Consider the following 71,728-nt stretch of genomic DNA (forward strand, 5'->3'; position numbering starts at 1 on the left):
AGCAAACACAGTGCAAATCAGTGCAGCTCTAAGAGGTTTATTTTGCTGGAAGCGAAATAACACTACATCACCCTCTAACTGTCCAGATTGGTTAAAACTGCAGTACATTGGAAGGCATAAGACTGAGGAAGTTTACTCTGCATGAGTGCCATCCCTCAGAGCTGGTGTAGGCTCCTGCTGAAGTCTGCACATCCTGCTTGCCGCCTTGTTAACCTAGAATACCCTAATGCTTTCCCCTCTCTTGCTGCTGAGCCACACCGTAAAGTCATCCATGTTTCCATATAGTGAGGAAAGGAAAGGAAGTAATGAGTGATCTCATGCCATAAATGATCCTCTGAGGATAAGCTATCTGATTGGCTTTGTCTGCTAATGAACCTTCCACAAATAACTGTTTGGGACATTATCCTGCCCCCGTTCAGCTCTAACTTTTCTTAGTTTTTTGCTCTTGGCTGTAGCATTCCTCAAGAGTCCACTTCAACTGTGGACAAACAGTAACTGTAGTAATAGTAATAATAACTCATTACACTCATTTATTGTCGTTCCTTTGAGGGAAATAGAAGGAAGAGGCAGAGAATGTGGGAAAGTAGGACCGCTGCTTTTGCAGGCCACAGAAATGTTTTCTGGGTTTAATGGCTGTTTTACATCACTGTCAGCTTGTAAAATGTTTTCTTGCCAAAGCCTCATTTATGGAAGATTCAAGTTTTGGAACAAACAAGAATTGTCAGATATCAAAGTACAAGAATTATTATTACACATTAAACAGTATTAACTGTCTAATAGTAACACTGAAAAATAGCCTGTCTGTCAATCTGTTAATTAATAATATGTATATTTAAAAATAAAACATTTCTTTTACCTCTTATTTGCCGTGTGATCCATACGCACGATGTGGATGTTTGAAGGCCTATATGTTAACTCAGTGTCACCATCTTGTGGTTGCATAAAACTGCTCAACATCATAAATGTGAGCAACTTTGCAGTGTCACAATGAATATCATGGATTTGCACATGCACTATAGAATCCTTATTTGCACACAAAATGCACAAACATAATCCTGTGCAAGCAGCTGAGGGTGGAGGGGAAGGGCATCATTTTACAGTTAACTGTCAGGTTCTGGTAGGCATGAAAAGTAGCAGAGAAATCATAAAATATGAAATCGTAAAATAAAATGTACACCTACTCTTGAAAAAAATGGTTATTTAAGTTATTTTGACAGATGAATTAGTGTCCCCTCTTTGTAAATCCAGCCAGTTTAAAAGGACCTTTCTTTTTTTGTAGGATGCAACATTTTTACTGAGACTTCTACAATTTTCAGTTCAGTTTTTTCAAAGACTTTGATGGATGCATTCGCCCAACTACAAATTTCTTTCCTTTGATTTTCAACTGGATTAAGATCAGGGCTCATGGCGGGCCATTTCATTCTTGGATGCTTGTAGATGTATGATTAGGGTCTTTATCCACTTGGAGGAGTCATGACCTGTAACTAAGACTTTCATTCATCTGTCCAAGGAAAAAGCATTTTGCCTCGAGTTTATGAAAACTCCATCTGTCTTTCTGTCCAATCCGTGGTCAGGTTTTGTGTTGCTTCTATGCCCAGTTAGTTTGGTCATGGTCTGAACTTCCTAAACTTCCTAATGATATAAGCCATGATGGCAAATGGTACAAGACCCTTTCCAAGCATCATCGGCTTGGAAATGGTCTTGTACCATTTGCTTAAGATAATTCTTTTCTTTCTTCTTCTCTCCTCAGACATCTCTCTTCATTTCCTTCTCTGTTTGATGTGATGCACTCATCGATATTAAAGAGCACAAAGAGTTCCCTTCCATTTAAATCTGGTGAATGCCTGAGAGTGAAGCTACCACCGATACTGAAAACTGAAAACAAAGGTTAGCTTGAAATATTGTTATCTACCATTTATCAGCGGTTCTAATGGGCATCAGTAATGTTGTTCAAGCCATTTTAGGATACTTTTTTTTTTTTTTAGAATCTTTCACAGAATGTTTTATTCTGCTGCAAAACAAATGTATTTGCTACAAGCATTGATGGCATTCTTAAAATAACACCCTATGCTGGTGTCACATGCAGGTATCATATGTCTACAGCTATTGACATAGGGAAGAGTGGTTATAATAAGAAGAAGTAAAAAAAAGCATGTAATCTATACTGTAGGAATCATATAGTGAACTGCTTTAAATGCATTCTGTGTAGGTGGTTATACATTTATTTAAATAACAAGCTTATAGAGCACTGCACACACCATGTTTAGCCTCCTGAAACAGAAATGTACCAGCAATAAAGATGACTGATTGTTTTTTAATATTTCACATGTGCATTAGTGCACATTTTCAGATATAAAACAAGTCCAAATGATGCATAAAAATGTACATGAAAAAATAAAAGGCTGCTGTACGCTACACACCTTTTCATAAAGTTAATAAAATTCTCTAGCACCTATGATTATTCTGTAATATTTATACATGGCAACCTTAAAAATAAATGCAAAAACTGGAACAGCGCAGTCTGATGGGCATGCTTTAAATAATTTAGATGGATTAGGTCTAACATAGTTACCATGCAGAAACACATGAAAATAGCTGGTCTTTGTATTGATAGTGCTAAAAATGCAGTGTTGATAATGAACTGAATGAACAGTGCACAAACATTTTGGAACAAACATGTTAATATGGAGACATTGAACAATATGTCTAATAGACAATTATACATACTGCTCAACCGCTCCACTAATTAACAACTAAACCTTTAAGATGCACTGGGTAATAACCTAGGCTTATCTTATCCAGCTTTAATTACCCTGTTGGAAATAACAACTAAATAAAGAAGACAGGAGTCTGTTTTCATTTCTGTGTTTTCTGCTTAGCGTCTGACTGTTTTCTGTATTTGCAGCTTTCATTCTGAATGTTTTGTTTCACAAAACAAAAAACATTCAGAGTAAATTCTTTCTGTTCTGTCATATAAGTAAAAATGTAAAGACGTTTTCTTGTTTTCTACAGTCATTGGTTTACAGCTATTATTTCTTGCGACTTCCTGTTTACAATGAACACTTTTTTTATTCTTAATAGCCAAACACTTCTCTAGTCTATAAGGAATTATTGACCCACCTGAATTTTCCAGCAGTCGGACTGTTCGTGTTTTCATCTGGCGCCACCTTGTGGTAGTGCCTCGTCTCACCGCCTTTTCTGCACCCTTTGTTATCATTGGTTCAAAATGTCACCGTCACCTTCTTGACCAATAACACCAGCTCGCCTCTGTTCCATGCATGCTCCGCCCCCTTTGTTACAAACACAGACACTCACACACACCAGCCTCCCCCCTCCCCACCCCTGATGCCAGCCACTCCGCGCCTGGACTGGTCTGCATGTTTTTGAGGCGGTATAATCTGAAAGCGGCCGACATATTATGGAGCAGACGGCTTGTTGATGGAGATGTGGCGGTGCATGAAAAAAAGGTAATCATGTTTTGCATATTTATATATGCACTAATATCCTTCGGGCTTGTTCTTAGCTGACGGCGGTGACTCTCCCCTGTGTGTGTGTGTGTGTGTGTGTGTGTGTGTGTGTGTGTGTGTGTGTGTGTGTGTGTGTGTGTAATCAGTGTATCGCTACATTGTTATACATTCCCATTTGTTTTTCATTCCTCTCGCAAATACTGCGATCACAGCTGGTCTCGGCGGCGGTGATGAATTATGATCGGCGTTAAACAAGCAGAGGAACACGGAGAGGGAATTCTGACTCTACGTAATCCATCTGGACATCAGGGGGGGAGATGAGGACCATGATGGCTTCGATGAAAGCGGCGTTTTTCTTGTTTCTGCACTGGGGTGAGTTCATCCGTACCTCTCTGACCATCTGTCACATGGTGGTACATTTGCATGATTGCATGGTGACCGAATACACTGTTTATTTGCATATTCTTTACAGCAGGTGGCTTAATTTTCATGATTTGGTTCACCATGTTCTTGTTAGTTTGCCTTATCTTTGAAACATTCCTAAGCGCTGGAAATCCTTTTTTTCCTCATACCTGAAGTTCAAATGCAGAAAAAAACATACGAGGAAAGTCTACTATCAGACAAAACTCTTAGGGTGTGCGGGTGTGGCTTCCAGGAAGTCCTTAGGAGAGGTTGAGTTGAGTAGGAGACGGAAATAATGGCTATATAATAATATTTTACGGTATATACTCCATAGTAATGCTCAGTAGTTGCTGGAGATTTGTGTAACTGCGAGTTTCTATGGTTTCTGTCCTTCTTGTGGACATACTACTGTTCCTTGTGACGTTTAAGATGCACTATTTGAACACAGAAGCGTTGTAGTTGAGGTGTTTCTTGCAGAGATATTGTTTTATAAAAGTATCAGACAAATTTGTGATACTTAAAGTAATGACTCATTGGATGCGCATTGGGGAAATAAACTGCAAATGCTTTTAGATATATACGTCAGTTGTACAGTTTGACCACAGAGGGAGAACAGCATATGGATGACACAGTTTTTATCTCCATCACATTAGTCATAAGTCCAATTATCACATTTAAAAACTGGACGGGCAGGCTTCCTCTGGGAGAGATCCGTATTAGTCACAGGTTTGTGTTTTAACATGCGTTTCTATGTGGGAGTCTTGGTTAGAAACTCAGGGGCCCCGTTGTTGCGCAGACAGTAATCCAGACAGTACTGAGCATCATGACAAGCTGCAGTGTCCCCCCAGTCCTATCAGCCCGGGCCCATTGTTAATTAGGACTTGATCCGCTTAAGCCTCTAGTCTCTCTAGTCTCCCATGTCATTATCTGTGGGCGTGTTGTACTGGGGTGTAGCTCTGTGAGAACGCACGGGTTGTTTTTGGACACTCGCGAGCGCACACAGAGCAAAAGTGCCCGAACGCACTTGTCTCGTATTTCTAGTTGTTCAGGTATTCATCATTCAGTTTCAGTGAGTCAAGAGGCTGTGTTAGCTGTCGGGGAGCTTTTGTTCAATGTCACGGTGTGGGTGTGTTTTTGGTTGCATCACATTTGCATTTTCTGATGATGCTGATTCTCTTTGGCTTTTAGGCACCAAATGAAAAATGAACTTGTTTACCGAATATTAAAGGTGCTTATCACCTTTGTTTTTGTATTTATTTTCTTGGTTTAAAATGTTCTGAACCTGAATTATTGTTCCTCAAAAAAAATTTTTTCTGTTATCTTTCCGGTGGCTGTCTGCAACAATCAATGTCTCAGCAAGCTACTAATGAAATTTGTTGCCAATTCATGTTCTGTAATTGATTATCTGTCTAACAAGTTGTCAACAACTGGCAAATGTCACTCCAAAACCAGTGTGTTATGTTTCATATAGGGGCTAAAATGTTCTGCAATGTGGAGCTCTGAGGTATCAGGATGTGGGTGCTGACAAACCTGTTGCACTCTCACACATCTCAACTGTTGCTAGTACGCCTGCAACAGAAAGGAATCTGTATGTATGTATGTGTGTGTGTATATATATATATATATAATTTGAGAAGTACCCAGTGGAAGTTGTCAGTGGACTCATGAATGAACACCGTGCTGTTTTGGAGGCCCGTGCATGGATCCTGCTGCTGTTTGAAACCTGCATTTGTGTAATTAACTCACATAACATTTGTGTAGATAGTGTGAGACTTACCAGCTGGTATCTCATGCTAAAAGCAAGCAAAACATTTATTTGCAACCTACATTTGTCATCAACTAACTGTATTTTGTGTGAAAGTTCATGTTAAAATCAGCAGCGTTATCTCATCTGAGATACATTTTCTTTTCCTTTTTTAAAGAAGAGAAACTACTTATTTGTAATGTAGGTTCTCTGAGAATGCAGACCCTGTTAAAATTAGACTCTGTGTCAGTAATTAATATTTTGGAAAGTACCAAAAATAAGAGATAAAGGTCATCGTGTGACAAGTTTCAGGGCATGTGGCTTAAAAAAAAGAGTTTGTGTTTAAGTAGTTCATTGCGTTTCTGGGAATTTAGGGGAAGCCAGACCATGAGACTCAGAAATACAGTGATACTGCAACCCTGAAGCTGGCTGCTGTCACTCCTCGGCCACTCAGTAAGGATGACGTGGAAGGAGCTTTACTCATTTTTAGGTTTACTTTAGCCTTGAGTAAGGTGTCCTCCCTCAATTTCACTGTGACTTCTAGTTTACAGTTCCAGCTTTAGCTTATTCCATCGCCATTTGCTAAATGCCTTTGACTTATGCTCGAAAAATGTGCTTGCACACCTTGACAACAGCACTGTTTTGTAAATACAGCACTTACAGTTGATCCCTATAGTAGGCAGAAGTTAGTCCCAATTGCAGAACTACTAAGCATGAAAGCTAATTACCCAGTTTTTATTTGAAGAAGATAAAGGTCAGTTCTGCAGATCAGAGTCTGGTGTTGCGGCGTTAACACACACAGTAAGAAGGTCTTGGGTTTGACTCCAGCATCTGGCCTTTCTGTGTGGAATTGGCATGTTCTCTCCAACTTCCTCTTAAAGTCCAAAGACATGGAATGCAGTGGGGTTAGTGGGGTTGGGTAAATCGGCGATTGGCCATAGGTGTGACAGACTAGCAACCTGTCCAGGGAGTTATATTCATCACATATAATCATATTTCTGTCACTGTATTTGGAAATGAAATGCTCAAATATGTGTTTGTTGTTAGTTGATTGATAGAAAGTAGAGCTGCAGCTGTTTTATGCATCATGACCTGTTTCTTTGACCTTGCATGTTTCATTTCAGATTTTTCTAATATCCATTCCATTTTTTTGATTTTTCTAGTTAGTTTTATTCTTTATATTTACAAACCATAAAGATAATACAGCCACTATCAAATTTACTGTGAATGTAGAAATCTCTGTGTATAATACTATGGCCTAACATTATTAAGGAGCTCACTGAGATTATTTTATTTTATTTGTTGAGCATGTTTTTCTGTTTTGAGGAACCTCACCTAGAGCGCCAGCACGAGTGTTTCTTCTCTGCAGCTGTTTAAAGTATTGATTCCCTGTTAGCCAGCCATCAGCTCAGGATATCGATCACCGAGCCCATATACCAAACACGCCACGACGAGTTGACACTGTTTCTGGTCTTTCACACTCACCAGATGTGCCATTTTTCCCCATCCTGCTGTGTTTTTCTTTTCCAGTGCTCCAGCATGCTCTGTGCCGTCATGTTGCTGTCCCTGCTGGACCCCTCTACCGTGTCGCTGGCTTCCCTCTCTCCCTGCCCTGTGCTGTGTCAGGATATGAAGGCTCACGTACGCAAGACTTTGAGTGGTTTCTGTTTAGGGACGATGCCGCCGGAAGGCAGATGGGAGTGGTGTCCACCAGGGACAAGGGTTTCCCTTACGCCCCGTTCCAGGCACGTGTGACGAGTGGGGAGGTAAGAGTGGAGAGGGATTCAGGGGACAAGGTCCGGCTGATCATCCAAAGGCTCCGGCCTGATGACCAAGGGAAATATGAGTGCTATACTCCCAGCACAGACAGCTCCTATCAAGGAAACTACAGTGCCACAGTAGCTGTCAAAGGTAAGACATGAGCTGACTCAAAGTTCTTACAGGTATATAAATAGCTGGCATTATTATACCCGATATACTCCTGTCACTGTCAACAAATGTCTGTCCCAAAGCTCATTGTTTCCTATCAGAGATGTCACACACACTGCATTTGTTAGGCTTATACTTGCCCATGTTGTTGGTGTAGCCACAAAAGTTTACAGTGGCAATAATTTTGGGCAACACTGGAGGTTTATGGCCCACAGGAATAGGATGAGTCATGCGTTATAGATCAGTTCATTCTTTCCTTTCTGCCTTTCCATGCAATTTTATTATGTTTGTATAAAGAATATGAACATATCCAGGCCTGGTCTGGTTCCCGAAAGCAGGAAGTCATGAAGTCTATAGAAAGTGAAACCTCTGTGATGCAGCACATGAAAAGAATCCAAGCAGGGAATCATTAACAACTGAACTTTCCAATATTTCCAGTGTTTGTCGCAACTTCACAGTCTGCAAATATCTCTCGAAACTACACTTGAAAAATGTCTTTTACTGAGGGAAAACCCCCACTCAGCACATCCACACATGTTTTGACCAGAACTTTAGTCATTTGTAAATGTATTACAGCTGAATATTTATCCATTTATAGTTCCTAAACCACAATCGTTCAAAGAACAGACACAGTCTGATGTCTTTGAGTTAAAACGTCATGGAAAACAAAACAAAAATAGATAAATGAAACATGAAAAAGTTGCGCATGAATAAAATGGCTTAACCCTTAACAGGACAGCGCCTCATCATTTTAGGGAAGAACTGTTTTAAAAAGTCGGGGCTTGATACCGAACTGGATATGACTGGAAATGTCAGCAATGGCAGATTTAAACCTTATTTAATAAAGTTTCATTAGATAGATTAAAAATGTGGGTATATATTGTTCAGACAAAGTGTTCTTAGTTTGTAGAAAACACGTTTCTGTCTGCTGTTCTCTAAAGAAAGACTAGTTTTGGTGTTGAACTCATATCAGCGAGTAGAACCGTTGAATTTATGCCAGTCATAGTTTAGCTGTGATGTATTCAGAAGTGGAGAACAAACTGTATGAGAAGCTTGCATCAGCTGCTCGGTGCTACTCCAGCAGAGAGGATGTCGTGTTTAGTGATTAAGTGCAACTTTAGGAATCCCAAATAATTATTTCTTCTCACCATCTGGAGTTTGTCTTTTTCTTTTCTGTTTCCATTTCTCCCTGAATTCTTTGCACTTATACCATGATTTATCTACCAAAGTTATTTGGGTTATTTTACCCCATTCAGTTCTTTTTTTATGAGTCATCTTCCTCGTGTTCTACTGAGTTTGCCTCGTGTTAGTTTTGCAGCAGAGTATCTTAGCTCACTAATCCTCTCTTCCTTTGGCAAACCAAGTGCCCAAAGCCAAGAGGGAGGTAAAAGGCCTGGAGTCACTCTTAGCAGATCCATTTCATGATTCACTTTATTGCTCTAAACATAGATGCATCTAAACACTACACAGGCATTAGAAATTGAATTTGACATATTTTCTCCTCCCATATGTCTCCTGGAGTGCTCTATGTAATATGATTGTCTGTCTTTGTACACCCACAGTGATCCCTGACACGCTCCAGATCAGCTATTCCCGCTCACTCACTGGCCAACCTGTGTCAGAGGGGGCTTCGTTAACCTTGACGTGCTCGGCCAGCATCCAATCAGAGCAGCTCACCCATCTGTCCATCACATTTGGGAAGCGTGGTGGTGCAGAGGGATCGCCGAGTGGGGCCGGAGAAGAGGTCAGCACCGTCAGAGAGATTATCTCCATTGACAAGCTTCTCGGGGTCGTTCCCGGACGTTTCTACAAGAAACGCTACGATGATGGGGAGATCACGCTGGAGAAAAGAAACGGCGAGGGCGGGCAGGGTGTGTACGTGATGAAGATGACAGCGGTGCAGCCAGATGACAGCGGCTCGTATTTCTGCGAGGCCTCACAGTGGATTCTGGACCCCAATCGATCGTGGCAGAAGATCGCACAGAGGACGCTGGATATTGGCAACTTGACCGTTCAGCAACTAGGTCAGTGTAACTCAGAAACTGCCCCAGTAGCTGTGCTGCCGTTTGGCAAAGCTGTGATAGCCTGTGGCAAGTTCCAAGGTCGCAACAAACATATTGAACTGCAGCTCGTTGTTGAAACAACATGAACTGTAAAGCTGGTAATAAAACCGCACAGCAGGTTTTTTATTTAATCATAAATTACACTGCAGAACAAATGGGAGAATAAAAGCAAAGCAGGAGGAATAAGACAAAGTCGTGTTTCTGCTGGTAAGTTTGAGCCTCTTGATTGTGTTTTTGTTGTTGCCATGGAAGTGGTGTCAGTCAGCCTGGGCTTGCAGGGCCTTTGGGTAAACTGGACTCTGTCCAGCTCCCAGGCTCTGGGTGTTTGTCTTAGTTATTCACTGGATATCTAGTTTGCTGGGTGATTAGTTCGCTGACTAGCTGGATAAGCAGCTGATTAAATAGCAGGATGCACATTTGTATGCAGTTTGTTGCACTGTTTGCAACAATCTCACAGTTTAGCTTTTTCCTGGGACAATGGATTCCAATAATTACGGCTGTAACTGAAGACTTTTGAGCAATCCATTATCCCATTACTTTCTGGCCAGTAAAGAATATCTTCGAATCAGTATTACAATAGCTTTTATTGTCATATTGCAAGATCGAGAAGCTAAGCAATTCTTACATTTGGCCATTTCTTTTTCAGTTTTTGCATTTTTCCTTGAAAAAGGGCCCTCATCACCTTTTTTTTCAGCCTAACTCTCATTCATCTTTTGGATTTTTCAGGTGGATTTAAAAGGTTAATAGAAGGCTGTCTGGGCAGATGAATAACTGCCTGTCGCTTTGCTGTTTGGCTCATTTTAAATTCTGAGGCGCTTTTGTAGATTAAAAGGATTAAGTAATCTATTTTTCTCACATTGGCTTTTCTGGGCTGGATTCCTTGAAAAAGAGCACAGGTGTGTCTGTCAGTCCTCCCTCGAGCACATCTCTAATGCGCTGCAATGATGCATGTTTTGTAAGTTTTCTAATAGAAAAATACAGAGAATATTTTTGCTTAAAAAAAATGGGTCACATTGTGTTTCTTCAGGAAAAATAATTGGTTGAGTTAAAGCTCATCAGAGCTCATCAGTGCATGCATTGTTTATTTTTTACACTGGCACTCACTGACGAGCGCCATTTGGTTTCGTGTATTCTGGCCTCTATTGTCTAACACAATTGTCTAATACAATAGGCTGACGCAGCTCCTTTTGTTGATATGAATGTCTGTTATTGAGAAGCATCGTTTGTGTAGAGACGTTTTGTGGTTAGAAGAGGCTTTGCACACACAAGCGGCTTAATCTCACATGTTTTGTACTGCGCTATTTCAGTTATAGGCTCTTAACTGTTTCAGTTGTTGAGTGCAGTAGATTATTTAAAATGTTACAATAAATACTGTGTGACAGTGGCTTATGTACGTGTACATAAATACCCACTTTTCTTTCATGTATATGTACACGATGCAGTGTTGGACAGTATTTAAAAACAGACCAAAAAGTGCGGCAGCAGGCGATTTATGGGTGTGTGAGCTGGCCCCACCCACACCAACCCAGCACACACTCATTCGCTCATAAAATAAAACAAACCCCAAAACAAAATCTCACAATTTTGATTGCAAGATATAAAATGATGCTAGATCCTCATCTTATAACCAGTAATAGGATTGGAGAAAAGCTAGCACAATGGGTCTCTGGGATCACTAGTTAACCAAGAAATACTTCAAACATGAGAAAGGGAACTTTCATAGTGGTGTTTTGTTCTCCAGTACTTAAAATCAACCAGTGTTTCCACAATGCTACATTTGCCACCGTTGATACAGTATCTATATACAGCCCCAGGTTCCCCAAAGGTTGTGACGCTGTGCAAAATGTAAATAAAAATAATATAGACCAATTTGAAAACCTCACAAACATATTTTATTCACAGTTGAACATAGAAAACAAATTGAATGTTTGAACTGAGCAGACCAGCTGCTGGACTTTTGGAAGTGTCCAAAGGTTTTCAGTCGATGAGAGGTGTGGACTGCAGCCAGGCCATTTCCCACCCATACTGTTGTAATAGCTGGAGGAGGTCAGTATTGAAGGCCCTCCCTAATAAGAGACAACATCTGGATGGGAGAACATGTTGCTGTAAAAGCTGTGTATACCTTTCAGCATTGATGGGTCCATAATGCACTTCCATACCAGCAGAGATGGAGGGTTTTAAGCTGCATGTGTGGATGGCACAGTGAGCTGTGTTCACAGACAGCGATTCCTGAAAGTGTTTCTGGGGACAGAATCGTGCCTGTTTTTAATCTGGCGCTGCCCGAGGGCCCAAAGACCACAGACATCCAATATTTGATGATTTTCATCCTCTTGCTTTGCACACAAAGATTTCTCTGGATTCTTTCAATCTTATGATGACATTATGTAGTGCATCTTCTGCAGATCTGACCATCTTCACTTCTGAGAAACTCTGCCTCTCTAACATGCTCTTTTTACACCCAGTCATGTTACTGACTTGTTGCCAATCAGCTTAATTAGTTAACAAAATGTTTCTCCAGCTGCTTCTTCTTAGTTGCACTTACTTTTCCGGCCTATCAAAACTTTCTTGAGATGTGTTGCTGCCATTAAATTCAAAATGAAAAACTATTTTTTCATGGCAACATTTGATATGTTTTCATGTTTCAAATAAACAAAATAAATCACACAAACAAATCTCCTAAAAAACAGCAGCAGATGAACTCTGACAGCCTGCGCCTACACTCATCCAACCCTTACACTCTATTACCTGCACAGGTGGAAATATTGTTAAAGTGGTTACTATTAGTATTGTAATACTTTATTTTTTAAGTACTGTTGTAGTCATGTTAGGTTTAAGTCTTTTTTTGCTTGTTTTATTTCGACACACTTGATAGGTGATATCGATTTTATTCTGGCCATTAAATATGTGTGGTACAAAAGAAGCTACACTAGTCTTTCAGCAGAAGTGATACCTGCAGTACATTTTTCCTGTTGTAGTCCAGATTAAATGCTGTTTGCAGCCATCCACCAAGAAGATTTACTGGTACTTAAACTCTGTCTCGTCCTCTCTCCAGCCGAGTCGATGCGTGTAACATCCTCGCCCACAGGGGAGGTTACTCTGCAGATCGGTTCCCCTCTCATCCTGACCTGTGAGATTTTGGGGCTGCCGCCTGAAGTCAACTCAGGCCTGCTGGTTCAGTGGATGAAAAGGGGATCCGTAAGCAGCGATTCAGTCGGGGCCGGAGGAGTCGAGGTAATCTTCTTGTTATTCTGTTAACGTTTTCAGACCATTAAAAGTTAAAGTTTGAGTCAAAATGTAAATGAAGTACGTATGTGTTTCCTCTCAACCATCGACAGGTAAATGTGAAATATTTTCAGGTGTGTCACACCACATTTCAGTTTCTAGTCTAACCCCTCCTGGCGCATTTTGATATCTGTTAAGGTGGAGGTGGCCCAGATGACCCCGAATGGCATTGTGAGCTGGGGGGATGACCTCAGCAGAGCTAGTGGTGGGTCTATGGAGAAAGCAGCAGAGGGAAAGTACTCTCTGAAGCTCTTCTCAGCTCAGCCTGCCGACTCAGGGGTGTATCGGTGTGTGGTGAGTGTGTACGCCGGAAGAAGAAACCCCGGACAGTCTGTGCCAGCAACACTCACCCAGCGGTCGGAGGGAGTCACCGTCAACCTGAAGACCAAAGGTGAGACTCTGCAGTCACACATGGGCTGAGATTACTGGAATGCTCCAGTTTAAGCCATAGTCACACATGAACTGTGGACAGTGCTGGGAAGGCTATGAGGTAATCTGCTTCAGATGTTTGCTCAGGACTGGAAACACTTGCTGTGGTTCATGCGTGGGAGCTGCCTCGGTGTAGCGCGCAGGAGGCCAGACATATGCCGTACCTCTCGCTGGCTATGAACTCACTGCACAATTACTCGCTCAAAAGGCTGTTTAATGTCCGGTCGATCACATCCAATATTTGCAACCACACTAGCAGCAGGGTTTCCACGTTGCTCCAGATTGAAGACATTCAGGATGAATGCTGAATGTCATTTCCTGTAGTCTCACTGACTTTTCAAATTTGGTCACTTTTGAAATTTCTAATCCTTGTTTGCCACCATGGACTGACATGAAGTTTGGTACAAGCATTCATGTCCCTGGGTGAAGGCTTTTAGTCTCGTTCGTTCCGTTGTTTATCATATTGACTTTTCAGGAACTGCTGTATTGTTTTAAATTTCCAGATTTATTGAGTGTCTTGGTGGCCTGGAGCTCTGGGATGTGGGCCATTTGGCTGCACTCTGCTGTTGAAATCTGCAACCGTATACTGAAATCTCTTTCCCAGCTTCATATCTCTCTAAGTTTCTAATGTATTTTTAAAATTTCTAAAATATTCGTAGTTCTCCCCTGTGTTATAGATTTCATTCTATATGCAGCACTTTTACTGAAATTCTTTTAATAAGCCAGTTTGGTTTTCTTCAGCTGTGTGTGATTTTCTTTTTATTTAACAGAACTGCATGTTGGCTAAACTTCTGTCTGCTCCTACAGTCATTCTTTAACTTTGCTTAGTTTATCTTCCATAAAATATTTTTCCTCATTCTTCCACAGATGTCCTGGTTACAGCCGTGGCTCAGCTCCCTCGCGGCCCTTTGCTGAAAAGAGGCAGCACGGTCACGCTAATCTGCAACACCACCGTGACCACCACAGGTCCCGCCCAGGTTCAGGTGCACTGGCTGCGCTGGCCAATCCCTGAACCAGTTATCAAGAAGGCACCAGACGCTGCGATGCTAAAACCTCCTGCTCCACCAGAACCCAAGCTGATAGCTTCCCTAATGTACAACGGTGTTTCAAATATCTACATCAACCATAGCGAGATTAGCATCGACCGCCTGTCAGTTAATAGCTACAGACTCAGGGTTCACATGGCAACGACGGATGATCAGGGCATGTATGCCTGTCATGCCGAGGCGTGGGGACAGGACCCGCATGGAGGCTGGTACAGAACAGGGGCCAAAGCAGAGTCAAATGCAGTCAATGTTTACTTATATGCCAGAGGTAAGTGTTAATCTAATAATCTAAGTTAATAGTAATAATGTAATAATAGTAATCTGTATTATGGGTTTTATTACTACATACTTTGTAAAAGTGTAGTTTTACCTTTCTTTGTAAAATCAGGTGCTCTGCTGCCTGTAGACCTGTCCTGTTTCTGATTGGTCAGATGCTGTAAGCTCTACCTCTTACAGGTAAACGTGCATGTAGCCTGATTGCCAGTGTAAGGGTAATTGAAGCCCCATAAGGAATAGCTAACCTGTGTATGTTGAACTTGCTTCATTGTGCAGGCCAAAGTGAGCACGGTGGGAGCTGAGCAGCTCCTGATTGAGCTAAAATCAAGGAAAGGGTCAAATAGGAAACCTTTGGTCCCAAGCTGGAGGTTGGCCAGAGGATGGCTTTTTGTCTGGATTGATTTCACCCTTGATACTTTCCCTGACCTCCGTAGCAAACTGCAGAGCTTGCTTCTCTGTATTTACATCTTAAACTGTACACACACCTAAGATCTGAATCCTTGACAGCAGCAATTAATTTCAACTAATGGTTGAACCACCTACCCTTGTTTTCCAGGTCATTGTTTAATGGAAAAATATGTGGTGTATGTAGAATAAAGCAAGCGTGGGCTTGAATAGAGGTCTTGTTGTGCTGGTAGAGGAATCCCAGTTGGAGGAGATTACACATTAATCTTTCTGCATGTTTATCCTCTGCTACTGTACATATGCAGGTGGCTGGATGGGGGAAAAAAATCTTCACTGTATCTTTGGTGCATGTATTGTTTGACAAATCAGGTGTCTTACCATGTATAATGATATAGAATATTAGTCAAAAGCACAAGCACGATATTTTTGGGTTAGTTGATGACTTTTTTCTGTTTGCTAGAGCATATTTAGGCCCAGATCATTGCGACTTAATGCAGCTGTTAACTGAATCACCAGAGCGGCGTGGTTTCAGTGGCACAGTCCATTAACTTGGCATTTTAGAAACGATTTTTCCTTTCTCTTTTATTCAAATGTCAATTATCTGATTAATCAAAGCAGGAGATTAATGTTCTTATATTATCCACGTCTGCTAAAACATTGACCCACCTTTTTGTTTTGATTTAAATAAAGCTCATTTTTTTTCATAGCTCTCCAATATTCATCCACATCAGATTATATCACCGCACTGCTCTCTCTCATTTCCTGTTCTCCTCAGCTGCTGACCTCCTCCTCATCCCTTTGGTGGTTGGCATCTCTTCAGCCTTGTTTGTCGGCATCGTCATCATCGCAACGGTAACTTGCTGCTTCATGAAGCGCCTGGCGAGGCAGCGCGCTCGAAAGTAGGCGTCCGGCGCCGTCTGTAATCTGATTGTTCACAAAGTGGCGACGCAGAAGTAGTCTTGGAAGAAATGGCCCATAAAATAACTTCAAGAAAAAAAAAATGAAGTAGAAAATGACTTTCGTCACCTCGTTGGTTGTTTTTCTGTGTTCTGACCTACATGTTTAACGATCAATGCCAAAAAAATTCAGTTTTATACTTTCTTGTATTTTTATATCTGAAACATATTTTCTTGATAGGCATAGTGTGCTAGGCTTCTGCCGCCACAGTTGCACTGCAGTCTCAAGCGTCAGGAGAAAGTGTTATTTCTTTTGAGCCAACTTGCCCCCAACATATTGTTACAGCAGGATTGTACCACATGCTACTTAACTCATCAGATGCTTTCTGTGATGCTGCGTATTAAGGTCACTGTCTATCGACTCGAAGACCAACAAAGACCGTTCTGTGTTTCCGGGATTTGTTTTTGATACTGTTCCAGTTGTTCCTTCCTCAGAGTGCATGTTCTTCTTTTTACACAAAAGCTAACAATGTCTAAATGTACATGCATGGTTAAGGCGCTGCCGCAGACAGTCATCGGATTGCTGATGGGAGCAGTTTAGCCTCTGGAAAGTTAATACGAGTAGGGATGTTCCAGCAGCGCTCTGCATGTAAACAAAGTCTTTGTCTGTTACTTAATAAGGAAGCTGCTGGCTGGGGACTTTCTGACGCTGTCCAACTGAGTACTTCATACTTGAGTTTTCTCTTCAGGCTGATAGATTTGTATAGATTTGACAAAGAGAAGACAGAAGATATACCCACAATGCACTGGGCTGAAATGTGTAAATACTCTATGGAGTTTAGGTGTTTTATTTTCTTAATGCGTTAAGACTGTGCTATTGCACCATTTTTATTTGGCAAGCACCTGTGTTTTAAGATTCTCTGCAGCAGACTGCTCTGCTTTTCTAAAGCACTTGGAGAAAAAGCAGGGCTGGAATGTTTTTACTTGATTTTCTTCCAGCTGAAGTTATTTCGTTGCTGTTTTTCTTTCTTTTTGTGGGATTAATGGCTCCTAAGCTCCTGTTAAGTGACTGAGATAGAAAACTGTACTGTGACAAATAACCCCCGCGTTATGGTGGGTAACAGGAAAACTGTTGTGTTGCGTAAGGTCTTTTATGAGTCTCATCCCCGAGGTGAAAACTTTTTCCAAGCAGTGCAGTCATATGACGAGACAGTGTAGTAAAAACTCACTATAACCGTCATCATTGTTATCGTGTGGTTCAGGCCATACATGCCTGCTGCCAAGACTTATTATGACTATAGCTGTCGCTGCTAACCCACAAAGATTTACAGTGTCTGCGCACTTAAAACGGGTGAAATCTATCCTCCTCTTCCCGTTGAAAGTAACACTTAAAAAATAGTTTGGTCGTGCAAGCGGGCCTGCGCTGTGCGATCATTTAAGGATAGATATATATTCAGCGAAAAGGAGAGGAAAGCAACATTAGTTATACTTGTGGCTCTCTCATTAAAATGACTAGTTGTTTGACATTTCTAAATTTGATTACCCTGAGCTATGCTTTCTCACTTTATCTCGACTTTCTGTCTTTGCTGGAGTCTCTAGATCTCCCTGAAACCCTGATTATAAATGTTGGTCACAAACATCAGGGAATAAAATCACAGCTCTGCTCGCTTCCTGAGCCACTTTGTTCCAGATCAACTGCTCAAAGCTGATTTGTTCCCCCACATACCCGCCCACCGCACGGCTACACTCACACACACACGCACACACATGCACGTGCACATCCTAGCAGCACAGGGTAGCGTTTGCTGGCTGGTATTTCAAATGGAAGAAAGTGAGTATCTGCGTGTTCATCTCTAATCCCTGTTTATGGCTGCAGTGTCCTGCTGCCCTTCCCCCACCCTGTGTTTGACAGTCACTCGACTCACGCTCGATTCATTTCAATCTCTGTTCCCTGAGAATTACCGCCAGCTGTAAGCGCTGATGCGCATCGCGTGCAGAGTATCAGAACTTCTGTATCAGTTGTGTTTTTGTCGGCAGTTGTATTAAACCCTTTCATGAAGGTGTTATGTTTTGTTTGGATTGTCTACTCTGCTTTAATACCACTGTTCCTGAATGCGTCTTACTGCCATTTAAATATACGAAGGCTGTTTTTCTTTTGCTCAGTTTGTTACTTATGGTGCTTTGGCAGACCTGCCAGTTGGTACGACCAATAAACCACTCTGGGTCACCTTGTGCTTTATTTTCTGCTGCTTAACAAACATCTGTTTTCTGCAGACAGCTTGGAAATGGGTAACACTGGATGCAACTGGATCCATCCGAGTTATTGGACGACATTCTGCAGAGAAGAAAATAATCACATTTCTCTGACAAAGTGAGCTAGTAGAGCATATTTTCCATCGACAGTATGAAAACCATTAGATTTCTTGTACTTGGTGCAGTTTTTGCATTGCCACGCAAGCAGAGGATTAGTGTAAGCCTTGTGCAGTGCAGACTGTTTTAAAGTTTGTTACAGGATTTACATATTTTTAGTGATGAGTAATGAGTTTTCATAATTTGTATCTTGTGAGAAATTCATAATTTAATGACAGAAAAAGAAAATTGCATGCAGTGTAGTAACATGGGTGTAAGTTGAGCACTATAGTGAGAAAATAGACACTAAAACTGGAACTAAAAATAATATTTTTGAACACATATCCTGTCAGGGGTTTAAAATATTGTGGCTAAGGTAAAACAAAAAGTTACTTCTCGTGCTACAGTATGTTCTGGCATTTATCTGGAAGCTCTTTCAACATGCACTAATGGAATAAACACTGTTGCAAACCAAGCATCACACAATGAGCCTGCACTGCAGGGACTGCTCGCGAAACACGAGCAAGAGTACTGAAAGGATCCAACATCAATATCCTGTATCCAGACACTACAGGACACCCCTGAGAGTCTGTCCATCATCAGAGGGATCAGTTTGGGTAACAGGAGGGAGACCTGCACACGATGAGGGGAGGTGGTTTTCACGCTGTGGCTGTTGGGTGTATAATAATGTGATAGTAATGTGTGTATGTGTGAGTGGGGTCAAACTTTGTGAAAACCTACAGAAAATGTAACATCCTCGCCGTTTCCCTCAGATTATTGAACATTTTAGCCTCTTTAAGCCCTTTTTTTGTTTTCAAGGCTCACGGCTTTACTGTTGCTGTTCAAGTGAACACCGTGAAGCTTTTAGCAGATGAAAAAGTTGATATTTCTCCCGATCATAGAAGTCCTATTGTAAAACGAAGATTTACCAAATGAATTACCAGCTGTTCCATTTCTGCTTAATTTATATAAAAAGCTTTTCCAGTTTCCATGACCTTATGTGGCTAAATAACTAGAGATTTCACTTTTTTATCTTTATTTCTGCAAAGCGTCATTCCCTTTTGGATTCATCTGCAGTGTGCAGAAGATAGAGACTCATTATTGGCAATGAGGTATGTATAGATATTTCCTGATAAAGAAAGCTGGAGATAAAAAAAAACAATATGCAGATTTTTTTAAATAAAGAAAATGCAAACAAATTTTATTTTCAAACATAAAATTTAATGTACTAAATCCATTCATTTCTGCTTTGACACTCACTCTAAAACTATCTGTTCCGCATTTGCCTCCATGAGCCCCGCTGGTATTACGGTATATCAGTTTACAGAGCATTACATCATTAATGCAAACACTGTACCAATGGTAATCCTCTTCTTCCTGGATGACGTTGCAGGCAGGCAAACAGAGGCTTTGTAGCATACTGATAAGATGCTGTGCAGCCTGTGGTTGGCTGGTTAGGATACCTGCTTTCCCAGCCAATCCCTGGCAGCTGAATGTCAACCGAGGCAGGATTAAACACGCAGCGCACACACACTGCAGGCCAGGTGCCCGGTGTTTGTCAAAGCCTGTTTAAAGTTTTCTGTCACTTTTAAGTTTTTTTCAGTCCTACAAACAGAAAACTCATATAAAAATCTACAATAACGAAAAGAACAAAAGTGTTTTTGTAAACATGTCTGGAATAAAAATAAACTAGGCAAGAAATGCAATTAAATATTCTAACTGTAATAAACCTGAAGCCTGTAAGGGCTTGTTAATACCATATTTAAATTTATTTAATGCTTAAAAATATTATTTATTAAGATATTGTATGGCTTGCAATCATACAGTACTTTTTTTTCCTCCTCTACAGTATTGTGTATATGACTAGGCTGACTTCTCATATAAAAGGGGAAACAGCTGGGCTAGCTCCACCTATCAAAAGTCTAAATTTCACCGAACTACCATGTTGTATTATGTGCCGTTGTTATCAGATGGTATGATGTTCTATATGTTCTACATGCTCGGTTACAGCCCATTTTAATGAATATTAGTGATAAAAATACCACCAGCACAAATAAAAATCTGAAATAGTTCAGTGACATGACATCCTGACTGCAATAAATCTTTTACGCACTGATAACAGAAAACTTTGCTCTCTTCCACACTCAGTCCATCAGGCCTTGCAGAGCTCCTTCATTTTCAGACTTTCAGACTTCATCATTTATTCCTCCTGCCTGCGAGGGGGATGGCCTCATCTCTGGTAGCTGCAGGACCAAGATCGAGGCATCACCAGCTCCCAGAAACTATTCTGTTGAGAAAAAGGAAAAGAATTGGGCCAAATATACATGCCGCACTTCTCCTCCTTCTCCTTCTAGTAACTTTAATCATTTTATTAAATTATTAGTAGATTTAACATCCATTTCTCTCAAGTTACAATCTCATTGTGCAAAACACTTCTATTTGTAGACAGATGTTATCTGTGTTAAGCCATTGTGTGTGTGAATTATTCCACTGGCTTTAGAGGATTCCTCCTCTGGGGATACACGGACATACAGTTGTTCCTAGTGTGGTAAGCACTGAGCCCATCTGTCGAGCAAATCCTTTACATCTCTGACTTCATCAGACTCTTGGTGTCGGAAGGCAACTTTTAAAGTGTTAAAAACATGTCACACATTTATTCACATCTGCTGCTCAACACATGTGAGTCTGCAGCACGGGATTACGTGTACACGTGTTTACGCAAATGCATGTAGTCTGCAGGACAGTAATGAATATATGAATCACTGTGGATGAGAACAGACAATTAAGTCAGGATAATGAAGGAGTGGAAGAGGCTGTTTGTTACCACTCTCATTTTGCTGCTGACGTCTGTGTGACATCCAGCATCAAACTACTCAAGCAGTAGTTGCGTAATGTGCTTGTGTAGTACATGAGTTTTTCCATTCTAGCCTGTTAGTTCAGTCTTATAGTCAGCTATTTTTAAGTTTGTTCACTGTTGACCTATTTTCCATTTAAGGGTCATCTAAAGCAGGGGTCAAAGTCAGTCTAATGACATCTACAAAAAAATATCTTGGTGTTTAATTTGAAACCCACAACTTTAAATCAGGATAGATCTATACAAACCACTGCTCGAGCAGTTTGGGATAAAACTGTTTTCATGCCTTCAAACTCAATAAGAAGTCTCTCAGAGGTGAATTTTCCTAGCATGAGTACACATTTCTTCATTATTCTTCTGCAAAAAGAGGTCACTCATCTCTTTTTCTCTCAAGCTTTATGGATTTTAGCCAAATTTGTGCTTCTGTATCCAGAGAAGTAAAATAAGATAACTGACTGAAAGCATGTTTTGTGACCCACATTTGATGCTATAAAATATACTGGTGTATGGCTTCTTTCTGAGGAACTGGCTGATTGTATTTTGAGATTGTGCGTAAGCCCAGTAAGACATTGTGGGAAAATGGCTTTTTAGGATTGCTTTCTATGTGATTCTATTAAATGATATGAAGAAACTATTTATAGAGGAGAGGAGAAAAGGCATTTTCTACATATAAAGGAAAAAACTTTACAAACAGAGATCTCGGTCAAACGTGGGAGTACGTACCCCTGTCCGTGGGCAGTATATCTGGGCGTACCACTCCTGGCAGTACAGGCACACCTGCACACCCTGACCGATGAAGAGACACACCCACATTATGATGTTGCAGACAGGGCTCTGTCGCTTGTCGTTCATGGTGAAGTTGAATGCCACTAAGAGAAGATGGGAAAGGGGATGTTGTTAATGGGCTTTCGGTTCTTTCTTTGTATCTGTTCTTGTACTGAGAGAGCAGGAGGTCGATAAAGGGACAAGGACACGCAGAGAGAAGAAACCAAAACACTGAGTGAGAGTCCTATAAAAACAGCCTTTTTACAGTGTTTTTGTGAATAAATGAAGAATTTAAGTCGAAATTTGGAAATCACAGTCTTCACAGTAAAAGCCGACATTTACATATTTTTAACAAGCTATGGATAGGCATCTCAAACACAGTGCTTTTATCAGCGGTAATGATGTAGACATGAAAAATGTGTCTGTGTTTTTCTCCCTTTAAAAGGCTTTTAGGCAAATGAATGAATTTCTGTAGCTGGGTCAGCACACAAGTTACCATCTATTTATGCTGCGCTAACGACTGTCCCATGAATAATAAACACACCCCTCACCTCCAAAGACGGCAAAGAGCAAGAACATGACGGGGTAGAAGAAGCCGAAGCCCATGGCCAAAGCATACTCGTGAACGACGGCAGAGACGATGAAAACTGAGAGCATGGCAGCAGTTCGGAATTTCCTATTTGACAGCTGCAGGGATTGGAGAGTGAACAGAAAGAGGATTTGGCTAAAAGTTCAGGGGTCAGACTGACTTAACAAGAGTTAAGTTGCCACACACATGCTGGTTTATAAACAGAGACGAAACCAACAGAGTTATGAGATTTGTTTTGTTCAATATACATGTGTTAGTCTGCAGTATTAGTATTCTGCTCACCCAAAGAAAGTCCCTGTATCCATAGTAATACAGCCAGTCATGAACCACTATGTTCCAGGTACGGTAATAGTTAGCAAAAGACGTAGAGTTCCACCAGTCCTAAAAAAAACAACGGAGGGTGAGTCACTCATCAGAATAAAAACATCAAGAAAAAGGCCTGAATAGGACTGAATGTTTATAATTGATCATTTATTTTTACTGATGAGAGATTGGCTATTATTAAAGCATCTTAGCATATACCAAACCCTACAACTAATGATTTGTAAATCGGTCTTGGAGGTGAAAGCAATGCAGTTCTGCACAGTGCATCCAGTTCCTGAGTGGGTATACTGGTTTGATCTTCATCAGTTTAAACAGACACCTCAGTGCAATCTCTGATTGTGTGTGAAACCTGTCTATAACAGTAAATTTCAGATGTGAGAAAAACAGAGCCAATGCATGCATTCTTTTCAATGACCAGCAGGAGGCGACTCATCTGGTTGCAAACAGAAGTGTGACTATAAAAAAATGTGACTTCTTAAACACAATCTAACAGTTTTATTGTTTGATTTAATACAACATGCTGCTCATTCTGTCATTTATAGTCTGATTTAGAGTTGTCAATAAAAGAGGGTATGCTTTAGGGTGTGGCTTCCTTGTAACTCATGTATGGATGTGCAGTGTACTCAGTGTCTCAGTCAGACTTATCATTACCAGTTATAAAATACCAAGATAGGAAAAGTCCAAAATGCTCAACCCAAGGATTCAAAACAGCGCTTCACTATCTAATGCGTGTTGGCACGGTGGCATGGCCATCATTTATATACAGCCTATGCACGTGTGTCCCAACTGTTTCAGCTGACAAGCAGTGTCATTTGAACATTATTAAACCAATGAAGTGCTATCACAGACATGCATCTAGGGCAGATAAGAGGTTTAAAGGTTAAGAACAATTTGTAGCCACATTGTAAGTTAGGTGAATCAACTCCTGTAATTAACATAAAATACACACACTAGAATCTTTTCAAGATTATTTAGCATTTTTAAAACAAAGATGAAATTTGCAAAACATGGTCTAGCTGTCTTACATCCATTTTTTGCACAAACCTACAAAAGGCCCCATGGCTAACATTAGAGTATGATTATGACGAAAATACATAAGAGTGAAGAAAAGTCTCACTCACAACCACACAGACGTTTTCTGGTAAAATCCTGCCCCACATTCCCCCAAGTGCCTTGATATTTTTTATAGCTAAATTCATTCAAACCCTCAGGCTTACTTACAGTGCCATAAGCGAATAAGATTTGTGGAAGTGAAAGTGGCCAACCACGATAAGCAAGTATTTTCAGCTCTTGCTCAAGAGCTAAATAAATCAACAGAATTCAGCGATGGAAAAGTAAAACTGTTTGGGGACCAGCAGGCCACCCTGCTGCCATTTCACTTGTCATTAATCAGAATTTGCTTGTCTGTAAAAGTAAGCATTTCAGAAAATAATGAGTCTACAGCACAGAAACAGAAAATGACCACTGGACCAATTAAAGTGTCCACAAAAATCAGCCGCACACCTTATAGAACATTCTGTCAGCAAAACGCAGGAGCTCCCCGAAGAGGTTGAGCCAGCAGTGCAGGAAGGCAAAGAAACACAGCAGGAGGAGCATTATTCCTGCAACACACACACAGAGACGGAGAGAATTACATGGAGCGATTTTATTTTGGGCATTGCCCCCAGTTTTCTCAGAGGAATTGTAACTTGGCACAGATGCTATTGCACTAACTCGCTCTTCATTCAAAGGGAGTCATAAACATTTCAGCCTTTGATTACTTGTATCAGATTCATGATAGCATCTTTCATCTTATCACTGTCTTAACGACACTCTGGAGTCCTTTCCTACATTGCAGGCTTAGTAAAATATTAACCAGTGCTGACTCACGCGCATGAGAGATAATGGATGTTATAAACATAAATGATGTCACAATCAGAGTCAGAGATGAACTTTAACCTGCACACAGCTTCTTTCTAACGCTGTAAGTGGGTCATCCGGGGAAAAAAGGGAGAAAAAAAGGCCACGTGGAGTTTGTGTGTGTACAGCTGAGCACTCTTTGAATAAGAGGACATACCTGGTAATATAGAGTGAAAAATAGCCAAAACCATTGTTCGTTTACTGAAAGGCACGTTGGTCTGGGTTCTGAAGACCGGCACGCAGAGACGCACCAGGATAAAGTAGCCGTAGAACAGGCACCCCAAAATCTGCAAAGTGAACATCAAAGAGGTTCGAGAACATCCCATAAAAGAGGAAATGAAACGGAGAACACACACGAGAATCAGAAGTACAAATGTGGAGATGGCTAAGCAATAACTGCGATCAGGGTATATTATTACTTCAGATTATTTCAGTATAAAGAAGTAAAACTTCTTTTTAGGTCAGCAGACCCTACCAAGTCTTTTGTTAAATATTCAAAGCAAAAGTGCTGAATTATAAATAGGAAAGCAACATTTTATCTCACCATGCCAAGAGTAATACCAACATAGTTCCATCGTATGTGGCGATTTCTGCAACAAAAGGACATTTCATAAATGTCAAATGTAAGATTATTCTTAATGTGTGCTCTGTTCTGAAATTTTTATCAGTTTTCATGTTGCCTGAATTTGTCTCTAGTGTTGCAGTCCAGATTAGGGATTCCACAATGCATCTAATCTCAGATCAACACGACTGCTTATAACTGCATCTTGTTGTTTTTCAGCCATCCTTAGATTTATGTTTGCAGCTGCTGAGCTATAGATTCTGAGAGATGGGATTTGATGCTGTAATGAATAAAAAAGAAAATCCTCGCTGGTTTTGTGAGTTTGTGTCACATGACAGAACCTCCAGTTTTAATGAAAACTGGACATAGATAATTTCGATAATTACTAGAACAGAAGAGCATAAATAACCAGCCAAAATGAGGGGTTAATATATCCTACCGAGGGTATGATTCCCTGTAAATGAGCGTTGGACAGAAGAGGAAGTACAAATAGCTGGAAAATGTTGGGAATCTGGGGTTTTCCCCTGAAAAGACAAAGACAACGCTGTTAGTATGGCCATCATGTTTGTGTCCCAATAAGTTTTCAGCCCCCAAACCTTTAAATTATCTTAAAAGTGGCTTCACATTAAATTCTTGTTGATTGATTCATTATTCATTTAATTTCACAGCTTCACTGTGCCTTTAGTGCAAGAACCTGTAAACAAGTAGCTGTCTTTAAAAATTAAACAACACTCGGTTTGTCGCTGAATCATTAAGCCAATATACCAAATTATCTGCCTTAAAGACTCTCATCAGTTTTACTAAATGGTTTGCTGTAGTTTATTCCAGCTAGTGTGGCGTCCTTTAAAAACTTGTATTACAGCCCTGCTCTATAAAAAATGTATTTAACGGACCTTCTGTGTGAAGAAATGATCTTAACTTCCATTTCGATTTTATGTCTACTACTTAAGTCAGGACTACAGTTTTCTCCAGGGGGCATTTGTTTTAAGTATTCATGTTTTTGCTCTTGGTCTCCCCTCATGTTTTGTATTTTTACTCCACTAACAGACCTTTACAAGAGCATCTCTAGCTGCAGATTCATTGTTAGTTTTAACGTCAGCATGAATTATTACATAGGTAACCTGCAGAGTTCTGCTTAAGTCATTTTTTCCCCCATGTTTCCGGGAGTGTCACGGTGAGTAATTATAGTGCCCGAAGAGTAAATACACCGGACTTCAATACAATACCTTCCTTTGGAGATTTCTTCATGATAACAGGAGCCGTTTCTCTTAAGAAGGAGTAGGTTTTCATCAGGAATCGAATCTGGACAAAAAGGATACAGTTATTACGTGAAGGGAGACAGTGTATCATTATTAGCTGCTTCTACTGTAGATGTATGTCTTCACTCCAAGAACTGACAAGCTGCCCGAAATGAAACATCCAGATACTCACAGCCCCATCTCTTTTTTTCTTTTTTGTTTCTCTTTTGTTATTGACTCATGATTTATGTGCACTCCCATCAAACAGGAAGCAGTGCAGCATGGTGGGACAGAGAGCAGCACAATTGGAGAACTGGTTCATCGTGTTGGCTTAATTTGTCATAAACTGCAGTTCAGAGATGATGCACAATCAATCTGCATATAGCAGGGAGCATCATAAAGCAGCAGTGAACTGCATTTTGGGGCAATTCAGGGAGTTTCAGCAGTTTATAAATGCTATGAACATCATGTAAATACAAAAAAAGACTGATTGGAGTCAGTCAGATGAGGATCATGGCCAGGTTTCCCAGAAGCATCTAAGCACCGAGATTATCTCACTCCATCAAACAGGGCTAAAATGATTTTAGTGCTAAGACTGATTTTGGAGGTCGGGGCCGATGTGATAAAGAGGATGAGGAGGTATTAGTGTATGGGTTTGTGATGTTCAAATGCTGGCTGCAGTGAGATCTGCTGCCAGAGATGCTTTCTCTTTTGGTGACTTTCCAGTTGGAAAGCTCCCATCTCTGGCTAGCAGGCTATCCTTATCACAATGTTCCAGCTGAGGACAGTGAATTACTGCTTCTACAATTTGGATTACCTATGATTGCCAATGAATATGTGTGTAATGTTATCAATGATACAGTGTGTTTCTAGCACAGGTCATTACCAATAATTTTTTTTTCTGTTGCATTTGAATGCAAAGTGGCTCTTTACACTGAATATGCAGTAAATGAAAAAATGACCAGTTGCTGGTGTGACAGACTCACCTGTTCCAGTATCACAATAAACCGCGATGCAGGTGGCAACTGGTGGTGCACAACAACATAGATGGGGAAGACTCCAAGTATGCAGGTCTGTATGAGAGACAGGATCAGCCCCATCCCCAGAGACAGCCCCAACTTGGAGAGGACTTTGTGGTACAAAGAGCCCCAAAACAGCAGGGTGTAATAGGGAACGATCAGGGTGTAAGAAAACATGATGGCCCAGGCTACAGTGACCGTCCCCAGCTTCCCAAAGGCGTAGAACAGCAGGTCAAACTCCAACACTAACCTGGGATTGAAAACCAACAAATAAAGAACAAAACACAAATCATATTCATTATTTATTATGTATTGGATAAACTCTTTGATTGTATTCAAGCACAGCTGGGTTTTCTTTTCACTGCTCGAATCGTGAACGCCATTGAATATTTTTCCTCTGACATTCTTTCATCCAAAAGGCCCCCCCAGTGATGATATTAATAGATTTTAAACACACACTTACAGCTGTGTCTTTTTTTCAAAGAAAAGTGTCACAAGTTTGATAGTATTATTTGTGCACAATCATTTAGCGCATGTAAAAAAAAAAAAATCACTGTTAACTGAAGCTGAATGGATCAAATAATTTGCACACAGCAGAGTTGCCCACTGGCACTAGCTCAAATGAGAAACATTTGCAACTGCAAACAAAAACCAAATCATTACGACACTGCCCAAAGCAACAGAAGAAATACTCAGAGGAGTTGATTCGTTATCTTTCTGCTACCAGATGAGCAGAGGGGCAAGGAAGGAAGGCGGGAGATAAGAAGAGAACAGGAAGTCTCTATTGACTTGGATTAATTGAGTTTCTGTTAGATTTGGTTCAGGGTTAAAGAGTTTGACACATGGCAGTGCCATACACACACACACACACACACACACACACACACACACATCCACATGTCCCACTGACCTGCCCTGATCGATGTAGTCAACAGCCAGAGTGCTCAAAAAGAAGATGAGGAGAACAGCTATGAACATGTGGTAAATGGTCCGGATGTGGCTGATCTCGAACAGTTCACTGAGGAAGAGGAGGAAAAATGCAGACACAAATAAATACACAACAAAATCAATAAAATGGCCCCATGTTTGATAAATCTGTGCGAGCTCTGCTGTGAATATTGTAAAGGTTTACAAAAATGTGCCAGTCAGATTATCTAAGTTTGCAGTTTGATTGGGTGCACCTTGCTAGCTCTGGGTTGGACTCCCTTTTGTGTCGCCGATTCATAAAGGTACCGGGGACATTCCTCAGAGATTTAAGGCCTTATTGAGGCGATAGCATCAGATTTATCGGCCAAATGCATGAGGTAATTCTCATGTTCCATCACAAACCAAAGATGCTCTCGGATTGAGATGGCATGTAACTGTGCAGGACATTTGAGTACAGATGACTCATATTTAAGACACTTGTGCTGGAAGCAGCCATCAGAAGATGAGTAGACAGTCATAAAGGGATGGAGAAGGTCAGTAATGATGCGTAGGTAGGCTGTCACATTTAAATGATGGCCACTTGGTACTAAGGGGCCCATGGTGTGCCAAAATTATACCCCACATCATCAAAGCATCACCAGCCTGACCCACAGACACAAACGGGATGAATACATTCTTCATGTTGTTTCCACCAAATTCTGACCCTGCCATCTGAATATAGCAGCATATATTTAGACTTTACGTTTTTTCAGTCTCCATTGTTCCGTCTGTATGTCTGGTATAACCAGGAGCCCATGTGAACTTTCTGCTCCTGTAGCCCATCTGCTTTTTTGACCCATTCTTTGTGAACCATAGAGATGTGTGTGGGAAAATCCCAGTAAGTCAACAGCTTCACTCAGACCAGCCTGTTCAGCATAAACAACCATGCCACGTTAAAAGTCACCTAAATCATTTTTTTTCTCATTCTTGTGTTCACTGTGAACTTCAGCATGTCACCTTGTCCATATCTACATGCCTAAATGTGCATTTTAAGGGGTGATCAGATATATCCATTAACGAGCAGTTGAACAGGTATACCTAATAAAATGCACAAACCATGCATACATCCATATTTCTAACTTTCCACTTCAGAATGGTATGTTTGGCTTTTTGCAGTCTTATATGGAATCTGTAATCAAATTAGGATTTTCTATTTGAAAACTATTTTGATGATGTAGGTAGCACTATGCACACTTATTTGCTGCTTTTCTTTATCTTTTGATTTGATGAGTATTTCACAATTTTTTGAGACAGTCTGTAGATCAGGCAGTCGAACCATTGAACACAGTCCTCAGCTGTAACCTTGTGTTAAACCCAACTCTAGTTTAATTTGGGTGTTTTCACATCTTCTATACTTACTCCAGCAGTGACGCCCTGGCCATAAACACTTTGCCATCATCCATTCTCTGAGATCTGACACAAAGCATAAACAGAAAGCCAGACACACACACTTACTTCAGTGATTAGCATGAAAAATACGGTGACCAACAGACCAATATGTGTCTCATTCTTACCTGGATGAGCTTATATTTTTTGTTTTTCCATTTACTGTTGACTGTGTGTTGGAGAGGGACTGGACGGACTCAGTCAGAACTCTGTCTAGAATTTCATTGAGCTGATCCTGGACCTGCTCCATGACTTTTATTTTGATCTTCTACAAGAGGAAAAAATATTTCTTTTAAATCATGTTTCAATAACTGTGTTGCCTTTGTAAAGCACTTTCCTACTTTCATCCATTGTTTAAAGAAACAGTGATGAAATACCTCAGCACATCTTTCCCACTGCCTCGCATCTTCCTCCACCACCTTATCATGATTGCCAGCTGCAGAGAGAAGAACAGATGTTTCTCACATCGTTCGCTAAACTTTTAAATATACTGAATATATCTTTCACCTAAAACTGTGTAAAAATAGACAGAACTGAAAGATCAGCTTACAAATAAATCTAAATTACTTCCTTTATACAGTATAAAACAGTATTTTGTCCATACCAGGGCTTGAGTTGTCAGATGACTGTCGGGCCTTGATGTTCCGATTATAAACCCTGCTATCGGCTTCTGTGGTCGTCATGGCTACCCTCACGACTGGAGGTTAGTCTGTTTTCAATGAATGCACGTGCTGTCGTACTGATGCCTGTCAAAGCGAGTGATGTAATGCTTTTATTTATTCCATGTGTATAGCTCATGCTGAAATCTTCTAGGTAAATTGTGGTGAGTACAACTGTAACACATTTATGTTAAGCTAAAATAAGCTGTGTGCATTAATATATCATTCTTTGCAAACTTGTGACATGCAAAATGTTGTAAATGCTTTGTGGAGAACAGCCTATAAACAGTAAGCAACTTGTACTGGTATAGTTTTACACATTAGTAAGACACACATGAATGTTTAAGTTTAAATCCTTCATTTAGAATTAGTGTTGTGATGGGTATATTTTATTATTTTGTGTTTTCACTTTGAATGTTGTGGATGTGTGATGTTTCCAGTGTCTGTGTGGCTAAGAAGCGTTAAAGGTAAAGACTGGAAGTATTTCTATATCAGTAAACTGCAAGTAGAAGAGGGAATTACCTTGTCATAGTTCACGAAAGACTGAATTCATGGCAATAAATGCAAAATTAAAATAAGATCCACTATTAAAGTTTATATTCGATACAATGCAATTTTTTTACTGGGAAAAAAACTGTTTCCATTAAGTAAGAGAGTTTAATGAGTCTAGCTGCCAGTACTTTACTGGTTACCTGTGTGTTTCAGCCCACCAGCAGCAGTGCAGCAGCTGCCACAATACCACGAGATTCAACCTGGATTTAGCTTTTTGTTAAAGTTTAATAATGTGAGAGGATCTTCCACGATAAATTGAGAGATTACATCAGGTCACTGGCTCGTTGCTGGCTGGTTGCCTCATGTCAGAGATTATTATCATTCCTATCACCTGTAAGCTCGGGGTTGTGGAACAGTGGTTACCCACAGTGGTTTTCCACAAAAAAGCCACAAGTCACTGCAGTTCAAGCTAAACAATCTAAACAAATGATAAAGATCCGTGTCTCCACTGCAGGTTATAAGAGATAAACTACACAGCAGAGAGGTTGAGTTGTGGGGTAAAAAACAGTCATTGACCTCATTAGTGACCCATACTTTGTGGTCATTCCTCTGTTAAACAGATACGCTTCACAAAGATATTCAGATTAGACGCTGTGCAGCTGCAGACACAGTCATATGGGGTTTTTAAAGCAAATCATCCTTATTGTAACAACTCTAAGACTATTGATGAGTCTATGTCATGTTTAAGAAAATATTTATTGGCTTGACCTATTTTCTGCTTGAGCCTGAGCAGCTGTTACTTTCCTTTTGATTTGTTGTATTGATGAACTTTGTCTCCCTTTGTCAAAATGCTAAACTGATGCTTCAGTTAATTTCATGAGCAGCCAGTACTAATAGATTTTCAGCAAAATCTATGATCTGTTAAGAAAACATTACTCATAGAGCTGATTTGGGTTCATGACCTACTTTTACCTACATGAAAAATTGCCTGTGTGGTTAGAGGTACATGCAACATTGGTTTAATAGCCCATTCACAGAAGAACCCTTGAACTCAGTAACTCAGTTCTGCCATCATTATATAAAATTTATATCCAGCACGATGCTTTAGGCAGCTTAAAACCTGTGATCTTCTTTAATGTTCAGTGTTGGCTACAACACTCATGTCGAGCATTTCCTACTAATTTAAAAATTGCCCACAGCAGAATCTGCAGACTTTAAATAATACAAGTGTCAAATGTCAGACATCGCTGTGTCAGGTAGATGTGACATGCTCTATAAATATGCATTAGATGTGTACTCACAGACTTTTAAGTTCAGGTCCACTCAGCAGTGCACAGGATGAGAGCCTCTGTCAGTCAGTTTCCACTGATACTGACTGTCGTTTAAGTATGATACAAGTCTTATGATCTGTGTCCCCTCCTGATGCACTTTACCCTCATGGCTCCTGGCCCAGGGCAGCCAGATCATTGCCCAATCAAACTTTGCCTCCTTGGCTGGATTCATGAGGTCATGCACAACATTGGACTGTGCCCTAATGTCTCACTTATCCAAGATACTTAATACAAATTTCATTCATATCATGTATTTTGTGCATTATGTTAAAGGTATCTAATCTGGGTCAAAATTCAGACCAAAATAGTAAATATGACAGGTCTATTTAGCATCTACAAATATGCTCTTATTTGAAAAAGCATGTTGCTTATTGTTAAAGCGCAGTTGTGTGTGGAAAGTCTGAAACTAGGTGCTGTTTCCACACTGATCTGCTCCAGTTAAAACTTTAAAGTAGATAATGAATGAACTGGGCAAAAGTGTGTGTGTGTTTCAGGAGTAACTGGTGAACTTGAGAGAATTGTACATTGTGGAAAGAAATATTTGTTCAAAGCTCAAAACATTTCCAGAGGAATGCTGTCTGTCTGTCCATCCAGTCATCCATGTCAGAGTCGCGGTGTACAACCTGGACAGGCTGTCAGTTTGTTGCTGGTGAATTTAAACCCAGGACACAAAGATATATGTACTGTGTTAATGTATTTGTCCGTTTATCTGAAAAGTATCTCTCGGTTTAAACTAATGATAAATGTACAAAATTACTTTCTGGTAAGAAGCACAGCTGGAGTAAATACAGAAACTTTTTATAAATACTATTTTCAAATAAATACAAGGTTAGAATGATTTCAAAACCATTGCATACTGATTTTATTTGGATTTAAAACAGCCCCCCAAACTTTGTGCTCGTTCAACTTGATGTGAAACTGTTAAATCGAAAACGTGTTCTCAAACAAACTGTACGGTTTGTTTGGTGTTCTCGTTTCAAAAATCTAAATATTGAACTTGGACAGTACTACGATTACACTAGATAAACATAGTTTGAACAAAATGGTAGAAAGTCATCATAGCATAACATCATTATTATGTACATTTTTAATAATAATTTAATAAGGTCACATTTTACGAGACTTTATTGAGGGGTCAAGGTAATGTTAATTCCAGTATTTTGCTGGGGATTTGTTGTAAGGTCACACTGACCTCACTGGTGCAGCTGTTTTTAAAGCTGCTTTATTTCTCCTGCTTCTCTCCTGGGCTGCGAGCTGCAGAGGTTACCGACGTTATAATGTTTTATTTGGCTTTTACAAATGATATTAAAGAAGAATAATGACAAGAGCGTGTGGTAATTCTCTGTACACAGCATCATATTTATTGAAAGGTGAGTTCATGAAATAACAGCGCTGTTTCTCAGCAGCTACAGAAGAGAGTAGTTCATGCACTAAATCACACGTCATAAACAAACAAAACAACACAGTTGTACAAATAAACACAGACACTTCACCTCTGTCTTTTATTAACCGCTTGGCCATTCCTGCAGTTCTCTTTCTGCATGTTCAGGATACAGTATCACAATTCTTTGATCTTGTCGGAATATTTTTTTAGATTTGTTACAATTACTTTAAGACAAACAGAACAATTGTTTTTCAAAAATAAAATAAACGCAGATCCACACACAGTCATTCAAACACTCCCAGTTTGATGAGCAACCACAGTGCACGTGCAGGAGGCTGTTTTCAGTGACAGCGCGCTGATGAGAAAGGCCATTTATGTTCAGCTCGCGGTTTCTATAGGTTATGTAAACACACACAACTTCAAAAGTTCAGTGGCCTTTTATTACCTTTTCAAAAGACAGATGGTGAAAAAATTCTCAGATTTAAAGGACAATTAAAGGGATGTAATAATAATTAGAATGCTACACACATTTCACTCAATCTCAGTCCTGTAATAAGAATTATCTGTTACAAGTAACATCTTTGTGTTAAAGAGGGACAACCATAAAAAATATAGTAATATAGTAATTAAATATTTTATAGTGCCAGTTAGTTAAAATTAGGATATTAAAAGACATCCATAAGCTGGGTTAATTGGTGACCTAATTCTCTAAAGGTGTGGATGTGAGCCCATCTCTGTGTGTTGGCTGGTAACCTTAGCACCGCACCCCACCCCCACCCGCCTGACCCACTAAAGCATTAGCAGGTTAGGTAATGGTACTAAACAATATCCTTATGTTTTCATCATATACTGAATATGAAAGAAGGACATAGCTGCAGAGTCTGAAAAGTGAAGCCAGAGTGGATCAAACCTACAGTCTGTCCGACTCCTCAGGGTTCAATAAAATGTCAGATTATGTAGAGGTCTATACAATCTGATGTGAAAGTGACCCTCAGTTCCCTCCCTCCATTACCTCTGTAAACACTTTCCTAATAACTGTTATTGGTTAGCTTCAATTCTTATCAAATACGATATGCTGTTCATTTTATCAATTATAGTTCTGATTAGAATCAAAAAGAAAGGGAAAGCTGGGTATACTTTAGAGCAGGGGCATCAACTCTTGAAACCAGACTACAAGCAAAAACACCAAGAAGGCCAACAAGCTCAGTTCAAGACTTCATGGCAGAACTTTACAAACCACTGGGTGATGTGGTGACTATGTCCATCTTTTATATACAGTCTATGTTTGTTATAACATTGTAGAAAAACACTATTACAGGGTGAAGTAGACGTACTTTATCTCAGAAACCACACAGCACAGGAAGTGTGTATGTCTGCAACACGGCCACACTTCACATGTTGTGCACTTCAGAAAATAAAACTCCTTCCTTCGTCCCTCTTAAAGACAAATATGTTGTTCATGCACACTAACCAGTAGACTGCTTTGATAAACATTACTGGTCCATTTTGGTTAGAAGCAGGTGCAAAACTCTGCTAATGAGAGACAGCTTTTATCTGTGGAAACACGCAATCATATACAGAACTGGACACAGACACGCAAAGCTCAGTGTCCACTGTCACCCTCGACCCTTCCATCCTGACTGTCTGATCAGGAGGTGCACAGAGTGAATGTGACGGGTGGCGCGGAGCTACTGACCGTCAGCGTGCGAGTGAACAGCCACCATATATGCTCAGAAAACTCAGACTACACCCAATCAATGCAGGACTGATACATTATCTGTACATAGGGGTCAAAGGTCAAATACCTCACTGGCTGATGAGGCGCTACATCCATGTGCGCATGCGTGTGTGTGTGAGTCAGCAGGATAAGACAGGATTGTATCAGCTCTTGATAACCTGGAGTAACCCTTGCTTCATGTCTCCAGCAGAGCTTAGAGCTCGCACAGAATAAGATCCTATTTAAGTGACTCACTACAGTCGGGGCTTTGGTTTCACTCTGAGGTGGTTCAGCAAAGAACTGTAAGATTAGTCATTTTTTTAAACGTTTCTTGGAATGGCGGCTCTCACACAAAACTGCAGAAATCTCAAATCTTTATGATTCAATAATACAGTTGCACATCAAAACAAAATGATAATGCTTCACTCCACAACCGTTATAAATTAAAGATAAATAGCCAGTAAATATTTGAAGTAGAGCAAACGATAAATAATATATATTTCTTTCCAGCTAGTATAAAAATAGTTGCTACACACTTTTTCCACTCTGCCGTGCTCTTGCATAACATGACAGTGACTAAATATTTCACGCACAATCCCTGACAGGCAGTTTTAAGGGATAATTTACAGCGTAAAGTTGCCTTTACAACTACACGATGAGTCTTTACAATACAATCTGTCTTCATTTGCTTTTGTCTTTACTTTCTGCTCACAGCTAAAACTTGCTACAATGTATCCTCTGAGGCTGATAAAGCACAAACTTGTGCCTTAAAGAGTCTTGTGGAATCTCATACGTTTATTGTCTATATTAAGCCCTGGCCAAGTATCATCCACAGTATATGTGTGTATGAGTGTTTTAAACTCAAGGGACACTTTGTTAGGTCCACTTTTGCCTGTAGAAGTGTCTCGGTGCTTCATTGCATTAGTTTAATGAGCAGTTGCACAGGTGTATCTAATAAAGTGGCCAGTGAGTGTAGTTTGCTGGCATCGGTAGCCTGCAAAACATTACGGACTTGATTTACTACGAATACTCATATCGTTTCTCTCAGGCTATGTGCTGTGCAAAAACTCATCACTGAGCCACACTGTCACACTTTTCTAACATTTTTCCTGATCACTATGAACCGTGGAGTATTTTTAGTAAGTCCTGCATACATCATCCTGCTGCGGTAAATGCTCAGCAGAGCACCAAATGTGTTTAAATCCATGACTGAACATAGTCCTTAACCAGTACACTGAGTAACATTTGCTAAAAAGAGCCATCCTCAAACGTTTTTGGGGAATTACTTAGCCTTTGAAAAATGACACAATATAGGCACGACCTGTTTTTGACAGTTTACTGAGAGCCACAGACAGGCTGTGGAGGTCACAGATTTCTGACAGACAGCTTAGAGCATCGTTGGCTTTTCTTCTTCTAATGAGATTTGGTACTAACAGCGCACACATCTCGATGCTTATCTTCTATTCTGGTTTTGTGACTTTAACATGTTTATATTGTTGCTTCACTAGTGTTCTTCCTCTTTAATACATATTTTTTGAGAAATGCTGACAACCAACATTGAAAATCAACATGCAGTGAAAAGTATAAATATCAGAAAAGTGATCGCAAGGATCACACTGTTTTCATGTTGTTAGTATTTTTTGTCTTTTAGATTTTCCATATGTTTATTAATGATACTGATGATAGTTCTAATAATAATCATAATGCTCAATGCCGACATCCCTCACTGAGTCTTTCACTGAGACAAACAGCACATCCTAGTGGAAACCTACCACACAGCACTTTCTCTTATTTCAAGTCATGGGGGAGGGGGTGCAGCAGCATAACAGGTGTAGGTTGCCAGGTCAGGCATTTGAGATGCAGTGCTTGTCAAACTGTTACACCCCACACGTCATAATACAGAAACAAGAAAGGATCGAAGAAAACAAGCAGGGTGCCTAAAAAAGACACAGGAGGTCTGTTTACAGCAGGTGAGGAGGATGCGAGAGGAAGGGGAGTCTGGGAGGACAGTGATCAGCTGCATGCAGATTTACAGAGGCCTCAGAAAAAACGTCTGCCTGGAGAGAGAGAGAGACAGACATAGACAGAAATAGTGAATAAGAGCGACAGATACATTTGAGTGAAATGGTGAAAGCAAAGGATTGCAGAAAACAGGAGACAGCAGCCAGTGAGTCATGCCATAACTACCAGAAGGAACATGTCTCGAGCCATTTTATACCTGGTGTCTTTACTCAGGAGTTACTTATATTTGAGAACTGCACAGTGTACTCTGGGGCACGATTTAGATTTAACAGTACATAAAATTCAGCAGCTTTGTGGAAGACTTGTATTTACTCGCTTGCAAACTTTACTCCAGCTGAAAGTACTTGAAAAGTTAGAATAACGTCCCCTCATCTTCATTACATTCCTCAGAGTGTAGGAATATATAGCATATTGGACATTATTAGTCTTAACATGATTGCAGTTTAAATTAAATATGCATTCCTAAATAAGGTCAATTCACTGTCAAGAGTGAAGTATTTTTAAAGGAAGTATTTTTAAAGGAATGTGCGTACAGATCATGTCTGTTAGGTATTTTTGTGCAAAGTGTCTCACACTCTTAAAATAAAAACTCACCCAGGTTTCTCACATTGTTACAGCTGCCCACAAAGCACCAAAGAGCTGAAGCCAAGCAGCCTTAAAGAAATAGTGCTGATTCATAAGACCTCATGACCCAATACATCAATTCTAATCGCATTTTACTACAGCACGATGCACGATGAACTGAGGAAAGTGTCCGTTCGGACATTCTTGGGCATTATCTAGCACGCTTCTATGCATCCTACTACCAAATCTGTCAGTGCTGATTCTAGTCTGTTGGGGCTCTTGGCGAGAAATTCACAGGGTACTCCTACAACCAGCATTCATAACCATTATAAATAATGACCAATTTGAATGGTTATGAATTGTTAATAGTGTATCTTCTCCATAAATAGCTTCCCCATTCTGCTTTCTTACCTGCTCAGGACTATTAGCTGGCTGAAGCCTCTGGCTGCAGACTGTAGAGTTTAGCTGGGTCCTGATTGTCACACACATCAGTTCTGGATACAGAATTCACATTCAGACACATGCTAAGACAGATAGAGCAGAACCACAGGCCGTTGCAGCATCATCCACAGCAGCAGCAGCAGTAGCAGTGACAGCAACAAGGGGGCAGCGATGATGCAGAAAGAAACGGCAGTAAGAGTCAAATCAATGCTTTTACAGTCCTCAATCTAAAACAGAAGTGCGATCAGTGCGTGCAAGACAAATGTGGCAGCACAGTTTGTGACGGTATGCTTCTACCATTATTTACTGCTACTAGATGCATTAACTTAATTAGTCACTGAAATTAAAAGACAGCTAATTACAACCAATATTTCTACCCTCCAGTAAGTCAGCGACAGACACCAGCAGGTGCTTTGCAGTTATTTAAAAAGAGTGCACAGGTCTTACCTGTTGTCATTGATATCTGTGGTGTTTCCTGTGGACAGAAAGAGTGCATAAGGAGGCAGGCAGGTGCACAGTGACAAGGTTGGTGGCGTGTGAAGTGAAGAAGGAAAAGTGGGTTTGTAACAGACACGTAAGTTCAATTAAAACAGCCTAATGTGAAAGTGAAGTTAGACGGCCTTGGAACAAGCAGCTGCATAATGTGTTGTATTAGACACCAATATCTCACATTTGAATGACTAAACAGAACATTTTACAAGCACTTTACTGATCTGGCAACCCCATCAGTAAGGCAAGGATGGAAAAGCAGCACCAGCACAGGTTTAGCTGCCCCAAACTTCCTGCTTAGGGAATGATTATGGGCAGGGCCATTAGGTTATTTTGTATCGTTGTGTGCGCAGTACTACTATATCATTAAAGTTACCAGAAAGACTGATGCCATGGTAACACAAATACTGACTGTCACTTATAGGTTTTGTGCCTTTCACCTTCACCTGAAGAGTTTTCATTGTGTAACATCTCTACAGGACATAAACACAGGCCATTTAATGTTGCTTGAACAAATGACCAATAAACAGTGGCAAACACTGCCATCTGACCATAAGTGCCTCGTGTTTCCCATCTAAGGTGTCCTTGCATTAAAGTACAACCATCCCAAGGACTTTTATTACTAGAAAACCAACAACACTTTCTTGGGAAATTGGGTCTGGTTTTAATACTGGTTCCTGGATCATTTTTATATCCTGCAGAACCTGATGAACTGAATTCAGTCCTAGCAGCGACACTATTAACTCAACCCTCGGAGGCTGGCATTCTCCCTGAATTACTGTGACAGAGATTCATTTCACCAAACATCCACTTGGCCTTTCTGCATGACAACGTATTGACAAAACATAACAAGACACTTCAGTTGCTTCTCAGTTTTTAGCAAGCCTCTGTGGATTTATCCATTGTTATGCACAGAAGCAACTTTATTTAATTTGTGCACAATTTGATGAGATGGATGCAATCATGGGATCTCACGCTTGACTGGATTATAAGGCCTGTTCAGTTTAATCCCTTAAGTAGAAAAAAATATTGTGACAGTTAATAAAAATCCTTATCCTGTCTTGTGTGATGTTGCACATGTAGACACTGTAACTGTGAATGTTACATTTAAACATGCTATAAATAAGAAATAAGAGGCTGCTGATCTTTGAGATGTGCATTTTTTCATAACTCACTGAAATTCATGACATGAGTATAACAACGGTAAATAGTAGTGATGAACCAGAAGAAATATGGCTTCAAAAGTCTGATTACATAATAATTACAGTAGACATTTGCCTAGTATGAAGGAAAATAAGAAATAAATCTGAATGAATAAAAAACAGCTGAAAAAAATCAGAAATTTACAGACAAAAAGAGCAAAATATTGACATTTCTTCCATAGCATTGTTGACAGAAGAAATAATAATGGGAAACCAGACTTCAACTAAGCCTGATTAAATCCTTTAAGGGTTCAAACAGGCTTTAAGGTAGTGAAAATCAGTAGTGATCTATGATATTTAATTAAAAGCTCATATTGTAGCAGCAGACTGATTTATTGGCACAAACCCCGTTTCTGACTTTTATTGATATTCCTTGAGAATGAAAGAGGTGTGGTGTTGTTACACAACTCAACAACTGTCATCACTGGGTCAGAAGCTGAGGTGGGCGTCGCAGCCTGTCTGTCGGTTACCTGTCTCTATCTGAGTAATGACACAGCAAGCCTAATCCATCTCCTCCAGAGTCTGTCGCCGACGGGTGCAGACAAGCGCGCACACTCACACACACCCACAGACACAAAAAGCTTTTGCCTCAAACAAAAACCTCGAGCAGCGGGAGCAGTTCACTGCACATTTTTCATTGAAGTTTTACAAAAACGATCATCTGTATCCTGCTAATATCACTCTATGCAGAAGGAGAAGAAATCCCTGACTTCACTTCCCACTGGCTCAGAGTGAGAGTTAAATCTACTGACTACAACTTCATTACACAAACGTAATATGAACAAAAAGAAAGGTTTATGACAGCAGCAGGGCAATCACTGGTTTAACAGCCAGCAATCTGGAAGAGTATATAAAGCAACATTCAAACATAATGGTTTATATGATGCCATAATGACAATCACTTAAAAAAAAAAAAAAAAAAAAAAAAACAGTCATAAAAATAAATCCATTTACCTCTGCTGATTGCGATTATAAAAATTCTCATTAATTTTTACAGGCTTTATCTGAACAGGGCTCACCGTTTTCTGAGTCGAGTATTTCAGAAGCGTTGTCTGCTTGGCTTTCTGATTCAGCCGGAGGCCTGTAACAGCAGAAACACAAGCAAGTGTCAACATTACGTGAAAGTTATCTTTTAAAATCTTGAGCTATAATCAGGACTTTTCATTACATGAAACAGCTGAAGTAACTGGAAAGCATGAAAACTTTATGAACTTGAAGACTTTTGACTGCTTCACAAGCAGAGTGCAGACTATATGCAGTTAGAACAGCAACAGACAGAACTCATTTGTAGGCTTTTATACAGTACTGTGCAAAAGTCTTAGGCCAAGTATTGTGGCAAAGCATGCACCAGTGTGTCTGTTACATGATATCAGGTCGAGTTATCCTGAGCAACAGGTCCACAGCCTGTCTGAAAGTCTTTCAAACAATTTTCTTTGGAATTTGGTCTCTTTTTCTCCATTTTCAGTCAGTTTTGTTTTTCAGCGCGGCAGTGATTTGAAACAAAAAAAGCATACATGGATAATTTAAAAAAATAGAGAAAAACACACAATGAACCAATAAATCAGTCATCGACTGGCCTCCCCTGAGCCTGGACAGCAACATTAATGAAGTGTGGGTCACCTTAACAGCAAAAGGAACAAAAGGCAGAAACATCCAAAGAAAGGCTTTGAATGTCCCTCAAGAAGCCTGGCAAACTATTCCTGAAGACAACTTACAGAAATCACAAGAAAGCTGCCCAAGAGGCTTCAGGCTCTGTTAAAGAGTAACGGTGGTCATATCAAAAATTGACTTTCAAACTGTTAACCTCATTGATAGTATTGGCATTTATCAAAATGTGAAGCATTTTCACATCACTCTAACTAAGAGACAAACGTCATCCTTGACTGGAGACAGCAGTTGAAACCATAATGAAATAAATAAGAAAGCCAACTATGGCTACGAAGAACAGCTCAACTTTTACAATTAATCAAGTTATGTTAACCCTTTATTGACCGGTCCTTCAAATTTACCTGTAAAATGGGCCCGCCGGTGGGCCCATGGTCAATAAAGGGTTAAAGACACGAATAAGGCATAGATTTAAAAAAGCAAAATAATGTTCAAAGGCAAATACATGTTTGAAATGTTTAGGCAGGAGTAAGGATAAACAAATTCATTCAAACAATCTAATTCACTGAGTTAATCCTAATGGATTAAAATATTATAAATAAAATTGAAAATATAGACAAAGTGCAGGCTAACAGTACAAACCCAATTATTATGTAAACATAATGGATTAACTGGTGATATCAGTCACTAAATGAGTCAAATGAAAGACATTGAGAAAGAAGTTGGGTTTTTTTAGTAAGTCTGACTGGTCTGTGGGTCCGATAAAAAGGTTAGTAAACACTCTTGACACAAGCTCAATCATCCAGGTAAGTGACGAAACGTTTCTCCTGCTGAAAATGCTACGTCCAGATGAACAGAATCAACTTTTGGGGGTTAGTAAACACTCATATATCTTTGAATAATTTGTCAAAGACAGTTATGTGGAAAGTTCCAGACAACATTAAGTGGCATACAGGTATTGCCCCTCATTAAGATCTCATATAAAACCAGAGAAAGCCAGAAAGTGTGGCTTAGTTAAAGTTATATGATACCTATTATAAATTAAAGTCAAGAAGGTGAAATATGGTAAGAACCACAAAAAGTGACTAAAATCGCCAAAACAGCTGTTTTACTCACATATTGTTTTGAACATTGCTGTCATGTGCATCATTATTTTGGAAGTCGAGGTGTTTGGCAGGGCTGTTCTGATTGGAGATGGACTCAGGTAGCCTGGGCTCACTCTCTGGTGTTGAGGGAGAAGTAGGAGAAGCAGATATAGGAGAAGAAGGAGCAGAGGTAGCAGCAGGAGCAGCAGGAGCAGCAGGAGCAGGGGCTGCTTGGTTTCTGTTGTGGAAAACAGCGTTGCAGAAGGCAATGGGCTGATCGCTGAAGCCTCGGATAAAGAAGGGGTTGGTGGGAGAGCAGACTGGGTAGTGGCCAGGGCGTACAGGCTTGGCTGTAAGTGATAACAGAGAACAATGTATTGATTGATTTACTCATCCAGTAAAGCCAGACATATTTAATTTGCCCTATAGGATGATGCTTAAAGCCCAACACTGAAAATATATTAATGTAAGGCGAAATATCACAGATAGTCTCATTTGCTTTGCTTTAATCCTCGAATGAAAATCATTATGCTGAAAGCGCTCATTTAAATCAATAGCTCATTTTCTCATTACAGCAGCACATGCATCTCTCATTTCTTTAGTGCAATTACCCTGAGTTGAAGTAGCAAGCTAGTGATCAGAATGAATTACACTGTTATTCTAATGTTTCGCATTTCTTTCAGGAGAATATGCCTACTGCGTAAATCCTTAGAAGCCGAATGTTCCACCAACTGTTACATTCTTTCATGCAAAAACTCTCTCGGCAGCTTTTTGTTTTAAGTAAATTCTTTTCTCATTTCGGTGCAACGTAAACAGTTCTTTACATATCTGTGCGTTCCACAGCAGGAGAATTCAGTTACATGCATGTTTGCTTCCTGAATATGAAACAACATTGGAAAAGGAACTCCGTCAGAAAAGGGCAGCAGCTCGATCATGCAGGTTGTGAAAATGTGGTGATATTGATATGTTAAGAGGAATGTAGGAAGGAGACAACAGATGAGCAGAGCAGAGAGGGCAAAGCACACAATGGATGCTGCTTGTGGGAAAATCTCAACAGGGACATGAAAAGAATGGCTGCACAATGCTGAACGATTTTTCTCACATGCTGCATTACAAAGGAGGCGATCTGATGGGAGGGAGATGAAACACACAACGGTGTCTACATGTGCAACATCACACATGTAGTGCTGGAGAGGATATATATACTATATCCTTCCTACAGTGCAGCCAAAGGATGGGCATGGGCTTTGCATGCATTTTATTGTTGAATTTGGGGCTTATACATCACATCATAAAAGAAAATTAGACTGACTTTTAGATTTACCACATTTGAGTGGATTAACCGACATGTTCTGATGATTCGGTTGATTTAAATTCGGTGTTTTTCAGGTGCTGTGCTGCCCAATTACTGAGAAGACTGCATTTATGTGCACAAGAAACAGCTTTCATATGTGTCTCTAAACTGTTATGAAAGGATGCAGTGGCTGTGAATATGCTGAGGACTAAATGATTGGATGCATTTTACAGCTACCTACAGATTAGAAGATACTGCAGTGTTAAAGCAATCGCAAAGCTTTTACAGAAATGACACATGCAGCACTGTCATGTAATTTCTAGCCGACTGCGGCTGTTATTTTGAATCTGTGAGCAAGTTGTATACATTACCGATGAGCGCAGCATGGGGTCGGCGGAAGGGAGCGCGGGCCCTCATCACATCTTTGATTCGCTCCACCTCCTGTTGGTAGCGATGGCGGTCCTTCATGGCTCCTTCTTTTGCCTCCTTCAGCGCACCCTCGAGCGCCTTAACTCGCTCAGCTGTAGACCGAAGACGTTTCTCCAGTTTTGGAAGCTCACAGCGCAGATCTGCATTGTCACGTACCAGCTGTAACACAAATCCGACATGTTACTGTGCAAAAAACAAGCTATAACTACAGAAAGACAGTTATACATTTTCTATGATTCAAAGGACTTTCTTACTACAGGCCTCTGCTCTCACACACTCACACTCTGATGAATGCACCAGGGCAGCTCAGGGTTCAGTATCTTGCCCAAGGATACCTTTATAAGCAGACTAAAGGAGCAGGGGATCAGTCCACTGGCTGCTAATTGGTAGATGACCCATTTTACTTCCTGAACCATGGCCTCCCCAAAGAGTTGCTCATATGTTTTGCAATCTAAGAATTTTTTTTTTACTACGAATATAGTGCAGCGTACAAAGAAGTGTGTGACCATAACCCCCTGATCTGAAATGGACCATTTCAGATCAGTTAGGGTCAAATGGGTGCAGTGGGGTGGAACAGAGAAACATCAAGTGTAACCTGAAAATTGTACCAGGAAGAGACAGCCCACACTTGCACCAGTGTTGTAAAAAAACACTACTTCAGTCTGAACTCTCCTGAACACAGAGCCAGTCTATCAGAAATCTACAACCGGGAAAACATAGGAAAACTCTGTTGAATCATCTCCATTTATGCACAAATAAGTTTCTGTTTTGAATTAAAATAATGGGCCTGAACACAAACAGAAAAATGAATGAATGAATTAATGTTTCAAGGTATTTTAAAGGGGACCAGCGTGGCAGCTGTTCCTCTACACCTCAGATCTCAGCAGAGCCTCAAAACATCATGAGAATATGAATTAGCCTAAGCAGATCAGAAGGGAAGAATAGAATCACAATCCTCTTGAATATTGTGCAGCTTTGATGAGCAGAGGCTGTAAACAGTTGTGTGACATTATGATAATTGTCATTATGGTTATCCTAAACATGTATTAAATCCATGGGTTTAATGGATCTTTTAAACTGGGTATTTTTAAAGGAACATAGTTGGCATGCTGGATGCTGATATGAGTGTCTGAGCTGTTGTTGGATCTTTGGATGTCCATGACACATGAGGCAATCTGTGATCTGATTTTCACTTGGTGGAAATGTGCCTGAACAGTAATACTGAGACGAGTTGCTCTAACTTGTAGTTGTGCCATTCTTACAGTAGCACCCCACCCCTGCGGCACTTTCAGCAGGATATTGTCTGACCCCACACTGCCAGAGTACTGCAGGTCTTTCTGGATCAGTAGTATATATCCAGAAATTCCCCGTCCAAGCATTTAGTCTCAGTGTGACTCCTAAAAAACACAACTGGGACATGGAGGGTCGATGCCACTGCACTCAACCAGGAACAGAGAGCAGATCCTCATAACTGATCCAGACACTTGTGCAGTCCATGCACAGACAGGTGGCTACTTGCATCATATCCAGAGGTGGCCATACCTTGTATTAAATATTCATATATAAGAGCGTTGGCCTAGAAAATCCATATCTGCACTTGTCAGTTAATATTATAATGTGCCTATATTTATGAAGTTATTATTTATGAAGCTAAATCAACACGAGGATGCAATGATTTAAATCTGCCTCATGCTGCATGTTTCCTCTAAACACAAAAGTTAATAAGTGAGCACCTAAACACTGACAGTCTGCTTCTGTGTGATCATGCAAACTAATCCATACCCTGCAGAGATAATGAGCACTATAGCTGAGACTTTTTCACAATGGGCAAGGTTATCTAACAGCCAAAGCATTAATGTGTTTGGGATATTCACCTGTGGCTTGTTGGCGTTCGTTTGTGCTGGCGAGATATTTTAGTGACGATTGCTCTGTTTTTACAGTTAGACGGACAGACAGAGATGATTAAATCTGTGCAGTGGCAGAGAAACTTGCAGCTTTGGTGTAGTGTCCACTGCCCATTTGCAAGCCTTATCACTTTACTGCTGATTTATGACCATGACTTTCACCTTCCATTCCCACAGTATCAGCAGGTGGTGGATGGGATGGAGTCTCCCAGCAGCCACTTTAGGATTGGTTTTCTGCCTGACAAACTGCTGCACTGCAGCTTTCACCAATCTGCCAGCCTGCAGAACATTTAGCACATCCAACACTTAGTCCACGGAGGTAGTCCATTTAGGAATATTAAGAATATGAGGTGTGTGCGTATGTTTATGACTTTCTGAGAGCAAGGTTGGTTTTTGGGGTTTGTGTGGAAGCCAAAGTGCGGAGAAAAGACTGAGAATGCCTGATTGCACCTGCATGAGGAGTGTTCAAGTCTTACTGTTTTATGCAGTGAGGCGTCCTTTCCCTGGAGAGAGAGGGGGGGTTAACAAATCCTGCTGCTCTGTTTTCAAGGAGACTTTCATGTGAACTTGGTGTAGTGAGATGATTGATCGTGCTAGCGTTTCTTTTGCCCACAGGAGAGAAATGACAAACAGTGCACACAGCTCTGTATTTTAATTTGTCTGTGCCTCTTTGTCCGCCGCACATATTCATCGTAGACATTTTTTGATTTACTGCTGCAACCCTGCAGAGGGGAAATCAGGCCCCCTGGTCAAAGGGAACCTGGTCACTGGTCTTAATTTTCAAACTAGGTGTGGACAGGTAAAATGTTTCCTGTTTCTGTCACTATAAATTAAAGTTTTATACGAGCTGTGTGTTGTTACCTGTTTGTGAACCTTCGTAAGCTGGTCCAGGTTGTTTTCAAGAAAGGAAATCTTTTGTTTCTGGGTGATGTATCCGCCAGTATCATCAGGCTCCATCTCTGCACTCTGTCGATAAAAAAGGAGATGTCTTAAAATGTCACTGTAACTCTAGACAGAACCACCTGTTTCTACGTGTTGAGTAAAAGGGTTTAGTTATGTCTCTTACTTTTCTAACTCGAGTTGTGAGGTCTTGAACGAAAAGCTTGCGGAGGTTGTGCAGGGTGTGGAGCTCACGAGCCTGCAGTGTGAATAAAGCAACAGAGAAAATAATGCAGTTAAAGCAGTTAGAGACGACTGAGTCGTTGAATTGTGACAGAATTTATTAACTTACAACTGTTTCCTCCAGGCCTTTGAGATCCTGTTTTGATTGTTCGTGTCGTTCATGGAGGAATCTATAGACAGACAGATAAATGCTCAGACACAGACACATAGAAGAATCAAGCTGAACTTCTCTTTATCCAAACGATTACCAAATTCTTGCCAGAATAATTAATGAATAGAGAACAAAGGCAGCACATAATGCCTGCCCCACTCATGGGCTGTTATCCATCTGCCATCTGATGCAATATGCTGCAAAGGTCAGTGTAGAAAGAGGCCTATTAGCTGCCAGCTGCCACCTTATTCTGAAACTCCATAATGGAGATGCAAAGAGAGTCAGACAGGAAGAAAAGGACCAAAAGAGGAGCAGGCTAAGAAAGAGTTAACAGCAGAAGAGTAAGATACTGTAAATAGAATTCAGTCAGAGCTCCCGAGCGTGAGGAAAATAAACAGACAAAAGGAAGACAAATGACAGAGAGAAATGGAAGACGCAAATCAAAAGAGGCAGCTCAGCTCGCCCCCAGGCCTCCATATGGTGAAGTGTTTGAAAGCCGGCCAGGACAGTAAAGCAGCAACTCACGTCAATTCCTCCAGCTGCCGGCTCTTGTGATGCTCTCGGCTTCTGAGACGTTCAAAGTCACTGTGCAGTTGTTCTAGCTCCAGCTGCTGCCTCTGGTTACAACTGAAAAAAGGTGAAAAGTGACTTAGTCGTGACATCTTTTATATATTATCTTTTTATATTACAAAAAAACACAGGGATGTAGCTATTAGCAACATAAGCACAACCCTTAGGATTTTTGGAGGAATGGAAATAAAAAATGGAGGTTAGTTTTGTTACTATTGCAGAGAGAACAGCGAGGCTAAGTAAGCTGGAGATTGAAAAGAGTGAGATGCACTGATGAGAAAAAAATGAGTGAATAAGAAAGGATACATTTGTATTTTCTGATTGCTCCAGTAGTAGTACAGTAGTTCTAAAATAAAAAATAAATACATTTGCAAAATGCTCGGGGAAGATTGGGATGAGATGCTACCTGGTCATTAAGTTTTTATTGACTCCTATTGCCACAAGCTACGTGCTATTATTTTCTCTGAGCCACACACCCACACCCCAAAGATTGATGGCCAACAACTTTCTTTTTGTTTAATCATCTCTAGCAAACACTTCCAGTGAGTCACCGGTGATGATCACGTGCATACTTTACAAAAATCCTTTAAGTGTTCTTAGCTGCTTTTAACTGGTTTCCTTCTGATTTTATTTAATTAGGGTATCCTTACAAAACCTTTCTGTCACATGAGAAAAGAGCTGTCTGTCCCAGTCCCAGGCATATGGCTCCAGCTCAGTGGTGTGCACAGGAGCAAAAATGATGAAGAAGCACCATTAGTGCATGCAGTGTAAGGATTTATTTTTGCCCCTAATTCAAATCATGGCTGTACTGGCCAGACGAGCATTTTGGCAGAGCAGAGGGGCACTTAAGTAACCCAAGTGTGTAATTAGGTCACAACTAGAGCATTGAAATGCCCCATTAGAGTATGGACACAACATATTTTTCAGTGGCACTTACCAAAAAAGGGTGCACACCTGTAAACACTTGTATTTGTGTGTGATCCTTGCAATCTGCACTACCATTTAATGTATACCTACTTTTTGACATTCTCTTTAAAGGATCCGGAGGGGATCCCTGTTCCTATTTTAAATGCGTTCCACCTCACCGACATCCATCCATCCGATCTAGTTTAAAGCTGCTTATCCAAACCAGGCTGTGTGAGCAGGATAAGCAGAGCAGCACCAAATGTCTGTTCAAACTGAAATTCTCTGCAGCTGCTCCTTGGGTGTTAACAGATACTCCCAGGCCAGCTGGAAAATGTACTTTAGTCCCTAGAGAGGGTCTGCCCAGTGGTCTCCTCCCAGATGGCCACGCTTGGTGTAGTACATCATCAGAACAAGGTACCTGAAGGGATAGGTTTTCATTTAGGCCAAACCAGGCCAGTGGCTCCTCGCGTTGGGGTTGAAGCAGCTTGGCTCTGCAGCTTCCTGACCATGTAAACCACCCACACATTTTCATTTCAGCCAGTCTGAACATTGTGGCTTAGACCGTGTTGAAGGTTTGAGAGATGCTGAAAACATGTATTCCCAGTTTGAGCGTTTACAAACCACTTATGAGGGTAAAATTGAATTTCAAATTTGAGCATGCAGTTGTGTTGCTGTGGTACGGTAAGTTGTCTCCCTTAGAAAACATTCATGGCCTATATTTTCGCAGTGCCACAGTCTCAATGACTGAAAGAAATATTTTTCTACTGCATCCTTGTGATTTTTCTGCTTGAACGATTTGATTCTTTACCTTAAAATACTTTTCTTTTCAAACTCTTGCACAAGTTACAGATTTCCAAAAACTGAATCTTGGTTTTAAGAAGTAAAGAATTTACGGTGAAGTACTCACTCAGTTAAGTCATCGATGATCTTTTGTTTCTCATTGATCTCGTCTCGCAGGCGGCCCAGTTGTTTGCTGTGCACCTCACGGTGTGACTCCATCTGCTGCTCCAGAGCCCTCTGGGGTATTGGCGACAGAAGGGGGGAAGAGACAGATCGAGTATCGTAACACGGGAGTCAGAGGAGAACAAAGTGACTAAATAACGAGAAGAAAATTACACGCACCGGTGCACATGTGGACATGCCAAACCACACGGGCATTAAACACAAACTTACACACCCTACGGTGTCCATACACTACCACTGACAGGGCTGTGAGACTCGGCTACTGAAAGTGGAGCGTGACACACACAGGAACGCGCACACTCATGTGCTCTCGATGCTCTCACGAACACATCCACAAACACAAGCAGATAATGAAAACAACAAACAACGGCAGCTGTTTAAAAGTGTCTGGCAGCTGAAAACTACATCTGTTTACTTTTATTTGGGAATTTGGCATCGCTGGAATTTCATCCTTCATTTCTGTCAAATCTTTTGACCTTGTAAAGATGTGCTGCTTTTTAGGAAAATATATTTTTGCCATCTCATTTTAATCAAGTCATTATGAATCTTTGTGGTTTTCAGTCACTTAATAGTTTGACGGCTGAATGTGAGGATACTCTGTGTCTGTCCTGCGGCCATGCTTCCTGTAACCATCTGATATTTGAGACTTCCTGTTTTGCTGTTTGCGGCTCATTGTTTAGGACACATGTAGATAGATTTACATTAAGATACAAGACTAAAACATCCTTGGATGTTCCTCTGATTGCTTTTTATTCGTTGTTTTGCATTCCCTCTTTTGCCTAGGCCTTAGTTGTGATTGGTCACTGGTATTTGGACTACAACCTGACCACAAACAAAAAGCAAACAGCTTCCAGTACTAGAAATATTGCCCATTGCCTACAGATTCGTCACATTCATATGCCGATATCTGTTTTTCAAATTACCATTCGATGATTGTGAATGATATAAAATGCTTCTAGGGGCCAGAATGACAAACAATCAATAATCTGTGCAGCCACTACCTAACAAACTATAGCTGTTCCAGAGGGCAGTGAGTTATCATTTCCTTGCCGAGCTTGCTATAATTGCGTCTTTATGCTAAACTATAGCAATGAGTTGAAAGCTGCAGTGTCTGAATGACTGTACAGACATCAAATTGTCATCTTCTTATCAACACTACCAATAAAAGAGGAAGAAAGCAAATTTCTGAATATATGAAACAATTTCTTTAGTTTATTAAATCATTCCTACAGTCATTTACACACTTGAGTCCAACTACAGGCGCAGACACGTGCAGTCACAAGCAAACACACACCCTGCACATGCACACCTGCAGTTAGATGAGAGGGTGCGAGAAAAGGTCATTACATCAAGTTGCTCTCACTGTAGTCATGGTTACCTTTATATCACAGGAGTTCTGGACAGACGTGTGATTCTCCCCCCTGGTCACTTGTGACATGCTCTCTGAAATAAGCACACACACACAGAAAGAGCGAGAGGATGGCGGTAAGAGGAGCAGATAAAAGTGGCGCGCACAGATGTTGATGAGAGATGTTGATGATGGTGACCTGACTTTGACAGCACAGCAGTATCACCACTTCGTGTTGACAGCGAGGGCAGCGTGATCTAAGTGATGCCTCGGGTGTGACAATATCTATCTGCAAATGACATCTATTGTGTCACGCAGATCTGATATTGACTCACTGCTGTTCCTGGTGTCTGATGATGAAATTACCGAGCGCTCTACCTCAGACCACACCGTGCGATCAACGTGATCTGCAGCACTTTGTATTTATCTGCTTGTGTTATGGCTTGAGGACCGTCTGACTCGACTGCTTAGCGGGACTAAAATTGATTTCCCTGCCCTTAATTCTACTGATTATTTAATGCCATTCTGTGAGACTCCATGGGAACAGTGACTTACACTGCCTTTGGCCTTATTTGGGAATTGTGTCAGTGTACTGTGGGAGTATCTACAGCTGGACCTTGCACGAGTTTCAAATGTAAAATCAATCTATTAGTGCTGGTGTTGTGAAATGTTTGGGAGCTTAAGCTTTTTTGTGTTTACACTTGTTTTTCTTTTGCTTGACAGGACAGAAAGGCCTCTGGTAGCAACTGAAACTCTATTAAAGATAGCAACCTGAAGCTACTTCCTCCCATTTCTAGCTCAGAGAAGCTAAAATGCAGCGACATCTTTGCTGTCTTCTCACTATTTACTTTGTCCTGACGTTATTTGGCTTGACTGAGTCAGAGCACTGACATTATATTTAACTCTGGCATTTCACATCAGTAGTCGATCAATCTACATACTTTGCAGTTAGTCCCGAAATGACAGCGTCACCACGTATCACTTTAACCCCTTTAGGATATTTGTTAATGAAAAATATGCATTTATTAGAAGAATTCTCTCTTGCATTTACTTCATTTGAGTTTATATTGAGAAAAGACCTGTTTTGCTGACAGTAAAGATTGGCTTCACTCCTGGAAACTTGTGTTTGGCTTTATTTATTGAGTGTAAATCTGTCATTTTAATGGTTGGACCATATTGAAATTTTCTTCACCAAAGAGTCTGAATAAATACTAAAATCTTTGCTCTCAGTTTGCTATTTTGCTCTCGTAGGTAAAACATTTTAATCTGAGCCTAGAGCAATCTATTATAAAAAGGACTACCCACATACTACACTTGCCAAATTGAACTAATATTGACTGGCCTCAAATCCTCAACTCCACTGAGTATTTCAGCAACATGTGCTCGTATACTTAGACTCCAAAACTTGTCTAACTGACCAAGTCTCACAATCTTATATCCACCCAAAAAGTCTTTTTGATTTTGTTTTGAGAGTGAAATACTAAGCAAGAGCACAATGAATAAGATCTTCTTTTGAGAATATATGTCTGTTATTTCTTATTTAGTTTATAAACCCTAAAACTAGTTACTTTCCCTGCATATTAGGCTCATTTATATCACCAAGACACTATTTGAGATGATATTGTATCTTAGACGTCCCAAAACGTTGATTCTGTTTATCTGGACGTAGCGTTTTCAGTGGGAGAAACGTTTCGTTACTCATCCAAGTGACTTCTTCAGTGTCAGCTGACTGCAGGTTTCCCCAACTTTATAAACAGTACAATGATTGAAACTAGCACCACTGAATGAACATTGGGCTGTGAGGTCAGTTCCTCGACTATTACTATGCAAATTTTCATGACCATTGATCAACAACCATTGATGAAATCCCATTGATCAATGGTCTTTGATCAATGGCCATGAGTACCATTCACAGAGAGTTGGGGAATGGCTGCGATCACAGCATTGTATCTTAAGAGCATTTTTTAGCAGTGAAATCGTGTTACAAGCCCTCCCAGTAACAGTTCACACACTTAGACTTTTGTTGTAAAAACCCTAACAGCATGAAGGTGCTGGTATCCTGTGGGTTCTCCCCCCACAGTCCAAAGTTATTCAAATTAAGTTAATTGGTGATTCTAAATTGATCATGGTTGTTAGCCCTATGACAGACTATTGACCAGAAGAAGCATCTTGTTCAGTTGCTCTTGTTTTAAGATCTTTTCTCTCAAAGTGAGAATGAAGCAATGCCAAAGGTTTATTTGGCTCAATGAAGTACTTGGAATGAGTGTGTCAACACGTCTTTTAAGAGATTTCTCACTTGACTAAAGTTTAGACATTTCTTTTTCTCATTTCAAGAAATCTTACCAAGTGTTATTTTATTATTTTACTTGATTATAGTCTGGATCTTCTCAAATTACATATTTTTTCCTTATATTTAGCCAATTTTTGCAGTGTATTTAGTGATACTTATCTCTGTAGACGGTGGCTGCTCACTGACCAGTTATTTTACCATTTTAGTGCAGACAAAAATACGATGCTGCTGTTTATATTATCACTTTTATCATCATCAAAATCTGTGTTTCTCCACTGCATTAGATCATGACCAATGACCAACTCTAATATACTAAACTAAAAGGAGTAAAATGCTTACCTATTATGCTGATTTCTTACTCTATATTGTTTTTTATGCACACAACTGAACATGTTTAAAATAGTCGTTATTATCACCGCTGTATTATCTTAGAGTAGGCCCTTTAGATCAACCTCTGTCTGAAATAAGGAGTTTGCCTCCTCTCCTCTTATGTGTCCTCTTCAAGTTGACTCTCTTCTGACTGGCTGCCTCTAACAAACAGAAGGTTGGAACCACAGGTGGGTGGTGCTTCTGTGTTCACAGGCAGCAATGTGTTCACAAAATTACCATACTGGGGGTATCTGCTCTCTCTGACACCATCATCAGGTGTAACCATCAGTAGAAAAAACAGTTTAAAGCTTGATCCTTTGGCTCACATTTGTAAAAATGCTGACCTTATTATCTGAAATCTGAGAACCTCCAACACCTCAGCGACTTTGAATTTGATAAGCATTTAAAGGAAATTGATGGAGTCACTGTGTAGTGCAGCAGAAAACTGAAACAATCTTTCAAATGTGGATAGTGTCAAAATTGGTTTTCCCTCTAGAGCCATGAATTTCAAAAATCCTGTTAACCACTTGAATTTTCAAAATTTCAAAATGTGCCAATTTGCCCATTATTTCCAACTAAAGAAACATTTTTTACTTTACTTTTTTAACCTCTGGACACATTTCAGAGGTTTTACTTCTGATTTATAATCCAAGTCAAATTCATATCTTAAAAACTCTTTGTTTCAAGTAAAACAAAATAACTCCAATGACACGTATGTTACATGTTTGTGTTCTGTGCTCTGCCCTCTCCTAGTTTAGTTCACAGTAAATGGACTGTAATTTACAAAAAACACCTTTTTTACCAGAGGTGTGGACTCGAGTCACATGACTTGGACTCGAGTCATTAATTTTATGACTTTAGACTTGACTTGAAAAAAATGTTCTAAGACTTGTGACTTGACTTGGACTTTTACACCAATGACCTGGGACTTGAATTGGACTTGAACCGGTTTACTTGAAAAGACTTGATATTTCACCCCAAATCTAAAACTTAACACGCATATTATATAGAAAGTGTGCACCATTAATTCAATTCATTCATTCATTTATTCAAACCACACTCCGTACGTATGTGTGCGTGAGCTGTAGCACAGCCAATCAAATTAACCAGATTTTTTTTTAAGAAGAAAAAAAAAAACGCTCAAAAATGCTGCAAGGAGTTGTTTTATTCAGGTACATAAACTATGAAGTAGTCAACAAAAAAACGAAATGCAATATGCAAAACATGCAAGAATAGAATCACATACGGATATGGAACAACTTCCAACTTTGTCCGACAGTTGAAGTTGCATAAAGAACGGTAGGTGGCACTTCTCTTTTGCTACGATGAGATAGCTGACTTCATCTAAGTTTGTGATGTCAACTAACTTTAATGTGTATGATATTTTTGTCATGCTATTTTAAAGCCGGTCCTACAAGCGCATCCAAGAATAACATGCAGCTTATCCCAGAATTGTCGGTGAAAATTATTCTTGGAGCTAAGTTTAATTGAGCTGCATTTTATAGAGGTGCAATTTCACAATTTGTGTATATTTTCTAAGTTCACTATTTCGTCATGTGTTGAGAAAAACAGAGATTTAAAAATCACATGGTCTAATATTTACATTTAGCATATAACTGCAACATTCTTTTTTTTTTCGTTTTTTTTTTTAAAGACTCGAAAGGACTTGAAATTCAAAGTTTCAGACTTGTGACTTTACTCGGACTTTTACACCAGTGACTTGAGACTTGACTCTGACTTGCCTGACATTACTTGAGACTTGACTCTGACTTGCCTGACATTACTTGAGACTTGACTCTGACTTGCCTGACATTACTTGAGACTTGACTTGTGACTTGAGACTTACTTGAGACTTGCAAAACAATGACTTGGTCCCACCTTTGCTTTTTACCCTACAAGCTGCATACGCATACATCTTTAAACCCAGATGGAGGTATCAGAGGAGACTCTTCATCTCCCCAATACTTCAACATACAAATGCAAATGTCAGCAGATGTGACTGTGTGTACTACTACACACCACACCAGTGATATCTAATCATTAAAAAAACAACTCCTCAAGTGTACTTCTAAATGGTTGAATACATATGATTGAACGTTATGATAATTCAAAAAGGCGAATCAAGTTTATTTGAAAAAAAAATTGTTTGGTTAATGAGCTTCATTTAAAAAAAATAATCACAAAGGAGTAAACGTACCAGTTTAGATACTTGCACTGCTTCACTAGTGTGGGCTATAACAAATGTACCTTGAGCTTGGAGTTTAGCCAGCTCCGCAGTCAGAGAATCATAGCTGTCCTCCAGCTGTCTCTTCTTCAGCTCCACGTTCTGCATGTACTCTGTTAGAGAGCGAATCTTCGCCTCGTGCTGAAAGTCAGAACATCATATGCAAAAAGTTTAGTGACGAGCAAAGACCTCTACCCAAGAGGACACTTTACATCAAGGATAAAATGCACTTTTACTCTTTTTGTTCACTGAATATTTATGATCTCTTGTCATCGGGGAGTGTAGTTTAAATACCACAGTTAGCGAAATTTGAACCGTGGCTTCAGGCTACTACATGAACACGGAATATAAAACATGCAATTTTTTGAGAATTATGACCCTGTGCAGACTAAAACTTTCCAAAGCAAAAAGAAAAATCTACCCCACAAAGAGTTGGGTCATGTTAAGATGTTGGGAGTAGCTACACTGTGTTTTAAAGCTTTTCAGCCTTATTATGACAGGAAAACTGGGAAAAGACATGCAGCAAATGGCTCAGGCTAGATTTGAAACCAGGGCTCTGCAATAGCTTTAAGACACATGGGTCACCTGCCCAAGCCAGTGAGCCTTTTGAAGTGTTAATTGATAATGTTTCAGTATCAGTATCACCAGTATTTCTGTCTAGTACCAGATGAACAAACATTTGTACCCCCATATCATTTTATTTTAGTTTCTACAGTTCATCTAGATTTAATAATTCAGTTCAATTCAATCGATTTGGTAACCAACAACAACACATTTATCCCTCAGTTTGCAATCTTACTTGTGAAATGAGAAGGTGACATGAAGACAGTTCTCTGCCCGTCTCCTCCATCTTGCGGTGACACTCGGTTTGTAGGTTCTCCAGGTGGCGACAGCGCTTCACCATGGACTTCACCTCTGACTTTATCTTATTAATGTAGAGGCGAGCCACTGTGAACTCTTCCTCGATCGCTCCGGTGATCTCCACAGGCTGGAGACGAATGAATGAGAGGAGACAGTTAAATAAAAAGAAAAAATCAGTCTAGTAGATGCTTGATCAAGATTGAGTGGGGACTGTTTAAACACAGCATGGGCGTTAAATCAGTGGAAAGGGAAGCATCTTAGAAACACTCTGGCATTTTGTATGCACGACCATTAGGTTAATGGTCTCATTTAGCAGATGTAGCAACTCAGAAGCTCCGAAATGAAGTGTGGAGGAAAATGTATACACATCAATCTAAGCACTACAGATGATAGCGGATGTGCATACACGACATTCTGCATATGCGAGTGGTATACTGACTATATTGAATAATGTAAAGCTGTTGATTTAAGTCACGTCTATAAACACAGAAATTTATTTTAAATGCTCATTCAGAGCATAAATTTACATGGATGCCAAACCAATCAAGTTAAAGAGAAATGCCTGAAAAATGACACTTTATCAGCAAACAGAAAATATTCATATGCATACACACATACACACATATATATGTAAGTTTTTTTTAATTTAATTGTCTCCTTTTTGGCAGATCTACCAGAGCACTTTGTCACGGCTTTATGCCAGAAGATTTATTGTCATGCTTTGCATTTCACTTTGTTGGTATTTACTGTCTCTCTTGCTTTTACTTGCTTTCTTTATTTCCTTCCAGCCATTTGAGATTGTTTGGTCATCCCTCATTAATTTCTCATGTGGTTAATTACTTATGTGCACCGATCAAGCATAACATTCTGACTATCTATCAGAATCAACATTAACTTTAAAAAAAAATAAATAGCATTAACGTTTTCAGCAAATTGGGCTCATCTGTTGGACTCGACCACATGGGTCAGCACCAGGAAGCCTTGGTCGCCCATGACTTGGACCACTTTTGATCGATACTGACTACTGCAGACCAGAAACATCACACATGACTTGCAACTTGGGAGACTCTCTGACCCAGTTGTCTAACCATTACAACCTGCTAATATCCTCACAATAGCCCTCCCCCCCTCCCCCCTTAACACATCATCTCTGAAAGCAAAATGTTCCCTGGTTCCTTAATATAATCCCACCCACTAACAGGTGCCATGATGAAGAGATAATCAGCGTTATTCACTTCACCTGTCAGTGGTCACAATGTTCGGTGTATTTATACTCTGGTTTTTCTTGTTGTTAGCCATCATCAGTCCATCTGTGTTCATCTCCTGCATTTACTGCCAGCGTTTTCTCTCATGTTTCCTGCGGCTGCTTTTTGAGTTGTTTTTCTTTGGACTATGTTGTTCTCAGGCTTTGCGCTTGACTAGACTCCTGCAAGTCTGAATAAGCTCAACACTAAACCCTGCTTTTGTTTGTGCTTTCAGGTCTTCTTTTGAATTTCTCTGAATTCCTTTTCTACACTGATACTTAAATTTAGCTGTATATTTTCTTGCTTTGACATGAGGATCATCTTTCTCATTTTACCTACACCACAGTTGTCGCTTTCATCACAAAAATGCACTCTATCCACGTCTGTACCACTCACCAGCTTGATGTCCTTGTTTCCAACGATCGTGCTAAATTCACTCAGGTCCCTCATGAGCCCATTAAGAATCTCAGCAATGCGTTTTCTTTGGTGGCTGCTCACTTCCTGGATACGGGAAAGCTCTGCCTCTAAAGCCATGAGATGAGCCTGCGGAGGGAGGAGTCAAGCAGATAAGAGGTGTTAGGGAGAACCGTTGTCCTAAGGCGAGAAACTCCAGAAGGTACATGCAAATACGAAAAAAGACAGAAATTGTGTAGGACAGACTCCGAGAAGTGGTGATTAGATTCCCCGAATCTGCATACACACATGGCTGCAGGAGCATAACATAGTAGCCACCAAATTATAAATCAATAAACTGCATGAAGAGGAGTGGATGGCATCTGCGCTCAATAACATCTGAGAGAGTACACGATGGAGTTTACTTTATTATTTTCCATTCTGCACAGCAAGCAGCTTCTAACCAGTGCTGGAGCGCAAATGTGCTGCAGCACAATGAAACCATTTGATCTCAGTCAGGTTCGACAACATAACATTAAAGACATTTCTCCTACTCACACATGTGAGACCAAGAGTTGGGTAGTAGACTGAATGACCTATGACCCTAAACAAGATGAAGAAGACAATGACAAGAAAGAACAGGTAGAAGAAGAAGGAGATGACGAAGAGGAAGACGTTCCATAAAGGTGTTGTTCCAACAAAGAAATCTGAAAGCATACCGACTTGTTTATGGGGTTTCATTTTATGAGTGGCTCATCTGTCACCAGTGAAATATTCTACTTGAGCAATTTTTCATGGCACGTTTTATGTTATTGCTCCCCAGTTCATCAGTCATTTGAAAGCACCATTAGCCACCTTCTTAAATACTCCTTAATCAGCTCTTCCATCTTCATCTCTGTGATTCACTTCAAGCTCTGTTACAGTCTTCCCGGTCACTTCAAATGTCACAATGTCATCTTAAGATAAACTGAAGGTAATAATGAGCTGAAACTGATTCTTTTATAAATAAGTAAAACATGGGATGATGAATAGAGTTGGTTCATTGACGTGATGAATGGGCTTAATCATGTTGATAAAAAAGGGGTTTAAATGGCCAGATGGATGAATTATGGTGTTTAAAGTAGCCGATCAATGGCAGTGATGGTGAGCGATGGCACGGACACCTGCAGAAGTGCAGAAGAAGTTCCCACTAAAAACAAAGATGAAGGCAGCTGCGGGGATGATGGCCATGATGAATGTGCTTCAGTATTCCCAGAGCTTTTCCCATTTCTACTGTAACAACTGGCAAGACCAATGTGCCTAAAAATTCAAGATTGAGAAACATTTCCAAAAGATTTTGATGAGGGGATTTTTTTTCTCTTATAGCACCACCTGCATTTACCAGCACTGAAATCTTATTTGTATTTAGTTTCATATCTTGTCAAAGTCTCAGACACTCTCTGTGCAGGAGCCTTGCAGGATCAGACAGGTCAGAGCAGAGCAGACTGAAGAGGCTATAGAGGCATTGCGCTAAGTGAAATGATTGAGGAGAAATGAGGGCTTCAGGCAGGTTTAGCAGACTAAATGGTGGTTCTGTTGTCAGATGTTCAATCAGCTTCTGCTCCTGAGATAGACAGGAAAAGACAGAAGGACACGTGCGGCAGACTGAAACACACTGATGAAATATTGAAGAGGATTTAATAAGAAGGTCAAATATGGTCACTTAAATCACTGAATAAGTCAGGAACTGCACAAAGCTCTGACCAGCTCTGCCAGTGGTCTCCTCTTGACTTTTATCTATTATTCACTTTATTTGTGCTGCAGAAGGACAATTAATACAGAGGCTGGGCTTATTTAAATAATGTGCTTTATGTTGCTAAAAGATTTATTCAAAAAGCCTCCTGGAAGTCAGACCCACCATTTTCTTTGAAAGCTCCTCAGCCAGGAGCTTGTTCTGCATGCTCATCTCCTCGACTCATTCTGCTCAACTCTCTGTAACACTTTCTTTCAACTGTGAGGCACACTTCCACATGACACACATATTGTTGAATATTTAATAGGTAATAAACATCCATCTATATGGTAAGAAATTATTCAAAGCCCTCGATGTAACTGAAAAAACCTGCCTGTAAATTATCACTGTAAGTTTTCTTCTACCAGACAACGTTCTGTGCATCAGGGATATACTGCAACCAGGTTTTGATAGTTACTGCTCTAAGCAATACTTTAACAGTTATCCAAATTGTAAATATAATCAGATATATATAGAATAAGGAAGTAACCATTACAAAATTTATGGGAAAATTGCTACTTTGAGTAAGAGTATTTTAAATATTTATATAGTGTCAAATCACAACAATAGTCCCCAGAAGGTGGTTTATATTGTAAAATAAAGACGTACAATGTTACAGAGATAACAACTCCAACAATCAGATGACTCCACTATGACAACGCACTTAGCAACAGTGGGAATGGTAAATGGTAAATGGCCTGTATTTGTATAGCGCTTTACTAGTCCTTAAGGACCCCAAAGCGCTTTACACTACATTCAGTCATCCACACATTCACACACTGGTGATGGCAAGCTACATGGTAGCCACAGCTGCCCTGGGGCCCACTGACAGACACTGGCGCCACCGTGCCCTCTGACCACCACCAGTAGGCAACGGGTGAAGTGTCTTGCCCAAGGACACAACGACTGAGAGTGTCGGAGCCGGGGCTCGAACCGGCAACCTTCTGATTACAAGACAAACTGCCAACTCTTGAGCCACAATCAACTCTGGCTCAAGAGTTGGCACCGGGAAGGAAAAACTTCCTTTTTTACAGGAAGAACCAGACTCAGGGAGAGGTGGCCCCAGTTTGGGTGAGGAGAGACAGACATTAATAATAACTAAAGATTAAATACAGAGAGGTGTATAGGCACATAGTGAGTGAAGACAAAACACTCAGTGCATCATGGGAATCCCCCAGCAGTCTACACCTATTGCAGCGTAAGTAAGGGAGGATCCAGGGTCACCTGGTCCAGCCCTAACTATATGCTTTAGCAAAAAGAAAAGTTTGAAGCCTAATCTTAAAAGTAGAGATGGAGTCTGTCTCCAACACTCCTGAATCTAAACTGGTAGTTGGTTACAAATCTGAAATCTGAAGGCTCTGCCTCACATTCTACTTTTAAATACTCTAGGAACAACAAGTAAACCAGTCTGAAAGTGAGAGAATCTACTGGTGTGAAATGGTACCATGAGGTTTTTAAGATAAGATGGTGTCTGATTATTCAAGACCTTGTACGAGAGTCAGTTTAACAGGAATCCAATGAAGAGATGCTAATATGCTATAAATGTTGTTTCTCCTTCTCTGTCTTTAGGTATATTTATTAGCAGTTTAACAGTCAAAGTCCCTTCTTCAGCAGGACTGTGTAGGTGTGGTTTGATTCAGAGTCAAAAAATAGCCTACCTATCTGACGGGTTCATAGAAATATGAGACATTATGTGTGGCTGAACCCCACCCACATCCAACCAGTGAGAAGAGAGAAAAAAACATAAAAACAGAAAGCTCCCATCACACAAAAGCAAAACATTTTCTCGACCATGACTATTGAAAACACAGTCACTGGAAGGTCTCGATCCAGAAAGGCTGGATGTCTTTGTTACAAAAAAAATCAAAGATAAACTAAACTTCGTCTTTGACAGCACTGACTGTTTTCTTCAAGTAAACAAGCTTTTCTGTGAAAAATACATTTAATCGAGCAAAGTCAGAGCTGTGCTCTCTGTGGGCAGTCATAGTGCACGACATTGAACCAGTCAAGAAGCAAAAAAAAGGAGAAAGAAAACAAAAGAAATCCCAATACTTCACTTTTTCTTTATCTTCATGACCACTGGTGGCACCATTCATCAGAATTTTCTCCTTATCTTCTTTACATGCAGCTTTAATTTTACTTATCTCACTAATTGCATTTTGAACCAGTAGCTCAGCATATTGTAAGATGGAGGCTTAAATGAAGAAATGGTTTTATTACAGAGAGTTCCTTTTCTACTTTTTTTCTGCAGTTTGCTTCCCTGTAAACACACCAAAGCACAACATCTGTCCATGATCTTCTTTGTTTATGATATTCTATTTCTTAATTTTAGCCACAGAACTTTGTTGCTAAAAGATTTATTCAAAAAGCCTCCTGGAAGTCAGACCCACCATTTTCTTTGAAAGCTCCTCAGCCAGGAGCTTGTTCTGCATGCTCTTCTCCTCGACTTCTAAGCTTTTCTGGTCATAGTTGACCGCCAGCTCCTCCAGGGCCTGAAGAACCTCTTTTACTTCGGCCTTTGCGGATTCATTCTCGGCCTGCAGCCTGCCGAGCTCCGACTGCACCTTCTCACTGTCACCTCTGGACGATGCGAGAAGCTGAGGGGCAAAGACATTCGACTTAATGCAAACTGTAAATAGAGAAAAAACTATTTTAAAAGTGGAACGGAGAAACTTCCCTGCTTGGGAGCGCTTGCTTCATTATTTAGAGAGCAGAGCTGCTGGGTCTTAACAGAGTTATCCTGTTTTCTGGCATAAAGAGCTAAATGTCTGCACAAACCCTGTCACACAATATTCAAGCAACTGAACAAAAGAATAATTTAAAGATTGAGAGATGGCTTTTGTGCCACCATGCTGTTTGCTGCACTGCTGCAGCCCACTGTGGGTCATTTCACTGAATGGAAGCCATTAAATGTAGATGTTCTCCGCTTGGAGTGCCGGCATATTTGCACTGCAGCATATGGCTTTTATTTAGATAAATGAATGTAACTTTGCGTTACTATAAACAAACCATAGTTGGGTAGTTAGGACTGTGTCAGTTCAACCCGCAGCAGGACCATTTGGGAAATGATTGAATAAATTAAGCAAATGTAGAGTCCTTTTCATCCCAAAGCCTTTTTTAGGTTCTCTTCCTCAACAGTTTAGCCTCTCCTATGAAAACACGCTGCAAATACGTCTCTTAATTGGGTTTTAATTGAGTCTTTTAATTGCTTTCTTCCTACAAGTACTGATTTACTTACTTGCAGTAGATATTTATGTGATAAGGTGACAATTATAGATCAAATCACTAGAGAGCATGTTTATTTGTCAGCAGCAGTGTTCAGTCATGTCAGCAAAAAAAAACCAATCGTTCCCTGTGTAAAAGTTAGGGAGCAATTTCTAAAACGAACACTTAACAAGCTTCAGTCATTCTTCAGTCTTTTCATCGATTCTTTTCTGCGCTGATCAGCCACTTAATTCTATTCTAGATTAAACCACTGCTAGCATGTAGAATACAGCAACAGTGATACACTCACAATTAAACAATGACAGTTTAATTTCTTCAAGTGCTTTTTGGCACCTGAAAGGACTTTTTCTGTCAGTAATCTCAAGGGCAGGATAATAAATGTCTCACAGCTGACTTCTATTCACAGTGTAGTTTTCATTTCCACATTCAAAGACACTGCAGCCCACCGTGAGCTGTTTAACCAAACTGATGAAAGGAAATAAAACCAAGATCCTTTACCTCCTCCTGGTCGAGCATCTGCTCCTTCAGCTTCTCCACCATCTGGCTCTGGTGGTTGATCTCGTCATCCTTTAGTGGAAAAGACACATGCACCCACAGTCGTATTATGTGTTCAGTTTCCATTCACAACTATACGCTTTAAACTTACAATAGACGACAGCTGCATGTTGGACCGGATACCCATACATCTTTGTTTCACCATAACTGGATCTGCCACTGTGCACACATTTTAGAAAATGAAGGCCTGATTTATGACAAAAAGGGAACGGCATCAGCAATTATATGGGCAAAATGACAGAGCAGTAATCCGACAAAAGAAAAAGAGTGGCTTCATCAGAATAAGCAAAAAAGTCAGAGTGAGACCAGTGCCTATATATAAATGATCATCAAAGTGCCTTAAACCTGCATTCTTTCTAATTCCCAGAGGTGGTGAGGTGTCTTGTTTTAAAAAAGTAATTAAATAAGAAAAATGCCCCAAAGCCCTTATTTCTGTAAGTATGCAGTGTCCCTCAGTCCTTCCACGACTGGTTTCAAAACATAAAGATTGCAACAGGAAAAACACTCAGCTTGAGCCTGCCCAACGTCTCTAAACAACAGTTAATTCACAGTGACTTTTTTTTACCTCATTTGCATTTTTATAGGACTTTTTAATGCAAGGTTACAAAGTGCTAAATGATAAAAATAAATTTTGAAAAATGAAAACTAAAGAGAATTCAAATCATCTTCAAATTCAGTGGAGACAAGAGAAACCACTTACACGATCCTACGCAATAAAAAAACATATTAACTAGAAGTGTGAACGAGGCATCAGTGATTTTAAAAAGGGAAACAATGAAACAGGCTTCAGGAAGCAATTTAAAAGAGGTTACAGAGTTTGTCTGCCTGAACTGCAAAGGCTTCATCACCTTTAATAACCAGACGTGTCAGCAGCTCGCATTTGTAGGCAGGAACCTCACCGTGCAGGGCTTTAAAAACTAGCAATCAAATCTTGGAATCATATCTAAAAGTAACAGGTAACCAGTGAATGCTGCAAGGACGGGACCAGCGTAGTGTGGTCGCTCCTTTTGGTGCATGATAAAAGCCTGGCAGCAGTATTTTCAATTAACTGTAGCTTGTGTATGTTACAGTGACTGTTGCAAGAGAAAAGGGCATTGCAGTAGTCAAGTGTGGAGGGAATAAAATCATAGATGTACCTGTTAGTGAGAATGTACAGAAGAGGATTAGTGTCACTGGAAAAAAAAATACGGGCTAAAGTAATGAGCACGTTTTAATTCTAAGAACACTGCATACCTTCAGACACCTGCAAAGAAAAGTAGAGATCAGAGACAAGGCTCCATCTAGGTTACAAGCCAGACGTGTAATTACTTTATCTTATATGTACAGATTATGAGTCAGATGAGCATATGCAAGCTCCAAGGCCAGCCTGCTTCAGGCTTCTCATAAAAAACAGCCATTGATGAGCTTTCTTAATAATACTGCAGTACTTGTAGTTCATGTAAGGTTATTGGACATATGCAGTCCAAGGTGTTTGACTGTGGTCAGCAGCTCCACAGCTTCCCCTCTAACAAGGAGGGAATAAAGTCTGTGAGCTCTCCTCCTGAGCAGGTTGTTGTTAGCAGCCAGAAAATAAGTCCAACAAAGAAACAAACACACTGTAGATGTAAGCTGTTTGTCACAGAAACAAGATCCTGGAGGACAGTGTTAGTTACACTTAGTGTTGGGAAGGTTACTTTTAAAATGTATTCCATTACAGAATACCGAATACATGCCCCAAAATGTATTCTGTAACGTATTCCGTTACGTTACTCAATGAGGGTAACGTATTCTGAATACTTTGGATTACTTAATATATTATCATGCTGTTTACAACTACGTGAATGTACTATTGCTGTGATTTATTACTGATACTGAAGGTCCGCGGCTCCGAACCGTAGTAAAGGGACCTCTGGCTAATACGTCAGGTTCGTGTCGGGCTCGTAGCTGAAAACTAGCTTTACTTTGTTGTCTGGGTCAACTTTGCTAGCGAGAGACAGAGAGAAGCGTTGAAAGGCTGCTCCAACGGAACTTATTTTTTCCGGAGGAAAACACGAACACAGTGTACAGTTGAGTCTTAATAGCTTACTTACAAATGGGCTCGTCAGGCACTCTTCTTGGCTGCAGTGGTTGTTATTATATTTACATGCTTCCAGCTCCCGTTTTTGCTCCGTGACAGCTCGGACTTTTCCTTTCTCTCCCTCCCTCGCTCACAGACACATAACGTGTATGGTAGTCCATTCTCGCTGCAGCACGGACTACACTGCCCATGAGGCTACATTCTTTAGGGCCATGCCTGTAGCGTTCTGCCTTTTAGCTTAGCACAACAACAACAACAAAAAAGCGCTCTCTCACCCAGGAAACACGCAGAGAGAGAGCGTCACCCTGTAACCATGGCAACCGTAACGCTGCCACCTGGAACAACAGAGCGTAGCTGTCAAACAAACCCAAACAGTCCTGACCCGCGACAATATGAAACAGGAAAGTACCGCCGTGTAATCCATTTATTTCAACAAAGTAACTGTATTCTGAATACCACCTTTTTAAACGGTAACTGTAACGGAATACAGTTACTCATATTTTGTATTCTAAATACGTAACGGCGGTACATGTATTCCGTTACTCCCCAACACTGGTTACACTACATATGCCAATGGTAACAGTAGAAACTACTAATACTGTAATCTGTGATTCTTCAGGTGTTTGATCGTCTAAAGAAAACATCGTGATTTGCAGACCAAAATGCAGAGATGGAGAACAAAACAAATTTTTTTTCCAGCTAATGAAAAGCACAAAATCCACTGGGAGACTAAACAAACTCTCAAAACTATCTGAAGACAAGCAGAGAACATTAACAGATGCTGAGACAAAGACTCAGGGTAAGACAGCACTTTTTATACACATGAGGGCAATTAGGAAAGTGGACACAGCAGGCTAACAAGATGCAGGTGACAATAGTTAAAGACAGAAGGGAAAGTAAAACTAAACACAATACACTAGAGGCAAGCAACTATCAAAATAAAACAGGAAATGAGACCTAACACTAAGTTATAACACAAACTAAACACTCGAAAATACTCAGATCAATAAACCAAAACTATAACACCAAGAAAACCAAAAGGTTAAAGAACCGGGATCATACGAAGAAGAGGAGGATTTTTAATGCTTGGCTCTACAGAAGCTGCGGGGTCAGTGCTACCAGAGAAAAACAATAATATATCAAAAAAGTATGTGACATAGTGGTCTGCAGTAGCTCGCACATGCCATACGAGATGATGGGAAATCCGAGGTACACCGCGACTGAGTGCAATAAAAGAAAAATCCCAGGTATCTGCTATGTATACATTTGTATCCACAAATACATTTAACATATAGAATATCATGCATCCGGTCTGTTATAACTGTACCACATCAGCAGAGACAAAATAAAATATATGCATCCCCAGGGATACATGAATACAGAGCAAAATGTACACAGGGCAGTGTGTGCATTCACACAGCAAGGCATGTACAGGAAAACATGTCAGTATATGCTTCTGCATATTTAAAGGAAAAATCTAGTAATGAAAAAATAAAATGACACATTATAAAACCGTGTGTGTACGCAGAAGTCTTAAATAATTTAAAGCTTTAACACTTTTCAGAGTTACTACTTCCTCTGTGTTTGCTACATTACTCACTACTATGTGTATGATCCTGAACTCATTAACATAAATAATATATGCATGAGACAGTCTTTGAATTAATGTGTGCATAACATTACAGAAAACGCAGCCGTGATGTGTGAGGAGCTCTACATCCGTGCACAAATCATCCTCGTGCACTGTTCGTTCATTACCTTATCGTCTAGCTGTTTGTAGAGCTTGCGAATCTCCTCCTCGTACTTTTGCCTCTCCTCCTCAGAGATATGAACCACAATGGAGGAGGCAATAGAGCAGGGGGTGCAGGGCGTGCAAGGAGTGCAGGGGCTGCATACGTCAAGAACTGACTCCTCAGATTCTGGAAGAACCAGGGGGGCATCCTCAGATCCTTCACACAGCTGCCCCGGCACAGCAGCATTCTCACCTATACACAAGGGAAGATTTTTTTTTCTCAGTTTTTGAAAATGCTCCTCTTATCTCTCCTGCAAATCCTACCCTAAGGATTAATGCATAAAATATGATTAGTAGGTTAATCCTTAGTATAGTAAGTGCCCTAAGCATAATGCAATGTGCCAAAAATGAGTGCTCTTTACCATATAATCTGATTGAACAGCAGTGCAAAATACAATATATACACAACATACATATTATCAAAGTGTCAGTTTGCTTGTGAGAGAAATAATTACGCAAACTCTACACCTCGTGGAGGGGACGGTAAAATGTCTGCCTGCAAGCTTAGTGCCCTCCTTTGGAAGTATTAAGAGGTTTATGACATGTCTTTATAAACAGTGAGAGCAGAAGGGTAGGTGAAACACTTCAGTCTGTTCATTTAACAAATAGTGGGATTCTTATGTTATTAGATATGATTCTGTCACATAATGAATTACTGAACACAGTTTACTTTATATGGAAAGAGAGAAGCTGTAAAGTATGTCCAGTGATTACAATCACTGTCCACTTTGTTAGGTACACCTGTTTAACTGCTTTTGTCACAGTTTTTCAGTCAGCCAATCACACAGCAGCATCTCAGCGTAGAGTTGTCGGTGCCAGACGGGCTGATCTGAGTGTTTTCAGAGTGCATTTTTCCATCCCACATTGGATGGTCTGAAAAATAAGAAAGCAGAGGTTCTCTATGTGGAAATGCACCCATGCATCCCAGACTATGCAGAAGAGCATTTGAACCTTGAAGTAGATGAGCTACAGCAGCAGAAGACCACACCACTGCTGTTATGTGAAGGCTGTGTGCAGGCAGGAGTGGTAGGAGGACCCAATGTGCAGACACTCGGAGGCGGAAAGTAACTCAAACTCAGATTTATTGCTAAACTCAAGGTAACAAACTTGCAAATAAACTTACGCAGACAAAACACACAGCAAGAAGAGGGTAGATCAGGACACTGACACAGAGAAACACAGGGCTTAAATACACAGAGGGAGCAATCAGGGAATGGGTAACAGGAGGGAAACACAGCTGGGGCAAATCAGGCCTAACGAGACAAGGGGAAGCAAAACCAGATACATTAACATCAGACATGGACCTTCAAAATAAAACTGGAAACATAACACAGACTGAACTAAAGACACAGACTCACACGCAGGCACTGCAACAGAGGGAACAGAGACGTGGGACCAGGGCAGACACCGACACTGACTGGACACGGGGATATAGCAACTAAGGATTACACAGAGACATAAACCATAAGACAGAACTCTAACAAAGAAACCAAAGACTAGAAATGATAAATAATATAATAAACTCAAAACCCTGGGTCGACGACCCAGGCATCCTAACAACTGCAGGAAACCGAGGTTAGAGTTTGCACAGGCTTAAGTAGAAGACTGGAAAAACATTGGCAGTCCGACGAGCGTGATAGATGGTAGGGTCAGAATTGGTGGAAACAACATGAAGGCATGAATCCATCCTGTCTTGTATCAACAGTTCAGGCTGGTCGTGGTGATGTGGTCGGATATTTTCCGCCTAGTACAAATTGAGCATCATTTAAACACCACAGCCTACCTGAGTATTGTTGCTGACCCTTTATGACCACGGTGCATCGATCATCTGATGGCTGCTTCCAGCAGAATAATGCACCGTGTCACAAAGCACAAATCATCTCAAACTGACTTCTTGGACATCACAATGAGTTCACTATACTCAATTGACCTCCACATTTGCCAGATCTCGATCCGACAGAGCACCTTTACGAGGTAGTGGAACGAGAGATTCACATCATGTATGTGCAGCTGCCAAATCTGCACCAAGTGTGTGACGGCATCATATCAATATGGACCAAAATCTCTGATGAATGATTCGAGCAACTTGTAGAATCTATGAAATGAATAATTAAGTCATCGCAAGGCAAAAGGGGAGGGGTGTACCTAGTAAAGTGTCCAGTGCTTGTATTTTTAGGATTAAAAAACAGACATAAATTGAGAAAGAATGAGTTCTTTTTGAACTGTATTGCAGATTCTGTGTTGCAGTGACCACTTTTCTCCAACATGTATGTGTAAACATCTTGATGCAGTTGAAAGAAGAGACTTTCTGTGTTACTGCTGACCGATTTCAGAAGCTGACTACGTCTGCCTCTGCAAGGCTTCACTACAGCACTCATTTGACTAATTAAAAGCACTATAGGTAGCTCTAAAGTAGAGGAGTGATTACATGAAGAACTGGAGTGATTCTAACTCTAATATGCTCAAAGTAATCTCACAATGTACCCAGCTGACACTTTGAGCTCCACCTGTTGACTTGACGGTGTACTAATCAATAAAAGTAGCCACAAAATTAAATGTGACAAAGACCTGCATGTGTGTGTCTCTCTACTGCACACCACAGGAGTTCCTGCTCTGCAATTGAATGGAATTTATTGTGTGAGACAAGCGTTCCTGTCTGTGGGCATGCGGTACAAGATGGAGGTCAATAGCATCTTTCTCAAGGAGCTCCTGCCCTGAGGTGGGTAACAACATGGGGGGCAGTGAGGGGGGAGTGAGTGCGACGATGTTGTCAAAATGATTAATTAGGAAATTAAAAGCACTGAATTGCGTGGGAGACTGGAAGACAGTCGAGGAAAAGATTATGTGTGTGAAGGAGAATGTGGTGAAGGAATGAAAGAAATTATTTTCACTAAGAGGTGATCGATAAATCTTTGTTGCAACATTTTTAAAATTCAGGTCAAGCTCCGAGGGAATGATCTTTAGGAGAAAAACATCGGAAAAGATTCATTACACAAGTTGAATGTCAACCGATCGCTAGCACTGAGAGCGCTGACATTTAAAAAGACCTCGGCTAACAAAAGAGACGCGTGTGCAAGTGTAATTAACGGGAAATGCGTGTGCCTACGATGCTTCGTATACTTGTGTTTTTTTGTGTGCCAACTGAAACAGTTATGAGTGAGTGCGTGACATGTGAGAAGACCAGTGTAAGTTATGACTTTTCTGTAGATGTGATTAGCTCTCGCTTCTGTGAAGATTACTAATGCATAAGGATTCATAAATCATAAGGCCTGAATCATGTCTTGCCTTCAGTACAGTGCAGGGGGAATCCAATTATGCAAAGTGTAAAATTCAGAATAATATGGAATAAAAATAACTAAGGAGGGATTTTTAAGTGTTTT

At 40.3% G+C, this 71,728-nt stretch overlaps 3 protein-coding genes across 4 annotated transcripts in view; 1 reads left to right on the forward strand and 2 right to left on the reverse strand.

Moving 5' to 3' along the window:
• Window positions 1–3,320: 3,320 nt before the first annotated feature.
• igsf8 (immunoglobulin superfamily, member 8) lies at window positions 3,321–18,166 on the forward strand. The gene is made up of 8 exons (XM_063473405.1): window positions 3,321–3,467; window positions 3,680–3,839; window positions 7,144–7,524; window positions 9,105–9,566; window positions 12,658–12,836; window positions 13,026–13,278; window positions 14,184–14,630; window positions 15,819–18,166. The coding sequence occupies exons 2-8, from the start codon at window positions 3,785–3,787 to the stop codon at window positions 15,944–15,946; spliced, it is 1,905 nt and encodes a 634-aa protein (XP_063329475.1). The 5' UTR covers window positions 3,321–3,467; window positions 3,680–3,784; the 3' UTR covers window positions 15,947–18,166.
• Window positions 18,167–18,282: 116 nt separating this feature from the next.
• On the reverse strand, window positions 18,283–30,573 carry soat2 (sterol O-acyltransferase 2). The gene is made up of 15 exons (XM_063473407.1): window positions 30,495–30,573; window positions 30,268–30,326; window positions 30,019–30,158; window positions 29,864–29,917; window positions 28,449–28,556; window positions 27,506–27,788; window positions 26,508–26,583; window positions 25,721–25,805; window positions 25,264–25,309; window positions 24,877–25,006; window positions 24,324–24,421; window positions 22,779–22,877; window positions 22,459–22,594; window positions 21,866–22,011; window positions 18,283–20,575 (listed from the first exon to the last, which is right to left on the reverse strand). The coding sequence occupies exons 1-15, from the start codon at window positions 30,571–30,573 to the stop codon at window positions 20,519–20,521; spliced, it is 1,596 nt and encodes a 531-aa protein (XP_063329477.1). The 3' UTR covers window positions 18,283–20,518.
• A 3,144-nt stretch (window positions 30,574–33,717) lies between these two features.
• kif5ab (kinesin family member 5A, b) overlaps window positions 33,718–71,728 on the reverse strand; it is a 70,095-nt gene continuing 32,084 nt past the window's right edge. The window contains exons 12-29 of one of the 2 annotated variants that reach the window (XM_063473409.1): window positions 68,315–68,541; window positions 64,444–64,512; window positions 63,111–63,317; window positions 58,953–59,099; window positions 57,251–57,439; window positions 56,475–56,592; window positions 51,599–51,663; window positions 50,165–50,274; window positions 48,307–48,408; window positions 47,740–47,800; window positions 47,575–47,646; window positions 47,370–47,474; window positions 44,547–44,763; window positions 42,913–43,231; window positions 41,211–41,272; window positions 38,948–38,975; window positions 38,471–38,553; window positions 33,718–37,530 (exon numbers count right to left, since the gene is read on the reverse strand). In XM_063473409.1, coding sequence (XP_063329479.1) covers window positions 38,484–38,553; window positions 38,948–38,975; window positions 41,211–41,272; window positions 42,913–43,231; window positions 44,547–44,763; window positions 47,370–47,474; window positions 47,575–47,646; window positions 47,740–47,800; window positions 48,307–48,408; window positions 50,165–50,274; window positions 51,599–51,663; window positions 56,475–56,592; window positions 57,251–57,439; window positions 58,953–59,099; window positions 63,111–63,317; window positions 64,444–64,512; window positions 68,315–68,541 — 2,168 coding nt within the window. In that variant the 3' untranslated portion in view covers window positions 33,718–37,530; window positions 38,471–38,483. Of the gene's footprint in view, window positions 37,531–38,470; window positions 38,584–38,947; window positions 38,976–41,210; window positions 41,273–42,912; window positions 43,232–44,546; window positions 44,764–47,369; window positions 47,475–47,574; window positions 47,647–47,739; window positions 47,801–48,306; window positions 48,409–50,164; window positions 50,275–51,598; window positions 51,664–56,474; window positions 56,593–57,250; window positions 57,440–58,952; window positions 59,100–63,110; window positions 63,318–64,443; window positions 64,513–68,314; window positions 68,542–71,728 lie in introns of both variants that reach the window. The other variant, XM_063473408.1, reaches the window with a different exon arrangement.

The sequence above is a fragment of the Pelmatolapia mariae genome, linkage group LG5 (genome assembly GCF_036321145.2).
Source record: "Pelmatolapia mariae isolate MD_Pm_ZW linkage group LG5, Pm_UMD_F_2, whole genome shotgun sequence".
Lineage (NCBI taxonomy): Eukaryota > Metazoa > Chordata > Actinopteri > Cichliformes > Cichlidae > Pelmatolapia > Pelmatolapia mariae.

Excerpts from the sequence above, each read along its gene's own strand:
- igsf8 (XM_063473405.1), top strand. The coding sequence starts at position 3,785 with ATGAGGACCATGATGGCTTCGATGAAAGCGGCGTTTTTCTTGTTTCTG. Across the intron at positions 3,840-7,143 it reads TTTCTTGTTTCTGCACTGGG|TGCTCCAGCATGCTCTGTGC; the intron begins GTGAGTTCATCC and ends TTTCTTTTCCAG. Across the intron at positions 9,567-12,657 it reads CTTGACCGTTCAGCAACTAG|CCGAGTCGATGCGTGTAACA; the intron begins GTCAGTGTAACT and ends TCCTCTCTCCAG.
- soat2 (XM_063473407.1), bottom strand. The coding sequence starts at position 30,573 with ATGACGACCACAGAAGCCGATAGCAGGGTTTATAATCGGAACATCAAG. Across the intron at positions 30,327-30,494 it reads ATCTGACAACTCAAGCCCTG|CTGGCAATCATGATAAGGTG; the intron begins GTATGGACAAAA and ends TTCTCTCTGCAG. Across the intron at positions 25,806-26,507 it reads GAAGAAATCTCCAAAGGAAG|GGGAAAACCCCAGATTCCCA; the intron begins GTATTGTATTGA and ends TTGTCTTTTCAG.